Genomic DNA, 71563 nt, shown 5'->3' with positions numbered 1-71563 from the left:
TTAGCATCTGTCACCCCGAACATGGAGTTGTTGGCATCTCTCATCCACTAACATGGAGTTGTTAGCATGTCCCATCCACTAACATGGAGCTGTTAGCTTCTCCCATCTGCTTTTGAGAGTCACAGAATGAAGGCACTGAGAGTCAGAGTTTGATTGACAGCTGCTGTCAGCTGTGTAACTGCACTGTATGTCCATATATGGTCATTTCAGTTAGAGCGGGAAAGAGGAGAAAATGAAAGCTTCTGTTTGGGAAACAACTGCTCCTTGTTCCTTTCCTGTTTGGCAAAACTGAACAAAAAATATCACGTTTGACAGGAAAATTAGTTGTCTTTCAGTTGGTGAGGCTTTCAGAGCAGTCAGACTTTTAGTTTGGACCGTAGAGGCCTCAGTTTGTGAGAAGCGCAAGATTTTTCCCCATCCGGCTCCATTATAACTGAGAGCAAAAAAAATGCAGAGCGCACACCTTTTCATACCTGTGAAAACATACATATAACATGAAATTTTGAACACTTATGTTACATCTTGTTCGGAAGGACCTTGTGAGGCTTCACGTGTGCTCAGTTTGTTGATTGGAGTCACGGTTTAGCCGCAGTCGCCACTTGTTTGAGGTGCTGAAAAAACGCGACTTTTTTCCTTTTCCCCCATTATAACGGATGAGAACCAGAGCAAGGCAGGATTTCAGACTTCCAACTTTGAACGCTAATAAAATCCACACCGTGAGACTTTTGACAAAGTTGTTCACAACTTTTGTAGAGAAGTTTGTCCTCTATCACGTCGCGTTACTCTTATGTCTGTACGACAAACGGTCTCAGAGGAGATAATTTTTTCGTGAGGAGTGATTTTGTGCAAAATTTTACTTTGAAAGGGAAATAGCGGACTTCCTGTTGGATTTAGGTCAGGGGTGTCAGCGCGTGAAATGTAGATCTCGATACGAACGCGTGAGTGTTGGTTTGATCTCTCTGTGACATTCCTGCGGGCCGTAGCGACTGTTTTAGACATTTTTTGGAATATAGGTGGTGCTAGAGATGGTGTTCGTTTTTGGATTTTATAAAATTTTTCACCGGTCATGATGTGCGTGCCAAATTTGATGAGTTTTCGTGCATGTTTAGGGGGTCAAATTGGCGTTATTTGGGCGTTAGTATAATAGAGAACGACGACGACAATAAACGAACGAAGAACAATAGAGACCTTGCCCTCCGGGCTCGGTCCCTAACTAAACTCCACACAATCACGTCTTTTATCCTGTTGCAATTTTTGCTCCCATGTGAATTAGTCAAGTCAGTGTTCACAAGTTCACACAACTTTTTTCATTTTAACATTTATTTATTGTTATTTTGACCGAAGGCAGTGAAGAGAGAGAGAGTGTGTGTGTGTATGTGTGTGTGGTTCTATCAAGCCACTCGTGTCATCAGCTCCTCCAGAGCACGCTCTCTGTGGTTCTCGTGGACCAGCAGCACTTCTTGATGGTGTTCTGCTGGAAGCCCATCTCGTTGAACTGACTCAGCAGCTGAAGAAACTTCTCCGCCTCAACAGGAACAAACACAGAGCTCACTGATGCTTTTAATTCAATCACATTCACTTGAGTTATATGACATAAGTAAGTCAAAGTCATTGACCCACCTTTGCTTCACAGTTTTGGAACATTTCGAGAGCCTCTTCTACCTGAGCCATGCTGTAACCCGCTGACAGAGGTGGTCACACCCACCAAGTAGCTCAAGACCTGTGGAGAGAGAAGACACACACAGCCCACACACACCACACACACTTTTGTAGCTTACAGTAGTGAGACATGGCATGGCCCTGAAGCCTGTGGAGAACACACCACCGTGATTGTCCAGACTGGGAGGAGTTCTAGGCTAAGGCTAAGGCAAATCAACCCCCCCCCCCGAAACACAGGGGAACCCCACACCCTGGCGGGCAGACTGCCAACCAGCCAGGCCAAAAGGACCCATGCACAACAGCCCCAGCAGGAAACTGGATCAGATGCACAGTGTGAAAAGCCCCCCCCCCCCGGGAAACACTGGAGTTACAGAAACTAAGATTATGTCAGATAAATATAATAAAGTTGAGGTCAGTTAAAAGCCTGATTAAAAGGAGTGTTTTTCACCTTCCTCTAAATCTGGACAGTCTCTGCGGTCCCGAGGTTCTCCGGCAGGCTGTTCCACAGGCGGGGGCCGTCGTGGCTAAAGGCCGCCTCGCCGGGGGTCTGGGTTCTGGCTTTAGCTTTTTGGCACAGTAGGCCGCTGCCAGAGCACCTCAGGGCCCCGAGGATCCAGATGGTAAAAACTGATCAGCTAAATAAAAAGGTGTGAGAACGTTAAAGCTGGTGTCCGGAGTTTCCGTTCATTTCCAACGTATGTATCATTTTTCAACAGAGCTTCAATGTGTCATTCTGGTTGATACTACAATATAATATTAGCATAAAGCAATATAAAAATGTATTTATGAGCTCCGCCTTCGTCTCATAGACCCCCATGTTTCCGAAAAAGCGCCGTCAGCGTCAGCCAATAGAATGCGAGCTTCCACATTCTCGTGCTGTCAGTCAAAGTGTGGAGCAGCCAGAGACGCACGGCGCGCCCAGCAGAGGAGAGTTAGCTCTGCAGCAGATATATCCACTGTCTGCTGAACATCCACCGGAAACAGCTGAACATGGAGGATGCTGTAGGACTCAGAGGCTCTCATTTTCACCCCCGACAGATAATTCGCGTGCACAATTAAAGGGGCGTGGCTTGGTCGCTCATGAAAGCAGAGGGGGCGGAAAAACCTCTCTCTTCAAACTCCGGACACGAGCTTTAAGACATTTAAAAACTAATAAGATAACCTTAAAATTAGAGCTGGGCAACGATTAAATTTTTAATCGCGATTAATCGCACCCTAATCCTGGAGTTAATCGTGATTAAAAGGGCTGATTTGAAGTCTGCTGATTCCATTCAAAATGTGTGTGTTACATAAATAATTTTACAATTATGATTTATAATGGCTTAAAATACCAAATCTTTACCAAGATTGCCCCCCCGCCCCACACACACACACACACACACACACACACCACACACACACACACACACACACACCACACACACACACACACACACACAGCACACACACACACACACACACCACACCACACACACACACACACACACACCACACACACACACCCCCTTATTAAGCCTGATTGTGTGTTGAAGGGAAATGTACTTTATTTTGCGTGTTTTCAGCGCCTGAAAAACGCCCAGCTGGCTGAAACGCTGCACCCACAGAACAAGCGATTTAAGTTTCACTTTCTTCATATTTGTGCTCCTTATTTCAGTTTGTGCCTCATACCAGCATTTTCCCTCGGGATTTTCTGATAACTCGGCCGAGTTCAATATGGCAAATATGAGGACTGGACCTTGTTTCACTGCTAAAAGCGTGTGGTTTTTTGACGCTCAGCTGGAGCGCGGTGTGACTCTCTCGCCTGGCATGCCAGACTGACTTCATGTGTTCCACACACATAAAGACATGTTTCCCCATGTATCCCTGAGCGTGGAGAGACAGTCTGGCGTGCCAGGCTAGTGACTCTCGGCTTGGAGCACAGGACAGATTAGATTAACCTCGACATTTTTTCTCGCGTGATAAGACTCTCGCGATAACGCAGCACGTTATCGCTGTTAACGGCCCAGCTATACTTAAAATCCATCCTGAGGCAGACAGGGAGCCAATGTGTCCCCCCACCCCAGTCCTATGAGGAGCTGTAATGTGGCGCCCCGAGTATTATCATGGCTTTAACTGGTGTATGGAGTGTTCTTTACATATTGTTCTTGTTTAAAATCTAGTTCAGTTTCTCTCTCTGGCCTTCAGGACCAATAACTAAAACCTCAGTTGAGCTGCAGGAAATTCACTGAAATCCATAACTTGATGTCTGAAACAGTTAACAAGAGTTTCTATTGGCCCCGATTCACCAGGAGACACAGCAATGAACAGTCTGGTTCTAAAGTCTCCCCTGAGCCTGGTTCTGCAGGAAGTCTCCTCTGAGTCTGGTTCTGCTGAAAGTCTTCAAGAAAGAATTCAACCTTTTTAGTACAGGAAATGACAAAGATCCATAGTTAGTCCATATTAAGTCAAACAAGCTTTCGGGGTAGCATCAAGTGAGTACGTGTTCAGATTTTCAGCAGGTTAAGTTTAGCTACACACTTAGGCACAAAAATGTACATTTTAGCAAGACATGCATACTATACACTTTTGATCTGAATCACAGACTCTTACAAAGATTTACACAAAACTGACTGTTTAAAGTTTAAAGCGATACTTCAACATTTAGGCAAATTGGCCCATTTAGCACAATTCCTTAGTCATTAGAACAGCATACTTACTGTTTCTGTGAGCGCGAGCTGTTTATTCAGAGGTGAGTCGGGGAAGGTTTTCAGGACGGACACAATGGAAGTGGATGGTATTTTTGTTCCCCCTCGTCAAACTCATCAAATACACAATCCAACAACCCCAAAACACTTTGGTGGACACGTTATAATCCACACATTCACTACGCTGTGAAATATTAATGCAAAATTACCAGATTGATTGTTTATGCGAAGATTGCTAAGAACGGACTACTTACTGAACATGGCATCTGGGCGTAGTGATTTCAAAAGAAAAAGTAGTTCCCAGTATTGCTTCAGTGTCGTAACGCTACAATATTATTTGTTGGTGTTCCACAGCGTATTGAATGTGCGGATTATAACGTGTCCACCAAAGTGTTTTGGGGTTGTTGGATTGTGTATTTGATGAGTTTGACGAGGGGAACCAAAAAATACCATCCACTTCCATTGTGTCCGTCCCAAAAACCTTCCCCGACTCACCTCTGGATAACACAGCTCGCCTCACAAAAACAGTAAGTATGCTGTTCTAATGACTAGGAATTGCGCTAAATGGGCCAATTTGCCAAAATGTTGAAGTATCCCTTTAAGTTTGACTGAAACCAGGAGTCCCTGATAGCAGTGTAGTAATATTCAATCTGTACTGGTGCTCAGTGACAGACAAACAGCTGGAGACAGACAGAAAGACAGGCAGAGACATCCAGAGAGACAGCCAGAGAGACAGCCAGAGACAGACAGAGAGACAGACAAGAGAGACAGACAGGGACAGCCAGCCAGCTCTGTTTCCTCTGTGACATGGGGAAAGACATAACGCCAAGCAGGCAGTGGATGAAGGCTTCTATTTTTACTCTGCTTAAGGAGGCTTAGTTTGCTGTTTCAGTCTTAAGTTAGTTGTTGTCGTTTTTGTCTGCACATCCTTTTCAAAAGATATTTGACCTAATAACACAGAGCCAAATGGCTTGTTCCTTATTGCTAATATCAGTGAGAAACTTAAAATTTCATTTATTTTGCATACTTAAACATTTGGTGAATTTGTCCTTTGCAAATGATCCCATCTGCCATAAATAAGGTTGATGTCTCCAATAGCAACACTGACCTTATCTGGCGTCCTGTGTCCTGTTCTCTGCAGGGCAAGTATGGCCATATGGAGAGGGTATCCCCGAGCAGTGATGGCTTCCAGCAGCTCTCTCTCCTCTGGGCTCAGAGCCGACAAGAGTTCTTCTGCTGAATCCAAGCCAGAGGAGCTGAGGTCCCACGGGGCCAGGGCCGCTGGAGAGCCTCCACTGCCTGGTCGGATCAGCTTCTAAGAGAAAACAGACTTTTCTTTGACACCAGAAATGTAAGTTCTGGAGAAGAACCTAAATTTCACGGCCTCAGCCTGACAGTGATTGTGGCTCAGTCTCGTCGTCTTTTCACTGTGAGCTGTTTGGCAGAGGTCTGCGCTCGTCCGAGTGCTTTTCTAAATAATTTCAATGATGAATTTTTTTTTAGGTTGAATTTCTAAGAAAAGCTTAGTGTAATGGTGATTTTTTGTGTATGTGTGTCTTGTAGTCTACTGATTAGTGACGGAGGAACATTGACCCTCCTTCCCCTATGCACAGTGTGTGCCAGTACATATACTGCATTCTGGGTTTTCTGGTGTTTACACAGACTAAAGTTGTGGATATCACCAAAAGAGCCATACCCAACCGTTACCATTTTTCATAACCCCTCCGTTGAGGTACCCGCAGATTGGCATCGGATCCATGAGGAGGAGCTACAACACTCATGTCTGCGAATTGGTCAGTGACGACAGTCCCTAGACAAAGCCCGCTATTTTAAATAGCTCAGCGGCTGTATTTTCACATGCTGCCTGTAAAGAACTGCAGACACTCCTCTCTGTGATGGGGAGGAGATCCAGCAGGAAATGGACAGGGCTGGCCAGAATGAAAAAGTTTTCCAAGCTGTGTCTCAAAGAATTAAAGCTCACAGCTTTGCACGGATGCCTGAGGCAGCGCTGCACCAATGTAGGAAACCGAGGAGGCAAGAACCAACCGTAGCAGCCAGGGTTCAGACCTGCGTTCACATAATTATTTATATCACACACCTGCGGCATCACGCGGCCGTTCACAATCCCGTTTTAACTGTACTCTCTGCAGTGGAGAAACGAAACACATTGAGGGTATGCTCTGCCGTTCCATGTCGTACTGTGCAGTGGAAAGCGAGGTACATATGACATGTTTATTCCAACATTAGGACCTTTATAAGCAGCCTGTATGTTCACACATTGGCTACGTGCTAATGCTACAATCACTGACAGGAGGATATCCGTTTCACAGCATGACGAGCAGCAGTTACTTGATGAAATAAGTCAGTGTTTTGTCATTTTTACATGTTACGTACATGATCCACTCAGTGGAGGTGGCTTTTGGCCCGTCTGGTATATGAAGCATTTGCTTCTCAGGATTTACAGAGCCTGCAGTCCATATATAGAGGAGCTTTTTTTTTTTTTACCAAATGATGTAGATGATACCTATCTGACAGATTTCATCTTTGGTTGGAACTCTGCACAAAACTGTGTTGATCCAGTTGGATGAAGTGTTCTTTCAGCTCACCGTGCTGCTGCTGCTGCTGAGGGCTCTGTGGCCTGGGGGAGGCTGTGGCGCTGGTGGGACGGCCGCTCTAACGCTGCCGTCGTGCTGCGTGGGCATGTGGCGCACCGAGAAGGAGCGATGGCGCAGGTTCTTCCTGCGTTGGTGCGGCAGGCTGCTCAGACAAGTCGGAGGGTTGAGTAGGCTGGGGACAAACGATCGCTTGTGCTTTCCTCAGCCCCGCTGGCTGGATTCAGCGGGCCCCTCGTCCCCGGAGCCGCCCTCTCCTTTCTCTCCACTGGCTGAGACGGTCGGTCTTGCCGCACAGGACTGTGGGGCTTGAGACTGTGGGAACGTTGTCGAGGGTTCAACTCCCAAAAGTCCGAGCTGTGGCGGCTGTCCAGGTGACTCTGCTGGGGGCTGCTTAGCATCATCCAGTACGGCGGACATGACGGCAGAAGCTCTGAGGAAGAAGGGTCGGCCTGATGACGGGGCTGGCTGGTGAAGCCGCTCTGCAGCCCCTCAGCACCCCAGTTCTCCAGACTGAATTCATACTGCCACAGAAACACACACAGGTCAGCCACACACCCGTTTACACTGTAATTCTGCACAGGAAACATTGCTTTATTATCGATAGTGGTTTCTAAAGTAAAAAAAAAAAGTGAACGTCCATAAAATGATTTTCATAAATTATCAAATTCTGCATGTCAGTACGCCATGCTCATTCCTCATTGTTGAGCTGTTTCCATACTTTCTATATCTGCGTAGCGCCTTGGCCTGTACGAGGACCACTGATGTGCCACGTGGTTCCATCCATGCTACATTTTGAGTTCACGGCCGGTTTGTATTCCAGGCATGGGCAGTGGTCCACCAATCCCTGTCAGCAAACAAGCCTCATGCACACATTTCCAATAAAAATGCAAAATGAACAAGAAGTCGAGCTCCTCTGCTGTATTCGCTGAAGTGGGAAACAAAGGAAAATGCTGGCAATGCTGTGTGCGACCACTAACGAGAACAGGACCAGAGGACGATATTTACAGTCTCCTCGCACAGCAGCTCATCCACGTTAGTGTTTGTATTTGCCGTTGCTGCGCTGGAGCAACTGCAGAGGGAATCCAGAGAGGTGGGCGACCATTTTGACATCACATGGACCAGACATGGACCACGCAGACATAGAAAGTCGAAATGAGCCATTATCCTGAAGCATAGAGGAAGAAAGACAGACAGACCTGTGTGTCCTGCAGTGTGGTCAGGTAGTCCGGAACAGTCACGGCCATGTCTTCTTGGACAGCCTGCACAACTGCTGGAGTCCTCAGAGGGACACCGTCCATTCTGTGGTGTCCACAGACACAACAACTTTGTGGATTTTCCTGATTCTAACACTCCACCTACACCTACACTCCAGAACCTGTTAGATCCCAGTTTGTTCAGCAGCTGAAAATGAACAAATGAACTCATTTCAGTGAAAGTCTTCTACTGTTTTGGAGGAGAAAGTCCAGGCTGCCCAGGGAGGATGGATGTTGCTGTAGTTGGCCCAAGGAGGAGTCATTAAGAGGGAACTGTGCTGAATCACCCGTTTAAACCTCTGCCATCAGACAGACGCTCCAGCACTGAAACTAAAACAGATTCAGGAACAACTTCTTTAAGGCCATCTGTTGAATGAACTCTGGACGTCATTAAGGATCTGGAGTGATGATGGTTTCCACTGGGGGATGACTTTAATGTTCATTGAATGTTATATTCTATCCCATTTATTTTGCACCTAAAGGACTGTACTTCAATTCCGTTGCATTGATATACAATGAAAATAAAGACATTCTGAATTATATACTAAACAACCAAAACCCCTTCAACTTTGTATTTTAGTGCAGTGAAATGAGAAGTGTTGTGTTGCTCAGAGATCAGGTGATGGAGCCGAACACGGAATCGGTTTAGTTTCCCAGATATTACACTGGCTTCTATTTCAGCAGAGTTTGTGCATCATGGAAACACAAAGGCAAATCAAGAAACTACGGTCTTGTGTGAGGCACTGTGCTTTCATTAAACATGATGCTGGCTCACATAAAGGAGCAGATGGCCCTCACACACATCCAGTCCAGGTGATGGACTTCAGTGGAGACGTTAATCAGCCTCCTCACAGATGGCCAGGACAGACGCTCTCTAATCTCACTGTGCTGCAGTCTTTGTGCTGTTTTTCTCGAAATGATGAAGTGACTTCAGGTGAACATGCCTCGTCACTTTAAAACACGAGTGTTATGTTTTCTTAGAACAGGCAGTGTTCATTTTCCTTCATGTCAGGCCTCTTCAGCCGTCTGGAGAGACTAAGTTCATCTGGTTTTAATGCTACTCTGATCATTCATTTCACACTGTGACAGATTTGACATCTAAAAATAATAGAATCAAATATGAATCACATGTTAACATGTTTCCAAACAAGATCATGGTTCAAATGCTAAAAGGCTAACACAGCGAAAATAACAGCTAATAAATATCTATGTTCTGATTTTGAAATTTAAACATTGCAACATACACTCTTGTTTTTGATAATAGCAAAATGTGTTTGAAGGTTTCAGTCTGTGTGATCTTTTGGAAGGTTGAACCGACTGCAACAACACTCAACCTGGTCCTAAAGGTTGTGGAACTCAGCTCGCTGATTAATGATTAACAAAGGAAACAATATCAATCAGCTTTTAAAATCTATCAGAGGACTTTCAGCCTTAACTACTAGACTGCAATTTACTGTCTAAACTGAATAACACGAAAATATATAACATGAAAATGTGGCTTAAATCAAACTAAAAGTGCAGCTGAGCTGCTTCTTTGCATGAGCATGAGGAAGAAGCAGGAACTCACCTTGGTGCTGTTGGAGCAGCAGTCACACTGTGACAAAGTCAACTCTGCAGATTAACCACCTGCAGAACTAATCCAGAAAATCTCTGCCACCTGACTGCAAACAGGGCGAGAGAGAGGAGGGGAGGGGGGAAAGAGAGAGAGGGGGGGGGGGGGGGAGAGAGAGAGAAGGGGGAGGGAGGGGGAGAGAGAGAGAGGGGGGGGGGGGGGAGGGGGACAGAGAGAGAGAGGGGGGGGGAGCAAAGGGGAGAGAGAGAGAGAGAGAAGGGGGAGAGAGAGAAAGAGAGAGGGAGAGAGAGAAGGGGGAGGGAGGGGGGAGAGGAGAGAGAGAGGAGAGAGATTTTGATTTTTAATACACACTTTATTCACATTTCAAACATCCTTTCCATTTCCAGAACCGTCCTCATGTCCACCAGGAGTTGCTCAGTTCTCAGACCAGGACCGGTCCCAGACTCCCTCCATGGCTTGAAGCCTGCATCAGTCCCAGCAGACAGAATCCTCTACACATGAGAGAGAGTCATGGGAACTCCTTGTTTTCTTTCTGTTCTTTCAGCTCTTCCTCACTCTCTGCAGCAGCTTCTCCAGCCTGTATTCCTCCCGGTCCGTCAGCTCCCCGCTCCGTCATACTTCATGTTGACTGTACCAAAACACACCGAGTCCTCCAGATCTGAGCATGTCCCCCTCCACCTTCACAACCTTTTTTAGTTCTTGTTTTTTTTCCAGAATCTCTTCATTGCTGTTGTCCCATAAACTCCTCCTGGACCTCCTCGGCCAAAACGTCCCAGTGATGATCTCCACCCTCCTCCAGAGAGTCCCTGCTCCCTCCTCCCTCCTCCACCCTCCTCCAGAGAGTCCCCTGCTCCATCCTCCACCCTCCTCCAGAGAGTCCCTGCTCCCTCCTCCACCCTCCTCCAGAGAGTCCCTGCTCCATCCTCCACCCTCCTCCAGAGAGTCCCTGCTCCCTCCTCCACCCTCCTCCAGAGAGTCCCTGCTCCCTCCTCCACCTGCTCCCTCCTCCACCCTCCTCCAGAGAGTCCCTGCTCCCTCCTCCACCCTCCTCCAGAGAGTCCCTGCTCCCTCCTCCACCCTCCTCCAGAGAGTCCCTGCTCCCTCCTCCACCCTCCTCCAGAGAGTCTCTGCTTCCCCTCCTCCACCCTCCTCCAGAGAGTCTCTGCTCCCTCCTCCACCCTCTTCAGCTGAGCTCTGATCAGACTCAGTCTCCTGAGAACTCAACAGCTTCCTTTTATTTGACTTGACCCTCTTTCCTTTAGCTCCGCCCACTTCTTTCTGTTTCCTCTTATCTGGCAGCACCATCCTGCTGCTCCCCTCCTCCTCCATCTCCACATCCACCCTCACTCCTTTGGTCACAGTTTGCTCCGCCTCCTCCTGTCCTCCAGTCAGAACCTCCACCTTCCTGAGAGTCCAGACCAGCAGCTCCACCCACAGGACCCTCCTGAGAGAGAGAGAGGCTGCTCCACCTCTGCTCCACCTCCACCAGTCTGCTCTCCATCTTTGCCTTCCCCTCCTCCACCTTCTTCTTCTGCTCCAGTCCTCTCTCCACGCTTTTGCTCCTGTTCACTTCCTCCTCCGCTCCTGTCGTCTTCGCCACCTCCTCCACCACCGCTTTGCTCTCCGTCACCTCCTCCACTGCTCTTCTCTCCCTCTTCACCACCTCCTCCTCCGTCACCTCCTCCTCCATCTCCTCCTCCTCCAGCCTCCTCCTCCTCCGTCACCTCCTCCAGCCTCCTCCTCCACTCCACTCCTCCATCACCTCCTCCAGCCTCCTCCTCCTCCGTCACCTCCTCCAGCCTCCTCCTCCACTCCACTCCTCCATCACCTCCTCCAGCCTCCTCCTCCACTCCACTCCTCCATCACCTCCTCCAGCCTCCTCCTCCACTCCACTCCTCCATCACCTCCTCCAGCCTCCTCCTCCTCCGTCACCTCCTCCTCCAGCCTCCTCCTCCGCTCCACTCCTCCTCCTCCATCCTCCTTCTCCTCCATCACCTCCTCCAGCCTCCTCCTCCGCTCCACTCCTCCTCCTCCTCCAGCCTCCTTCTCCGCTCCACTCCTTCTCCTCCATCACCTCCTCCAGCCTCCTCCTCCACTCCACTCCTCCATCACCTCCTCCAGCCTCCTCCTCTGCTCCACTCCTCCTCCTCCATCACCTCCTCCATCCTCCTTCTCCGCTCCACTCCTTCTCCTCCATCACCTCCTCCAGCCTCCTCCTCCACTCCACTCCTCCATCACCTCCTCCAGCCTCCTCCTCTGCTCCACTCCTCCTCCCTCCATCACCTCCTCCAGCCTCCTCCTCCTCCATCACCTCCTCCAGCCTCCACTCCTCCTCCTCCATCACCTCCTCCAGCCTCCTCCTCTGCTCCACTCCTCCTCCTCCATCACCTCCTCCAGCCTCCTACTCCTCTATCACCTCGTCCAGCCTCCTCCTCCTCCATCTCCTCCTCCTCCAGCCTCCTCCTCCTCCGTCACCTCCTCCAGCCTCCTCCTCCACTCCACTCCTCCATCACCTCCTCCAGCCTCCTCCTCCACTCCACTCCTCCATCACCTCCTCCAGCCTCCTCCTCCTCCGTCACCTCCTCCAGCCTCCTCCTCTGCTCCACTCCCCCATCACCTCCTCCAGCCTCCTCCTCCACTCCACTCCTCCATCACCTCCTCCAGCCTCCTCCTCTGCTCCACTCCTCCTCCTCCATCACCTCCTCCAGCCTCCTCCTCCTCCGTCACCTCCTCCTCCAGCCTCCTCCTCCGCTCCACTCCTCCTCCTCCATCCTCCTTCTCCTCCATCACCTCCTCCATCCTCCTTCTCCGCTCCACTCCTTCTCCTCCATCACCTCCTCCAGCCTCCTCCTCCACTCCACTCCTCCATCACCTCCTCCAGCCTCCCTCCTCTGCTCCACTCCTCCTCCTCCATCACCTCCTCCAGCCTCCTCCTCCTCCATCACCTCCTCCAGCCTCCACTCCTCCTCCTCCATCACCTCCTCCAGCCTCCTCCTCCGCTCCACTCCTCCTCCTCCATCACCTCCTCCAGCCTCCTCCCTCTGCTCCACTCCTCCTCCTCCATCACCTCCTCCAGCCTCCTCCTCTGCTCCACTCCTCCTCCTCCATCACCTCCTCCAGCCTCCTCCTCTGCTCCACTCCTCCTCCTCCATCACCTCCTCCAGCCTCCTCCTCCGCTCCACTCCTCCTCCTCCATCACCTCCTCCAGCCTCCTCCTCCGCTCCACTCCTCCTCCTCCATCACCTCCTCCATCCTCCTTCTCCGCTCCACTCCTTCTCCTCCATCACCTCCTCCAGCCTCCTCCTCCACTCCACTCCTCCATCACCTCCTCCAGCCTCCTCCTCTGCTCCACTCCTCCTCCTCCATCACCTCCTCCAGCCTCCTCCTCCGCTCCACTCCTCCTCCTCCATCACCTCCTCCATCCTCCTTCTCCGCTCCACTCCTTCTCCTCCATCACCTCCTCCAGCCTCCTCCTCCACTCCACTCCTCCATCACCTCCTCCAGCCTCCTCCTCTGCTCCACTCCTCCTCCTCCATCACCTCCTCCAGCCTCCTCCTCCGCTCCACTCCTCCTCCTCCATCCTCCTTCTCCTCCATCACCTCCTCCAGCCTCCTCCTCCGCTCCACTCCTCCTCCTCCTCCATCCTCCTTCTCCGCTCCACTCCTTCTCCTCCATCACCTCCTCCAGCCTCCTCCTCCACTCCACTCCTCCATCACCTCCTCCAGCCTCCTCTGCTGCTCCACTCCTCCTCCTCCATCACCTCCTCCATCCTCCTTCTCCGCTCCACTCCTTCTCCTCCATCACCTCCTCCAGCCTCCTCCTCCACTCCACTCCTCCATCACCTCCTCCAGCCTCCTCCTCTGCTCCACTCCTCCTCCTCCATCACCTCCTCCAGCCTCCTCCTCCTCCATCACCTCCTCCAGCCTCCACTCCTCCTCCTCCATCACCTCCTCCAGCCTCCTCCTCTGCTCCACTCCTCCTCCTCCATCACCTCCTCCAGCCTCCTACTCCTCTATCACCTCGTCCAGCCTCCTCCTCCTCCATCTCCTCCTCCTCCAGCCTCCTCCTCCTCCGTCACCTCCTCCAGCCTCCTCCTCCACTCCACTCCTCCATCACCTCCTCCAGCCTCCTCCTCCACTCCACTCCTCCATCACCTCCTCCAGCCTCCTCCTCCTCCGTCACCTCCTCCAGCCTCCTCCTCCACTCCACTCCCCCATCACCTCCTCCAGCCTCCTCCTCCACTCCACTCCTCCATCACCTCCTCCAGCCTCCTCCTCTGCTCCACTCCTCCTCCTCCATCACCTCCTCCAGCCTCCTCCTCCTCCGTCACCCTCCTCCTCCAGCCTCCTCCTCCGCTCCACTCCTCCTCCTCCATCCTCCTTCTCCTCCATCACCTCCTCCAGCCTCCTCCTCCGCTCCACTCCTCCTCCTCCTCCATCCTCCTTCTCCGCTCCACTCCTTCTCCTCCATCACCTCCTCCAGCCTCCTCCTCCACTCCACTCCTCCATCACCTCCTCCAGCCTCCTCCTCTGCTCCACTCCTCCTCCTCCATCACCTCCTCCAGCCTCCTCCTCCTCCATCACCTCCTCCAGCCTCCACTCCTCCTCCTCCTCCATCACCTCCTCCAGCCTCCTCCTCCGCTCCACTCCTCCTCCTCCATCACCTCCTCCAGCCTCCTCCTCTGCTCCACTCCTCCTCCTCCATCACCTCCTCCAGCCTCCTCCTCTGCTCCCACTCCTCCTCCTCCATCACCTCCTCCAGCCTCCTCCTCCGCTCCACTCCTCCTCCTCCATCACCTCCTCCAGCCTCCTCCTCCGCTCCACTCCTCCTCCTCCATCACCTCCTCCAGCCTCCTCCTCTGCTCCACTCCTCCTCCTCCATCACCTCCTCCAGCCTCCTCCTCCTCCATCACCTCCTCCAGCCTCCACTCCTCCTCCTCCATCACCTCCTCCAGCCTCCTCCTCCGCTCCACTCCTTCTCCGTCACCTCCTCCAGCAGCGTCCCCCTCAGGACAGGTCCTCCTCAGGTGTCCCTCCTGGCGTTTTTCCAACGTTTTGAATCACCCTGCCAGTCAGTATTAGACAGTGTGGCTCCTCTTAAACTGAGACGACCAAAACCTAAAACAGCCTTGGCTAAATGAGTCCACTGGTGCCATCAGACGTGAGTGCAGGAGAGCTGAGCGCAGGTGGAAAAAGGATAGGCTGGAATGGTCTCTTGAAATTTTACAGAAATGTCTGCAAAGGTATCAGAAATGTGTAAAAGCAGCTAAAGCTAAATATTTTGCTGATATTGTGACAGCCAATAGGCAAAATCCACAAGTTCTTTTTAATATGGTGAACAGAGCTCTGAACGTTCCTTAGTCGGATGGCCTGGAAGCCTCACCTGAGGTCTGTGAGAATTTCCTGAACTTTTTTTGTGAATCAGATGGTGTCTGCTCGGCCCTTCTCAGCCCTCCAGCTGTCAGCTCACCTGCTTCTGCCTCTTGTTCAGCTCTGCTCCATAAGTTTGAGCCAGTAACACTCTCTTGCTTAGAAAAAGTGGTTCGTGAAATGAAGCCTGCTGGTTCCCCAAATGATCCTACTCCTCCACGTCTGTTCAAAGAAGTGTTTCCTTCTATTGCAACTTTTGTTTTACATTATGTTAATGGAAGCTTGGCAAGTGGAGTGGTCAACAAAAGTTTGAAACATGCTGTTGTTCAGCCATTGTCAAAAAGTCTGGCCTTGATCCTAAAGATCCTGCAAACTCGCGTTCGATGTCCAAACTTCCATTTCTGTCTAAAATCTTGGAAAAATGTGTTTTTAATCAGTTGAAAGCTTTTTTAGATGAGCAACAGATCCCAGAGATTTTTCAGTCGGGTTTTAAAAATTTCCACAGTACTGAGACAGCTCTGCTGAGAGTTTTTAATGACATTTTTATGTTTGCTGACTCCGGACACATGGTTCCTTTAGTTTTATTGGACTTGACTGCAGCGTTCGATACAGTGGATCATGAAATCCTCCTGTCCCGCCTTGAAAATCTGGTTGGGATTCAGGGACCTGCTTTAGAGTGGTTTCGCTCCTACTTGAAAGACAGAAGTTTTTGCATCAAAATTGGTGATTTTGTGTCCTCCTCAGCTCCTCTGCCGTGCGGCGTGCCACAAGGGTCCATCCATGGGCCAGAGTCCTGCACTGGGTCGGGTACCCGCAAAAACAGCTGATTTGCGGGTGGTTTTTAAAAGCTTGAAAGCTCCCAGAAGCCAAGCCTCAGTCCACACAGCTCCCTGAGCTGCAGGAGGGCTGGAAGCTCCTGGAACAGGTGAGAAAAAGTCTCAAAAACTCACTTTGTCTGGTCAGACTCTCACAGCCACTCTGCAGCCTCTCCAACACCTCCCACTCCCAGCATGCACCGAGAGAGAGGCTACACGTCTATAGAGTGAGAGACTACACCTATTTATCCAACTGAGAATAATAATCACACACACGAGGAAACCAGTCCATACAAACACATTGTTACTCTTATTTCTTCTTAACAAAAAACATTTATTGTAAAAAAAAAAAAAAAAAAGATGTCGACACAGGGAGGACCGGAGCTGAGAGGCGTTAGTTGCAGTGTGACACACACTCTTCAGGCGGACGGCCAGACTGAGCAGGCTGCAGGGCGGAGGCCCAGGCCTCGTCTGACGGAGGCTCTGGAAAGATCCAGCCTCCAGGAACCGTGGAGCCGTTGGGATGATCTGAAGCAACCAGGAAAACATCCCACTCCTTCCTGAAAGTCAGCCCAGAGCACATGTCATGTCACACCAGAAGAGGACTTTCTTCAAGCTGAGACAATGCAGCACTAACATTTTTTCTTATTATGCCCCATGCATTTATCATGTATGCAGGTAACTAGAGGGAGCACTTAGGCATATAGTTAATGTGATGATCTGAAGCTTCGGGCAACATTAAGAATACTACATATAAAGGTGAGAAATGAATGAGGAGGATATGTACGCACACGTAGGATCAATAACCGTGTGCACACGATTGTTGATTTTTCTGAACGTTATGATTTGTTATCTTTGTGACGGGTGTTAACACCCCAACTGGAGATAGTTAAACATGTATTTCTGCACTGCATGCTTGGCCATTGGACTAAAATCCAGAGCTTTGCACTAGCCCAGAAAAGAGTTGGTGCTGTAGAAAATAACGGTGAAGGCCAAGCTTTGTGCTGGACGAGCGGTGCAGACTGCCTCTACACCTGCTGCTCCAGCTGCAGGATGTCTGCAGAGGTCAGTCAGGGGGCGGAGAAGGTCATGGGAGTCTCCCAGACCTCTTCCAGAGCCTCTGCATAAACAGGGACTCCTTTCGCCCCCTCTATAAACTCTTTGAACTGCTGCCTTCAGGGAAACATCAGGCACGTTTACACGGGCCCAAAAATCCTCCTCAGAATGGGATTGTAAGGCAGAGGGGATTGTAAACGTGTCATATCAACACCGCTTCACTTGAAGCAGATTATATTTCAGATCTGAGTTTACAAGGCAGTCTACACCGATCGATGAGCCGCTTGTGCCTCATATAAACAGCGTCTGACAGCGGCGAAGATCGCACAGGCGGATTATTGGTTCTGCCATGCGTTCCCTCGTATGTAGTGATGTGACAGGAAAAAGGAAGCAGGAAAGAAGAAGTAGGAAAGTCTAAAACAAGCACAAGAACTGGATGGTGGTTAAGAAAAACGTTTTAATGAAAACCCTGAGAGGCAGACTGATCAACAGTGAGCTGTTCAAAAGAGCTCGGTGGTAGACTACCAGCCCGGCCGGTGTTCTGGATTAACTGGTTCCCATGGTAACGAGTGACAGATTTCTGTAAACACATGCTGGAAACGGCTCTAAACTGATAAATTTACTGTAACTGTAGAAAAGCGACTACAGGAACCACTACAAGTTTCAGTTGGGTTTTCAACATCTGCTGGTCACAAGCAGGCAGAGCGGAGCCTCGCAGCTGACCGGTGTACTGCACACAACACCGACTCCGCTTCACCCAGAGCCTTCTATATGAGGATTAAATGTGGATCACAAATGCATTTAATAGGATTGTTTTCAATCGGAATGAAAACGAAAGAAAAAAAAAACACCCATGTAAAACTGGGCCATTAAAGCCAGAACCAGAACCAGAACGGTTCACATCTGATTCACGCACTCTGCACTTGAATCCATTTCAGTCGTTGGCATACTGTAATTACTGTGCACTACTGCAACAGACACAAGAACCACCCCACCAATTCTGCCACATACGCCTTGGGATATGTATGCGTGTGTGAGCGGGAGGGTTTTATCAAGTATTGCTTTCCCGGAGAAACTTTTTTCTCATTTTACTGGCACAGCAAAAAAATGACAATTAAAAGTTGAATGGTTGACCTGTTCTGGTTTCAGAGTGAAAGACAAATTGACCAATCCTGGTTTGGTTTTGAGAAGATGAGACAAAATCAAAGATCAGTGGCCTGGTGAAGTCCAAACATGGCAGTGGAGTAGTGAGAGGCTAGAAGGGGATTTCTCCATCTGATCAGAGGACTCATCAGGCTCATGGATAAAGTCAGAACATCATCCAGACTGCAACACAGAGCACTTCTTTAGACAAGACAGTTTCTGAGACGTATCATCAATGTTACCACATTTCCTGTAAAGCCAGAGCTGCTTTTCAAGGACATTATGGAAGTGAAGGGTCAGAAAACGAGGGGAAGTACTTGGAGTAGCTAGAGTTTGGATGGATCTCAAAAAGACCAAGGAATGTTTTTACTATTTACTAGAGAGGTTCTTCAAAAAGAGTCCAGCATAAATTACCTTAATTCAAGTAGTGAATACATGTTTTGTGGCCCGTGTAAATGATGCCTATTTGCTCCAAAGTGTCAGTATAACCAACAATAACATCTGGAACTAGAATGTGGCCCTCAGACAGGCAGACCTCCGCCACAGCTCCAATCAGTCACCAACAACCAGAAGAACACCAGATATAATCACACAGTGATCAGGGTGTGATCGGAGCGGAGCGCTGTGGCGTGCGGTGCCTCTGTCTGTCGCCCTCTCTGTGTGTGTGTGTGTGTGTGTGTGTGTGTGTGTGTGTGTATCTGAAAAGGAAAACCGAAAAGCAACATAATTTGTTATTTTATGTCATTTTAATTTGAAAATTGACCGGATTCTCTCGTATTTTCCATTCTCGACTTCCTGTGTGGTGCGATCTGCTCTGTCCAGCTTTACAGCTGGCGGTGCACGGCGCGCGGCTCGCCGAGAAAATAGAGCGGAGCGGAGCGCCGCGGTCCACGGCGCGAGCCGCTACGCCTCCTGTATGAACCGTCAGAGAGGTGAACAGGGGCGCCGATCTGACAGTCGGTGCGCAGCGTGTCCTGTGTCAACCAGGTGTTTGTCCCCCCTGTCGGCGGGCCTGCCCAACCATGTGAAAGACTCCCTATCTGTCAATGATAAAGAATCCTTTAAAAACTTCCTGGATCCAGACAGTGATCTGGATCTTCACCAAAACTTAATGGATTCTAAGTTAGCCCAGGACCCTCCTTTCCACAGAGTTTACTTGCAATCCGTCCATTACTTTTTTCCAGGATCTTGCTAACAAACCAACCAACAAACCAACAAACCGACATGATTACATAACCTCCTGGCGGAGGTAATAAAATTTTACTTTAATGATGTTCAGCAATTGTTTTGAATTAATGTGTGTGTGCGCACACGCACGTGTGTACAAACCTGATTTGTATAAGAGCATGCAGAGAGTGCTGGGCCTGCGTGTGGTACTCGGTGAAAGGCTGCAGTATGAGGTCCGCAGGATGCTCCTCTGTGTATGACACAAATCACACACACACACACACACACACACACACACACACACACACACACACACACACACACACACACACACACACACACACACACACACACACCTTTAAAATTGCCATTGAACAGCTTGTCGTCCACAGCTGTGTGCGATGATCAGGGCGTTACCTCCGAACAGGATGCACTGAGCAGAGCGTCTCCTCTGGAGCTGCTGCTCCGTCTCCTTTCTGACTCGTCTGTCTCGCTCTCTTTGCCGCTCTCCCTCCTGCTCTCCTTCCAGCATCACCATCAGAGCCTTCTCCTCTGCAGAGTACAGCACCGCCCGCCTCTTCATGGTGCTCTTCAGCTCCTCCAGTCGGATGCTGAACTGTCCGTCACACTGCTGCTCCGTGCTGATCCCTGCACACGAGGCATGCTTTGTCAACATGAACTGAACTATTTCAACACATTTTTACATACACATTTTAGAGTTGTATGAAGTGGGTATAACCTCTCCGAAACGCCGCCTCCTTCCTCAAGCTGCGGAGCTTCTGTAGCGATCTTAGCACATCCTGCATTCTCTTCAGATCCGCCTGCTTCTTCCTCACTTCACACAGGACGGCGTCAGCAGCCAGCTTCAGCTCTTTCTCCTGGTACACAACATCACACACACACATTATGTAGGAGAAACAAATTCATCTTTAACAGCCTCCACAGATGCAGTGTGGCCTGAATTGTACAGAACTCAAGGTGCATCATTTATTAAGGACTGGAAGTCAGCTGATTGTGAACACTCAGATTACTTCACAGCATGGTGAACAAAATACAATCGTGTTTTTCTTTTTTGGTGAAATATTTAACTCCGGAAGGAGTACGTTTACAAACTGATCCGAGAAGTAGACATTGAACATGTATGCTCCAGCCAGCCAACAGTTGGAACACACCACCTCTTTCAGTATGATCAGTGTTTAGTCTGTATTTGCATGTCTATATTTACATTACAGTGCATTCTCACTCAAGGCATCAAAATGATGAAGTCATATGCATAATTTTGTAGTAAACAGAAGTGAGAAATTACAGTCCAGCACTGCGGAACAAGGTCAGGACACCAAGTGAAGAATAAATATGATCTTTTTTTCATTTTCACAAATATAATAAAGGTTCTAGAAATTCAGTGTTGGCTGTTTGCCAAGGTGTTTATCTCAATTAAAATGTTAAACGTGGTTCTACATCAATACATAGAGCAGAGAGCGGATAAAAGGCCGGTCCACATGTGAAGTGACTTTCCCTGAACTTCCCCTTCAGCCTCGTGTCCGCTGCGCTGGAACAAGCTTCACATTCCACATAGAGCACCTGCGGTTGCTGGAGGGCTCCCGGCGGTGGCAGGCTTCACTCTCACCTTCTTCTTCTCCTCCACCTCGTGGATTCTCTTCATCCTCCACGCACTGATGGCGGCCTCCCTCTCCGAGCGGCGCTCCTCCGCCTGCCTCCGCCGCAGGAGGCGCTGCGTGCGGGCTCTGAGGCGCAGCGTCCTCCTCCGACCCGCGGCGCCCGCCGAGGCCCGCAGGCCCGGAGCGCGGTCCCGCAGCTGCCTCAGGAGAAGGACCGCCAGGCCGGACGCCTCGTCCCGCTGTCCGCCGCTGGGCGGACGGCGCTTCAGCGTGTCGCAGCACCCGTCCAGCTGGCGGACGAGGCGGGCTGTTTGGTGCAGGGCCTCCCGGAAGGCGGGGATGGATCTGTGGGGTCTCCGTCGTGAGCTGTGGGGCGGCCGGCTCCGGGAAAACCGCCGAAGCCACCGGGTGTCCTGCAGCCTCTGCGCAGCCCTCTCGTCCTCTGTGTCTCCCGGGGGCCGGTCTCCCAGCTGGAGCCACGCATCGCTCACTGATCCGGGGCCGTAGCTCGCAGGACCGGAGGAGAACGGGCCGGAGAAAGCCTGGAGTGCGCCCGCGCTGCAGTACGGGTTTCCTGAGAAGGGTCCCGGAGCAGAGGCGTACGGAACGGAGTGGCTGAAAGCGTAGGGGGCGCCCCGCGGGCCGGGTCCGCCCGCAGACTGTGCGGGGTGTCCGAAGGCTTGATCGTCATAAACAGCGGGAGGCCAAAGATAAGCGGTGTGGTCAGGAGGAGGACCGGGTGTGTAACCGGCATCCATGCCCGACTAGCAGCGCCTCTTCTTCTTCTTCTTCTTCTTCGTCCTCTTCTTCTTCTTCTTCGTCCTCTTCTTCTTCTTCGGCGAGTGGCGCCCTCTTCTGCTCTGAAGTGTGATCCAAAGTGAGTGCACTTCCTTTTCCTCCGGCTGGATTGAAGCTTTCACGTCTTTCAACCCTTTAAAATACCGTCAGGGCTTTCAGCGTAACTACAGCTAAACTCAACTAAACGCTGCTGCTGCAGTGGCTTTAATCAAACAGACATAAATCTGTCACTAGATGGACTGCTATTTTCTGTCCAGTGTTGTTCTCCACTCCACACCGCAGGGGGCGCTCGTGTGTGAGGCGGAAGTGGAACAGTAGTCATATGACAACAAACGGGTGGCTGACGGACAGGAAACCAATCGGCATGGAAAACAACAACTTTCACGGTGACTAGCGCGCCGCAGAAGCTACAGTCTGAGTCCGAAACACGTCCCGAGACACGGTGAGCGTCTGCGGTGAGTGAGCCCGGAGCTAACGAGCCGTTAGCTTTAGCCAGTGAGCTAGCAGCGAGGAGTGCGCCCATCATGTGACTTTCTCTCTCACCCTCCGCTCCCCTTCCTTCTTTCTCTCACCTCCTCTCCGCCTGACCGTTCCGGCCTCCCCCTTTCCTTCCTGTCTCTCCCACTCTCTCTCTCTCCTTCTCCCCATTTCTCTCCCTCTCTTTTCCCTGTGTCAACGTTCCTCCTGTCAACCCCCACAAATAAAAACACACACAGTGACTTGCGTGTACTCTCTCTCTCTCTCTCTCTCTCTCTCTCTCTCTCTCTCTCTCTCTCTCTCTCTCTCTCTCTCTCTCTCTCTCTCTCTCTCTCTCTCTCTCTCTCTCCCAGATGGATGAGATCAGAGTGTCTCCTGATTACAACTGGTTCAGAAGCACTGTTCCACTGAAAAGAGTGAGTATCTATGTGGGTCTTTTTCTTTGTCTTCCTGTATTCAATGTTCTCACTGCCTCAACTTGACAAACACACATTGGCCCAGTTTACACTGGTGTTTTTTTCTTGCCCCCAATCCGATTGAAAACAGTCAGATTAAAAGCTTGTGTATACGCCATATAAAGCGGTGCGCGTTGCGCCGATCACTGGTCCTTTTGCTGGGACTTTATTGATACTTTTTAGCTCTTGCTGTGATCTTGACATGTACAGTATGTATGTCTCATCCACTCTCACTAATACCAGCAATGATAGAACTCACTTAAGCCCCGTTTCCGCTGTGCAGTTTTGTGCTGGAAAGGGTCGACGTGTGTTTCCACTGACCCTGGTAGTGAAAGAACCATTATCAACTGTGGCCACTCTTCACAACCTTTCCATAAGCGGTACCCAGCACCGTGTCCCAAAAATGATACGGAGGGGCCTCACACTGCAGCGGCCATCACTCTGGACTCACCCACCATGTTTAAACAGCTCATCTAGTTTGCATGTGCTGTTTTACACACACGGTTGTTTTATCTGGTGTGTATCACAGAGAACGGTCTCATGGCTTCACTTGAGGACTGAGAAGGGTCTCTGAGGAACCACGCCGGACAGGATCCCTGTGTTTACTGTCGTGTAATGACGCTACTTAACATGCATCCTTACTTTCCAACCGTGCTCCCTGGAGTTGAGATGCAACACAGATGTCATCCTGAGCCGTCTTGTACCAGCACAGCTGCGCAGCGGAGACCAGGCTTTTGTTTGGAGGGGACAACAGCAAGCAACAGGCACACACTTAACTCCATCTGAGTTTTTCTAGTGACATTGCTGTGCTCCTGTTTCCACAGATTATTGTAGATGATGATGACAGTAAAGTGTGGTCCTTGTATGATGCTGGTCCAAAGAGCATCAGGTGTCCCATCATCTTCCTTCCTCCAGTCAGCGGAACAGCTGAGGTCTTCTTCCAGCAAGTATTGGCTTTGACTGGCTGGGGATACAGAGTCATCTCGGTGAGATACCTGCAAACATTGGTTTTTGTTCGTTCGGCTCTACAAGGGGACAAAAAAAATACTTAATCAGCCACTGACTGATCATGTTCTCTCTCTTCAGAAGATGACAGGTCGGTAATTTTCATAACAGCTACACTTCAGCTGTGAGCGACAGAATGAGAAAAACAATCCAGAAAATCACATTGTTGGAGTTTTGAAGAATTTCTTTGCAAATGATGGTGGGAAATAAATATTGACTCAATCACAAAAATTATTTACTCAATATTTTGTAATATAACCTTTGTTAGCAGGGACAGAGGTCAAAGGTTGCAAGACTGCATGTCTTCAGCAGGTTTCTCACACTGCAGCTGGTATTTTGGCCCGACCCTCCAGCAGATCTCCTCTAGAGCAGGGATTTGTGGCTGTCACCAGGGGGTCCAGGTCTGGAGACTGGCTGGGCCTCTCTAGAACTAAAGGCCCGTCCATGCTTCACATGTCCGCGTGGGTGCGCGTTGGTCCGCGTGACGTAAAAATCGTCGTGAATTCCTGTCCGCTAGGGTCCGCGCGGACCGGTCCGCGGACGTCCGCGCAGCAGCCAGAAATTGAGACCGCGTTGCGCATTGCGCGCAGGTCGCGGAAGCGTGCGCCTGCGCCAGAGCGCCATAGCAAACAAAACATGACGGTAAAAGTGAAAGTAGACGGAGCTCCAGCCTGATGGCTCCACTTAAAGACACCGAAAGAGTGAAAAACTCGTGGAAAGAGAGAGAGACTGTCTGGAGGGAGGAGAAGGTCTGCAGACAGAAGTGAAAAAGTAACTAATCGCTCCGCGCCGCCCCGCGATTCAGAAACAGAAAAAAAAGGCCATATAAACTTGAATACTTAAAGATAATGTACTGACAATGTATGTGCTTAATTTTCTCTAAATAATCCGTAATAAAGGAGCAGATAAACAGTCTGTAGTGCCGGAAAAGCTTCTCCAGGCTGCGTGGATCACCGCGCCTGCATGAGACGCGCACAGCTGAGCTCAAAATGTAGCATGGGAGAAAGCGCGTCCGCATCGGTGGTGCGCGGACCTTCCAAAGCGGACGCGGAAACGCGGACATGTGAAGCATGGACGGGCCTTTAGTCTTCTTATGCTGCATTCACACCGGACGCGTCATGGGCGTCGCTTTTTGAGAGTTGGGAAAACTGAACTTTCGACGCGCTGCCGCTGAGCGTCAGCCAATCAGAGACGATCCCTCCGGTGCTACGTCACTACGAGTGATCCGAGCACCGATGCGGGCCGGCCAGTGTTGCTAACTTGACGACTTTCTCGCTAAATATGGCGACTTTCCAAAGCCTCTTGGCGACGTTTTTTTGTCAAAAGCAACTAGCGACAAATCTAGCAACCTTCTCCGGTGCTCTGGAGACGTGACAGGACGTCTCGCTGCTGTCGTCAATGAGCAGCGGGTGCTGCGTGAGCCCCTCCCCCGTCCCAAAGCGCTCACAAGCGGTCAGTCTCAGCAGCGCCCCCTGTTGCAGTCAGAGCAGAGAGGAGCAGAGCAGCCAATAGCCACTTTTCCGACGACGACGCGTTCTAGCTTTATTTAACAAATAAAGCCGAGCCGCTCTCCTGATGCGATCCGCCATAGCTGGAAACAGAAATCAGCCTCCAGCGTGCCAATTAACTGACGTGCGTCAAGAGCGTCGCGAGCGTCACGAGCTTTGTGACCACCCGGTGTCAAGCGTCGTGTTTAAAGCGTCACAAGTGTCAGCTTCGAGGCGTCCCGAGCGTCGACGACGCCCGCGACGCGTCCGGTGTGAATGCACCATTAGGGAGCCAGTCCTTGGTTGCCCGGCGGTCTTCAGTGCTGTCGCTGATGGGAGGAGAATTTGGTTTTAAATCTCTCCATACATTGACCCTTCATTCTTTCCTGAACACAGATCAGTCATCCTGTCCCCTTTGTAGAAAAATAGCTCCAGAGCATTATGGTTCCACCCCCATGCTTCACAGTAGCTATGGTGTTCTTGGGATGCAGCTCAGCATTCTTCTTCCTCCAAACACCACCAGTTGAGTTCGGAACAGAAAGTTCAGTTTGTGTGTCATCTGACCACGTGATGTTCTCCCAGTCCTGTCCCTGTCCTGTCCCTGTCCTGTCAGAATCAGAATCAGAATTGTCTTTATTGTCATCACAACAAGTTACCGAAGTTACAAGTGCAACGAAATTTCATGGGTTTTTAAGACGCCCAGGCAGCCAATTACGGCGCTCCGTCTTGAAAAGGAAACAGAGTTAAAGAAACTCAGACAGAGATAGGGGGGGGGGGGGGGGGGGGGGGGGGTAAAAAAAAAGATACATCAATTCAGATCATGGTTCCGAAGGGAGTCGTGATTAGAAGTGAGAGACCAAAAAAAGCCAACCTGCGCACATACATAGCAGATAAAAAAAAAAAACACCAGACAAGTTGCTATCAAACTAACGGATCGGTGGTTGCTGCCCTCAATCGGCGCTACACGCCATCACCATTAGTCGTCAGCAGAGGAAAGGGGAGGAGACGTTGAGAGATGGGGGGGGGTGGTGGTGGTCATGTGTGCGAGTGTGTGCCCTAACAGTTCATCAGTCTGTGTTTATGTGTGTGGTTGGCCTGTCCTCTCTGCGCTCCAGCTGGTGACCTCCGTTGCCATGGGGATGTCCTCCAAAGAAGCAGTCCAGAAAGGGGAGGGTGTGTTGTCGGGTCAGAGTCAGACAGTGGTGGGAGATAGAGAGCGACCTCGTGTCTTTATCCTCTTCCAGGAGATTGTTTGAATTCCAAGGGGCGCCAGATCCAGTCCGAAGGTTTCTTGGTAGCTTGTTTTGGTCGGAAGGAGCCGTTGTGACCTTCCCGTTATCGCTGGTTCTCAACCGTTTCAGACAGAAGCTGAGTTGTACCTTCCCGTGGTAGAATCCATCTTGTGCCTCATGTCCTGTCCCAGTCCTGTCCCAGTCCTGTCCCTGTCCTGTCCCAGTCCTGTCCCTGTCCTGTCCCTGTCCTGTCCCTGTCCTGTCCCAGTCCTGTCCCTGTCCTGTCCTGTCCCTGTCCCAGTCCTGTCCCAGTCCTGTCCCAGTCCTGTCCCTGTCCTGTCCTGTCCCTGTCCTGTCCCTGTCCTGTCCCAGTCCTGTCCCAGTCCTGTCCCTGTCCTGTCCCTGTCCTGTCCCTGTCCTGTCTCAGTCCTGTTCCTGTCCTGTCCTGTCCCTGTCCCAGTCCTGTCCCTGTCCTGGCAAACGTCAGAAGGCTTGGACATGTCCTGGCTGAAGCAGGAGGACACGTCTGGCAGAGTTTGATTTCCTGTGGGCGTAGTGTGTTAGAGTTCATTTGAGTAAAATAGAATTCACTTCACAACTAAAGTAAAGAACTTCACAAGCAAAAGGGAGCCACTTCAGGCACAATTTATTTACATTGTTCACATCTGAACCTTCCGTGCGCCACTTGTGAGCAGTTTTCCATGTCGACATGATTTCACCTGACAAGAGCATCACACACCTTTCTAAAAACCATTACAACCAGGAGAAAGGCACTGAAAGGCCTTATTCTCTTGTAGTGTGTTTATCTCGTTGTGTTTTTTGTGCTGATTTCACTCTACACTTGGTGTGTCTTGCAGGATGTTGACCCTTGAGCAGGTGAAGCCACTAAACCTTTACTTGTGGTTTACAGCTGCAGTATCCGGTGTACTGGGACCTCTTGGAGTTCTGTGATGGCTTCAGGAAGCTTTTGGATCACTTGCAGCTAGATAAGGTAAGTCTATATTTTCTGAACACAGTGACTGAAGGCATCAGTGTGAACCTACACAGCTTCAGGAAGAGGGCGCGGTACGCTGTGTGCTGCTGGATGCCAGAATTACTTAAAAACAGGAGTTGAGTGTTATAGACACCTTGTTTTGCTTGTTATGCTGCCCATGTACACGTTTTTGTTGCTGGTTACAACAAATGCAAGTTATTTTGTCTGAAATTGTGCTGTGTCTTCTAACCTTCCTGACCTCCAGGTTCACCTGTTTGGAGCCTCTTTGGGAGGTTTCTTGGCTCAGAAGTTTGCAGAGTTTACACACAAGTCTCCTCGAGTGCACTCTTTGATTCTCTGTAACTCGTTCAGTGACACCTCCATCTTTAACCAAACGTGGACTGCAAACAGGTGCTCTTAGCAATCACTTCTCATGCTCTCAAGTGCTCTTCTGCAGCCATGACTTCTTTTCAATTCATGTGTGTGCTCAGTTTCTGGATGATGCCAGCTTTCCTGCTGAAGAAGATTGTGTTGGGGAATTTTTCTAAAGGACCTGTGGACCCTAAAATGGCAGATGCAATCGACTTCATGGTAGACCGAGTACGTAGTTTGTTTTATTGAGTGATTGATGTCAGAGTGGGCTCTTCCTGACCTGCTCACACTTTCATTACTGCAGCAGACTCTGGAGGATGCTTTCTCTAATTATTGACTGTTTCTGCAACAGTACAGTGAGACGTCGTGTTTGTTCTCCTTCACCATCTGCTTCAGCCAACCAGCCCCCTCCCCTGACGTCCTCATGGCCTTTGAGATCACGGACTGTGAAAAAAGACTAGTGGTATATCAATAAACAGGGTTTCCCCCCAGAAAACTTGCTAAGCCTGGTGGTTGGGCTGCTAGAAGATCACCGTGTTTATGAAAAAAAAAAAAAAAAAAAAAAAAAACAGCATGAAATTAGCGAGCATAATATTGTTAATATTTTAATATTGTACAAAACATGCTTACCATACTCGGTCTTGTAGAGCCATCCGCTAAATTTAGGTCAGCTAACCATTTTGGATTAAATCCGCTAGTCCGATGTTTATCATCGCGGCTCTGACGACGTGCTAACATCCATGTTAACGGTGTGTTTCCACCGGACGCGTTTAACGCGACTGCATCCACGCGACAAATGACACCGCGCCGCGCCGCGCCGCGCCGCGCTAGACGCACGAGTTTTATCACTGGTGTGTGAATTCATTCGCACGACGCGTCACGCTGGAACAAATATGCAACACAGAACATCCTGCAGAAACATCACAGCTCCTCATCACGTCTCCTGCAGCAGCAGTGGACAGGACTCTTCTGTCTGTCCCACAGTCCTGTGTGCACCCGGCTGTCCGTGTGTGTGTGTGTGTGTGTGCACGCGCTCACACACTGATCGATGGTGCGGGTTTTGTTCTTTTTTGTTTTTATGATTGTTTTTCCTGTTCAGCACTTTGCGTTGTTTTTATGAATATGAGAAGTGCTTTTCCAAATAAAGACTGAGATTGAGATGCTCCGCCCACCGCCATGCTGCTCTGTATTTGACATGAGGAAGTCAGCTCCAGCTGCAGCGAGGCGCCGGCATCGCTTCAGGCTGCCTGCTGCCCTCCGGAGGCGGTCTGAGCTCGGTGAGTTCCACCGTCGTCTGCAGGAGCTGCGCCCGGACGGCCGGTTCCAGCGCTGCTTCAGGCTGACGCTCGGTTTCCACCAGAAGCGGTGAACAAGTGAGATCGCGCACGCCGCTCGCCTTGGCATCATGCCAATTGTTCTGTGTGGTCGGAGCCCTGCTGCCCTCCGTCAGCACGTCTGTGAAGACCTCCACGCTGATAGGCTGTCCTGGCGCGACTTCGCTTGAAAAGTTCAATTATTTCAACTCGAGCAACAAGCGTGGATTGGTGAAGCGGCGGGCTTCGGGTGGCGAGCGGTGGGCGGGGCCGACTGGCAGTGCAAGTCGACGGGCACGCGGATTTTTCGCTGGAAACGCTCGCCGCCGGCCACCAGCCGCATCATGGCCCGCCGCTCAAGATTGAGCGACAATCGTGTCATTACATTGACTTTGTATGTAATCTCATCGCACGAATTCGTGTCACGTCTGGTGGAAATACGCCGTAACTCCCACCGGCTCTGCCTCATGGAGCCTTGGCTCGGTGGGCTCACCATGGCGCCCCCCCTGGCCTGAGGGTGAATGAGCAGCCTCATCGTCTCCTCCTGAGCTACTCTGAATTCAGAAAAGAAAGTGTCCAACGTTTTTGGACCCTTTCTCCATGACATGTGGCGTAAAAGTTGTTAGCGTGCAGACAAGTAAAGACAGGCAGTGGTTGTAGGGTCAGGTGATGAAAACACACCTCACCTCTGACCCCCCTATGTGTTCACGTATCGACCATAAGGTGTTGCCATTGCACCTTCAACCGTATCACCAGATGCAATTTAAAGCTCCGCCTTTGGTATCACTGTTTTGGTGCTTAAAAAAAACATTTGCAATAAATAAACAAGCGACGCTTAGCCTGGCGGGGGGAGGGGGGGCAAGAAAAGCCTGGCGGGGGGAGGGGGCAAGAAAAGCCTGTCGGGGGGAGGGGGGGCAAGAAAAGCCTGGCGGGGGGAGGGGGGGGCAAGAAAAGCCTAGTGGCCCGCCAGGTTGACAAAGCACTGAGGGAAACCCTGAATAAACATATACTTATTGTCAGACATCCAGTCTGATGCATCCTTTCCCAGCAACTTGGCAAAGAGATGTGAAGCTCTAGGTACATATGAAGTGTGTTGTAGAAACATCGATGTAGAGATGTTAGTTTGAGGAGAAAATGTGAGTTTATATTGGGTCAGTCCTGGTTTTTGAAAAGCCCCATGCCTAACTGCTTTTCCCCTTGTTTCTATTGGTCATGATGGGGCTGCTATGTCTTCAGTGTTTTTGTGTCTCTGTTGCAGCTGGAGAGTCTGAACCAAAGTGAGTTAGCGTCACGACTAACACTCAACTGTCAAAACTCTTATGTGGAGCCCCACAAAATTAAAGATGTTGCTGTGACCATCATAGATGTAAGTGTTCATCCAACTCTGTGGCCGCATATCCAGCAGCTGTTGGACTGCACCCAACTGACATGTTTAGCTTTTGATGACAGGTGTTTGATCGGAGTGCTCTGTCACTGGAAGCCAAGGAGGAGATGTATAAACTATATCCAAATGCCAGAAGAGCTCACCTAAAAACAGGAGGAAACTTCCCTTACCTGTGCAGGAGTGCCGAAGTCAACCTCTACATCCAGGTATGCTCACTGTCATGACAGCTGGTGGAGTATCTGCCACGATGTATTGCTTTCACCATGGATGTCAAAAAAACACCACCCCCCACAGCATTTTACTAGGTCAAAACCCTCTCAGAACCCTGCCTGGGCATGGTCGACCGGCATTTTGTCTGTCCGTCTGACGGGCCGGACAGACGCCTCGGCAGGCAGTGTGTGTCTGTCCGGGCTGGGCTGTGATCCCCTCGCACGGCCACCATGCCCTCCGGGCTCGGTCCCTAAAAACAACCGTTCTGGCTGCGTCCCGTCTCCGGTCCGGAATCACCGACAGCACACCGCCTGCAGTGCCTCTGCAGTCCGCTGGAGGAGCCAGATCTGTCAGTATCCCCTAAAGATTAACAACCAGTTTAAATTATTTTCACTTTTTGAGACTGATCTTTGGTAACTGTCCTCTTCAAGGTGATGCTCTGGAATTAATTAGGGACCTTGCCCGAGGGCAAGGTCTCTATTGTTTTATTCGTTCGTTTGTCCTTCTATATTATACTAACGCCCAAACAAACGCAAATTTGACCCCCTAAACATGCACAAAAACTCACCAAATTTGGCACGCACTTCATGACCGGGGAAAAATTTTCTAAAATGGAAAAATTAACCCCATCTGCTCTCTAGCGCCACCTAGAAACTAAAATTGTCGCCACGGCCCGCAGGAATGTCGTAGTGAGATGAAACCAACACTTACGCGTTCGTCTCATCAAGATCTACATTTCACGTGCTGACACCCCTGACCTAAATCCAACAGGAAGTCCGCAATTTCCCTTTCAAAGTAAAATTTTGCTCAAAATCACTTCTCACGAAAAAATTATCTCCTCCAAGACTGTTTGTCGTACAGACAAAAGAGTCGCGCAACGAGATAGAGGACAAATTTCTCTACTAAAGTTGTGAACAACTTTGTCAAAAGTCTAACGGTGTGGATTTTATTAGCGCTCAAAGTTGGAAGTCTGAAATCCTGCCTTGCTCTGGCCCTCATCCGTTATAATGGGGAAAAAAAGAAAAAGTTGCCTTTTTTCAGCACCTCGAACAAGTGGAGATTGCGGCTAAACCGTAACTCCTATCAACAAACCGAGCACACAAAAAGCCTCACCAGGTTCTTCCGAACAAGATGATGTTACATAAGTGGGGATAATTTCATGTTATATGTACATTTTCACAGGTATGAAAAGGTGTGTGCTCTGCATTTTTTTTGCTCTCAGTTATAATGGAGCCGGATGGGGAAAAATCTTGCGCATCTCACAAACTGAGGCCTCTACGGTCCAAACTAAAAGTCTGACTGCTCTGAAAGCCTCACCAACTGAAAGACAACTAATTTTCCTATCAAACATGATATTTTTTGTTCAGTTTTGCCAAACAGGAATGGAACAAGGAGCAGTTGTTTCCCAAACAGAAACTTTTATTTTCTCCTCTCTCCCACTCTAACTGAAATGACCATATATGGGCATACAGCGCAGTTACACAGCTGACAGCAGCTGTCAATCAAACTCTGACTCTCAGTGCCTTCATTCAGTGACTGTCAAAAGCAGATGGGAGAAGCTAACAGCTCCATATTAGTGAATGGGAAATGCTAACAGCTCAATGTTAGTGGATGGGAAATGCTAACAACTCCATGTTAGTAGATGACAGATGCTACCAGCTCCATTTTAGTGGATGGGACATGCTAACAACTCCATTATTACGGATGCTAACAGCTACATTTTAGTTGATGGGACATGCTAACATCTCCATGTTAGTGGATGACAGATGCTAACAGCTACATGTTAGTGGATGGGACATGCTAACAACTCCATGTTATTGGATGACAGATGCTAACAGCTACATGTTAGTGGATGGGACATGCTAACAACTCCATGTTATTGGATGACAGATGCTAACAGCTATATGTTAGTGGATGGGAGAAGCTAACAGCTGCATGTTAGTGGATGGGACATGCTAACAACTTCATGTTAATGGAAGACAGATGCTAACTGCTCCATGTTAGTGGACTGGGCATGCTAACAACTCCATGTTAGTGGATGACAGATGCTAACAGCTACATGTTAGTGGATGGGGGATGCTAACAACTCTATGTTAGTCGATGACAGATGCTAACAGCAACATGTTAGTGGATGGGAGATGCTAACAACTCGCATGTTAGTGGGTGGACGTCTCAGTCGTGGGCTGGCGGGGAGGCTCAGTCCCGACCAATGCCGCTTGCAGCTTTAATTAATGAATCACCTTTATTTAATTTAATTTCAAAACTTCTCTCAGCTCAGTTTCTGTAGTTTACCCATTTTTCAGTAAATTGGTCGCTGATCAATAACACCTGGTTAGTCAAGGATTTAATGGTTAATTTGCGCTGTGATTTACTCATTCCCAAATAACTGATTGTATGACATTATTAATCAATAAATAACAGTTTATTCTGATTGATTTTGAATTACTTACTTTTGTGTTTCACTTCAAATAGTTATTACACCATTATCGATTGCTATTAGTAACATTATAACTCACAGTTAAAGAGCTGTAATAAGTTATCAGTAAATGACAATTTACTCCAATTAATAATTTGAAAAAATGGCTTAAATCAATTACCTTCGGTAATCCATACTTTAACAATTTAATACTAATTAGCAAACGTAAAAACCAACACCAAGTTGGTACCACAGAGGCCTGGTTCTGGTGTGAAAAAATCAGAATTGCAACGTTTACATGGTCACAAAACTGATGGAATATGGGTCAATGTGAGCAGAAAATCAGAATTGAGTCGCATTTGACTGCTGTGTGAATGGAACCCATGTCATTTTCAGGGATTCACAACTGTGTGTAAACGAACAGCAAAGCTTCGATTTTGTGTTGGAAACCACATGCTAATCTCTGTTTTTGTCCAGATTTTCCCCTCCTGTCTCACACTTTGTCACCTGACTGGATGACATGAACAGCACATTAAACGGTGGCGAATGTAGCGGTGTGAAGTGGTTGTTGGTTTTCTGTACAGATTCACCTGCGTCAGTTCCATGGAACACGATACGCTGCCATCACTCCGGACATGGTGCTTGCAGAGGAGCTGGAGGTGCAGCAGAGTGACGTGAGCATGGACCAGGACTCTGAACACAAACCGTGAGCAGCTGCTTCCCCCCAACCACTGCTCTGCTCCTCAACTCATTTCAAAGGCCCTGCTACAGATTTTCTATGGAGCTCATCAGTCAGCTCTTACACAAAATCCTTTTATTTAACAGATGAAGCAATATTTTGATAAATGACACAAGAAAGAGTTATGCTTCTGTTTGCTTTATTAACATTTGACATGTTGCCTTATGTGGAATGAATTTTGCACTGAAACTGTTTGCTTTGCGGAGCTGTGTTCATGTGGATGTGCAGATTGGAGATCGTTATGTGATAAAACAGATAAATTTAGATTTTTTTCCAGTTCTTTGTTTTTTTGTGTTCATTGTTTGCAATTTCCTGTGTATGTCACAATGAGAAAAAAACACCGCACTGAGTCAGTATGTCACATAGTGAACCATGTTCAGGCTGAGCTGCTTAAAACTGCATGTTTGTTTCAGCACAAAGGCTTCCTGTACAGCCGGGGTGGGAATCCTGGTCCTCGAGGGCCATAGTCCTGCACGTCTTCCATGTCCCCCCGCTCCAATACAATACGATACAGATGAAGAGCTGCAAGGAGTCGGCTATTAATTATCAGATGTGTTGAAGTAAGAACACATACTGTGTAAGAACACGGCCCTTGAGGACCAGGATGCCCCACCCCTGTTGTATAGGATTCCACATCAGTTTGAGCTGCAGTTTATGGGCATGAGCCTCACCTGTGGCAAAACTGTCACTGTGTGGGTGCTTTTGGCAAAGGCAAGATGTGTGTTGAATAGCTCTGTGCGCTCAATAAACCTTCAACTCCCTGAACAAAATGTTTACACCAATGTTTAAGTCAAAACTAACAGTATTTTAAAACAAATGATCACTGTCAGATACGCCAAGATAACAACATTTGTGAAAATTCAAGCTCATATTTGTAAGATTGTTAAACAGGATTAGAAGCATTATATGTATATTTGTTCATGAATACATTTTAAATTAATTTAATTACTTTTTAAAGTTGTTTTTTTTTAATCGGATCTGGACCTGCATTAAATTTTTTTTTTTTTTTTTTAAATTTTAAAGACAAAACAACAACAAGGAGGCAATCAGAATTAGTTTGTTTTTTCATGTGCAAAAATGGAGTGGGAGAACTGGAAGTTTATCTCGTTCCACCCCTTCACTGTGCCTGAGTTATCAATTAAAAAACCTGGTTTCAAAAAACTGTAATGATAATAGCACATACAAAATTCCAGAGGAAATTTCACTTTGTGCCTGCCGGCTGCTGCCCACAGTAATCTGTGTGAGTGTGTGTGTGTTTGTATAGCCTCGTCTATGCTTCACATGTCCGCGTGGACAAATCACCAACGATGAGCTCCTTGATTCTGTTTATCCCAGTTGCAATGAGAAGAGAAGCCAGCACTGCCCTCAGTCAGTGGGCCAGTTTACATGGTGTTTTTTCAATCCGATTGTAAACAATCGGATTAAACGCATGTGTATACATGGACAAATCCTCGTTTACAAGGACCCTGGTGAAGCAGATTATACAGCATCCTGTGACACAAGGACAGAGTCTCACGAGGACCTTCCAGTCTTCCTCTCTGCAGCAGCAGTCCTCAGACCCAGCAGAGAGTTTTATCTGCTGATCTCTCCTCAGATAATGTCCCAACATCTCCATGATACCTGCTGAAGGAGCGCTGCTCCCTGGCCGGAGCGCCGCCGCCGAGCGCCACGTCTCGGTGTGAGCTCTGCTCCATGCCGATGTTTCAAATTAACTGGTGCCTGTGTTAACTTGTGACCAACAGACTGAAACATGTAGACGTTCTGGAGAACGTCGGCTATCGACTGTTACAGTGAGTGTATACGTTTCAAGTCTTTAGTGAGTCTTACTTTAACAACTGCTGTAATCAGCGTGTGTTTACACAGACCTCCACCGTCATTCGTTAACAGGGGAACCAGTTAATCCATAACACCAGCCGGCGATCGCTCGTATTCTGCTATGGAGCTCTTTATACAACTCACTGTTTCACAGTTTGCTTCCATCTCTCCTCTCCAGGGTTTGTTCTCTCGGGATTTATATTAAAAAAGTGTTTTTCAACCACCGTCGTTCTTCTGCTGGTTTTTGACTGTGCTGATTCCCGTTTACTGCGCACGTCATCACGTCACTACGTACGAGGGAACGCGTGGCGGAACAAATAATCCCGTTTAATCCGCTCCGCTGTCAGGCTCGTTTATATTGAGACATGGAGCGGATTGTTGATTGGTGTACACCACCTTGTACAATCGGCTCCGAAATACAATCCACTCCGAGTGAAGCGGATCCACTCGGTGTTTACATGATGCATTTACAATTCGCTCCGCCATATAAGCCGATTGATTATATGGGCGCATGTAAACGTGCCTAGTGTGAGTTCGGCAATTCCAAGGTACAATGTAGTATTTTCACCCTTTCCTACATGACCATGTCTTATGGTGCGTTCACACCAGACGCGTCGCGGGCGTCGTCGACGCTTGGGACGCCTCGAAGCTGACGCTTATGACACTGCGAGCACAACGCTTGACACCAGGTGGTCACAAAGCTCGCGACGCTCTTGACGCGCGTCAGTTTATCGGCGCCGGGAGGCTGATTTCTGTTTCCAGCTATAGCGGATCGCATCAGGAGAGCGGCTTGGCTTTATTTGTTAAATAAAGCTAGACTGCGTCGTCGTCGGAAAAGTCGCTATTGACTGGTCTGCTGATCTCTGCTCTGCCTGCAGCAGGGGGCGCTGCTGAGACTGACCGCTTGTGAGTGCTTTGGGACGGGGGAGGGGCTCACGCAGCACCCGCTGCTCATGGGCGACAGCAACGAGACGTCCTGTCACGTCTCCAGAGCACCAGAAAAGGTCGCCAGATTTGTCGCTAGTCGCTTTTGACAAAAAAAAGTCGCCAAGATGCTTTGGAAAGTCGCCATATTTAGCGAGAAAGTCGTCAAGTTAGCAACACTGGCTGGCCCGCATCGGTGCTCGGATCACTCGTAGTGACGTAGCACCGGAGGGATCGTCTCCGATTGGTTGACGCCCAGCGGCAGAGCGTCGAAAGTTCAGTTTTCCCAACTCTCAAAAAGCGACGCTCCTGACTAGGGCTGTAGCGATACACTCATTTGACGATACGATACGATACACGATATTCAGCTCACGGTATGATATATATCACGATTTTTGGCCAACGATATGATCCAATACGATTTGATGCAACTCGATACGATTTGTTAAACTAACATCATTTTCTGCAAGATTTTCAGGGGAAAGTGTGATTTTGGTGACATCTTGTTACTGTTCTATTGACTTGGATTGATTTAACCGAACTGAAAAAAGAATGCATCAAATACACAATATATGGCTCTGACTCGGCAGAGAGTCTGCAGCTTGCAAATGCTGCACAAAGGGAATCAAAGACATGGCGAGAAAATTTACTTTTTATTGAAACAGTGCAAACTGTGGCTTGCAAGCCTTTGTGAGGTAAATAAAGTGCAACAGCATTCCAGTGAACATTGAAAATTGCAGCAAGTGGCCTGTTCTGAACAGTTTCTTTTACAGTTTTTTTTAACTTCACATTTAACATCTGAGGGTATCCCTCTAGCCACCCAGTTAGTAAACATAGTACCTTGGTTACTCTTAAACAGCCTATAATTCAAGTAACAACGTGCCATTTGAACACATTTAACTCACTGGTGACGTTTAAGTTGCGCCCGTAGGTTCGTTGTATTTCCTGAGTATTTGACGTTTGTGTGACACAGCTTGTTCTGCAGCTCATGTGACCACAGGTACAGGGTAGGGGGGATCCACTCCAGTCTGCCTACCAGGAGAAGGTGGGAGTGGAGGATGCGGTGCTCTATCTCCTACACCATGCACTCTCCTACCTGGACGTGGGTGGATGTGCTGTGAGGCTGCTCTTTTTTGATTTCTCGAGCGCCTTTAATACAATCCAGCCCTGCCTGCTCCAGGAGAAGCTCAACAACATGGATGTGGACCCTCACCTGGTGAACTGGATTATGGACTACTTAAACAACAGGCCACAGTTGGTCAGGATGGGAGGTCAACAGTCTACATTTCAGTCCTGTAGTATTGGAGTGCCACAGGGAACAGTGCGATCGCCCCTCCTCTTCACCCTATACACCTCGGACTTCCAGAACAACTCCGACACACGCCACGTGCAGAAGTTCTCCGATGACACTGCTGTTGTGGCATGTGTGAGGGGGGGTGAGGAGGGGGAGTACAGAGCCCTGGTTAAGGACTTTGAGGGCTGGTGTAGGCGGAATATGCTCCAGCTGAACACCTCTAAGACCAAGGAGGAGGTGCTGGACTTCCGCCGGGTGCCCTCCTCCCCCCGTCCTGTCACCATCAACGGAGCAGAGGTGGAGGTGGTGCCCTCTTACAAGCACCTGGGACTCCACCTGAACCACAAACTGAACTGGGCACAGAACATGGACACAGTTAATAAAAAGGGGCAGAGCAGGATGTACTTCCTGCAGAGGCTCTCCTCCTTCAGAGTCTGCTCACAGCTGCTACAGGTTTTCTATCAGTCCGTTGTGTCCAGTGTGTTGTTCTATGTCGTCGTGTGCTGGGGGAGCAGTGCCAGGAAGAAGGACATTCAGAGGCTGGACCGCCTCATCAGGAGAGCTGGTTCTGTCGTTGGACTGAGCCTGGACTCTGGAGAAGGTGGTGGAACAGAGGACTTGGGCAAAAATAAAGAACATCTTGTCCAACCAGGCCCCCCCCTGCACTCAGTGTTCTCCCGACAGAGGAGCTCAGTGAGCACTCGGTTCCTCTCATTGACCTGCTCTACAAACAGACTAAAGAACTCTTTTGTACCACGTGCCATCAGACTGTACAACTCTGCCATCTCAGGCCGGAGAGGGGGGCCATGTCCATGCTGATTAAGGCTCTTCAGTGTTTTCAGCTCCTTAGCACCTTATTTTCTAATCTATTGTTTTTAATAATTTTTACTTATTTAATCCTGGAATGCATTTTAAGTGTGAATGTGAGCACAGACTGCCTTTTAAATTTCCCTTTGGGATCAATAAAGTATTATCTATCTATCTATCTATCTTGCAAACCGCAAAATTTTTGTCCAAATCAACACTTTCTTTCTGATTTTTAAAACCAAAGTGCTCCCACACATCTGATTTAAGACACGGCGGCGCTGAAGTTAAATTCTCTGCCATTTTCTCGATCCTTCTTGCTCTTTCTTCTTCTGTGGGTAACTTGATAGAAGTGCTACAGCGACACCAGTGGCTGGATGACCTAATTGCTCTTCCTGCAAAGCAGACGGAGCAGGGGGAGGGGGCAGCGAGCAGAGTGCTGGACGGAACAAGCGGGATTTGAATGAGACTTAATCTATCGATACTTGCGGCTGAAAGATCGATACTTTCTGGCAAAAAAAAATATCGATTTATATCACAGAATCGATAAAATTGCCCAGCCTTACTCCTGACGCCGGGGATGCACGTCGTGTGCGTGAGACGCTCGAAACGCTTGAAAAGTCGACGCTCCTGACGCGCCGCCCGCCGCTCCACGACGCTCGTCCACCACAGACTTTGCATAGAAAAGCGCCGCTCACGACGCCCGCGACGCGTCCGGTGTGAACGCAGCATTAGAGGCTGCCCGCAGTCAGGAAGGGACACATACTTAATAGTGTGTAACTTTAAATGTTTATGAATGTCCTTTTTTTTTTCAAGCCACTACTAGTGGACATGACAAAATGCAGATTAAGCCGATCGGCTCCTCTAACATCTCGTGGGATTTTTCAGTTTATATAATTCTTGCTTTGTTTGTCGACCGGCGCAGGAAATTACGCATTTTACATCACGACAAGACGGGAGGGGGCGTACGTCATGTGGAAGCGCCGCTTTATTGTTGTCAGAACGCAGAATTCCACTAGAGGGCGACCGAAGTTACGCACTATAGCTTTAACTAATCAGGTGACAAAGGAACAAAAACTGCATCAACCCAACCCACTTCAACCCCCTGTGGCTGACGGTGCATCCCAGAAGAATAGCACAGAAACCACAGACACCCCTTGGAGACACATGTTTGACAAGGGAAACAGGAAATAAACCCCCTTTGTAAGTCTGCTTGGTGTGAGGAGGCCAGGGGGCGTCTGCCCAGGACTTTAAAGTTGTATCACTATACAAGGACAGCTACACCAAAATTTCCATCACAGGTCCTTGTGATGGAAAAGTTGTCATGAATTCCTGTCCACTAGGATCCGCGCGCAGCCCAAACTTTGTGACGGCCTTGCGCGTATGCAGAGGTGGCGCCAGAGCGCCACAGCAAACAAAACACTACGGACACTCACTTTGAAAAGTGACTGTGTGAAGCCATCAGGCTGTAGCTCCGCCTACAGAGACACTCAGAGAGTGAAAAACTGGTGGACGGAGAGAGCAGACTCTGGAGGGATGGAAAGATTTTCCGACAGAATTGAAAGTATCTAACAGAAAAAAATGGTTAAATAAACTCTAATACTGAATGATAATAGACTGACGATGTATCAGCTTCATTTTAATCTGTAATAAAAGAGCAGATAAATAGTCTGGAGGGCCGGAAAAGCTTCTGGAGGATGCGTGGATCAGGATGTAACGCACCACTGAGCCCAAAATATAGCATGAGAGAAAGAGCGGACGCTCCAAAGAGGACACGGACACGGGGACAGGGGACGCATGGACCAGGCTTACCGCTCCACATTCATTGTGAGGTGTGACCTGTGATTGCGTATGTCTGACCAGCCCCTGGGAATGTAACTTACCTTTGAATAGCAGTCGTCAATATAGTTAGAATACACAGAGCCATCATATTTTGTGGATCTGTCTTATCTTCTTAAGAATATATCTGCCTTATCTTTATATACATGATAACTCCCCGCTTGTTTAGCTGTATAATCTGCTGCAGCATGTCCTTTTACTATCAAGGCGTTAACTTCCGGATGACCTTTTACATTTCAATATAGTCATCTTCTGTGGAAGTTTCACAGCATCACACAACTCAGTAATCACTTCAGGTGAGCCATTGGAGTTCAAATGAGGTTTGAACTCCAGTCTAATTGAAACCCTTTTTTCAACATTTTTTTGTTGTACTTAATAGTTGTACTTACATTTGACAACAAATACAATTCTCTACATTGAAATTAGACTTCAGTTTGATTTTCAAAACATTACAGAATCTTTTGTTTCTGAAGAATTCAAATTTTTGAAGACTATCAAGTATCGATGTAATAACAACAACAAAAACTCTGAGAGGGTAAAGGTCACAGACCCTGCTTCCCCCGGTGTCATCAGGGGATAAAGTTGCTTCCTTTCAACCTACAAATCTGAAATTTTAGGAGGATCTGAAGGATCAAATCTAGTTTCTGATATAAAATGTTCCCTTTGAACCCAAGAAATTGATATTTTAGGAAGGGAGTTTGAAAGGACACTTTGAACCCGGCCAGGCTTTGAGGCGTTCATGTTGGTTAGTAGTTTGTCTGGAACAGCGCTCGGGCCTCTGAGCTATAAGACAGCTGAAATTCACAGCACAGGTTTTCTTAGACCAGGTGCATAAAATTTGATGTATGTAATCCAAAATGAAATATCTGAACCTGGATTTGATCCTCCAGGACTGCTCACAAAGGCTTTGAGAGGGTAAAGGTCACAGGCCCTGCTTGCCCCCAGTGTCATCAGGAGATAAACTTCCTCCCTTTCAACCAAGGAAGCTGAAATTTTAGTATTTTGTTCTGTCTGCCATTGCATGCAAAGCCAGATTTTCAGGCCTGGCAGTTTTTGGGAGTTTCCAGGTTGTGAACTCCACGTGTGCCTGTGCTGTCTATATTCAGAAAGGGACATAAACGAGGTGTGAAGCATTGGGCCTGTGGGACAACACGTGCCTGCAGCAAAGACGTCAATCCAGTCCACTTAGAAACTGGAAATGCTGTGAGAAAAGCTGGCAAGCTTATTTATAGGACAGAGGCATTTTAAATCCCAGCCATCTGTTCTGGGCTTTGTTAGATGTCAGCTGACATTCACATTCCAGAGGAAAGAACAAGCATGCAGATCTTTTCCATACATTTATTTTAAAGTAAAACAAGCCTATCCATGTGGATTAAGCTTCAGAGGCACAGTGGCTTTATTGACGATCACGTGCATAACATATTCTGATGACAATCATATCAAACATTGTGAATGCAGATTCACCGAAATCTGACTTGTCAAAGACTGAGCACAGTTCATTTTCCAGGAGCCGATCACTCTGGAGTCTCCTGGTCCTGCTCCCGTTCTTCTGGTTTCTGTTTGTCCTCCATCTCCTCCTCCTTTCCACCCTGTTTCTCCTCCTCTGTGTGATCTGAATACAGACAGGAGGTGTTGCCATCCTTCCATGTGACCACAATGTCGCCTGCTTTGGGCCCGCTGACCTCCCGGCCGGTCGGGAAAGGGTGGTCACCCTGCAGCTCGCTGTGCGCTGAGGTGGAAGAAAAGCCCCGCAGCTCCTCCCCTTCACCTTTCTGAATTAGAGATGCTGCCGCCTTATACTTCGCTATCTTTTTTCTGCTCCTGTTGGAGTAAACACAGGAAGCCATGTTGCTCAGGAGTATTATAAAAGTACCATTATTTGAAAATTTGCTGTCATACTTGTTAGCCATAGATCCCATTCCGAGCAAGAGAAACCCGATCAGAAGGCAGATGAAGGCCACTCCCAGCAGGACAAACTTCCAGGTGGTGGCTGCAACAGACCAACTGTCCCAGTCACATTTTGAAGAGTTATTTTTTATGAAATTACTTTCATAATGGTGGAGAAGATACGAGTAAAATTGGAAACTTTGGGTTAAAAAAAAATGGGCAAAACAGCTACTACTGTCATTAGCAGCTCACAGTAAGGCAAAAAAACATGCTGTATTTCCATTAGAAGACCAGTTTTTCTAGACAGACTTACGGTCCTCTGTGCGATAGAACCACTGGAGGAACTCTCTCTGCTCTTGGCTCATGGCTGCCGGCTCACTCGTTTGCTCTTCTTCAAACTCAAATTCATTTGTATCTTCAGACGCTCTCCTCAGTCCTGCAGGCACACAGCGAACATATGATACGACTGCCATCACATGTTCAGCACATCTTCTTTTACACAGGTTTGAAAAGAGATTTTTAGATTGTAAGAAACACTTCTTCAGAATCAATAGTTTACAACCTAAATGGTGGATTACAGTCCAACATTTCTCATACTCAGCAGCACAGTGCAGCAGATTGTGTTTCAAAATTAGTAAAAAAAAAACAACAACATGTATTTAGTTTAGCTAAAAAGAGTTTAGGCAATATTTTGACATTATTTTTGTCCGTTATTTTATTTCTTATTTCTTATCTTGAACAGTAAGAAAAGCTTGAACCTTTCTTGAAATAGGGTTGCAGATGTGCATTGTTTTAATAAAGTCAGTCAGAACATGCATGTGTACTGTTAAATATAGTAAAGGAACACATTTGAGTGTGTTCTTTAGGTTAAAAGGTGTTCAACCAAAGTGAAATTATCTCAAGAAAAGGTCAGAAAAAAATGAGTCTTACTCAGCTTTCCCTGGCAGATGTCCCCCTCATCCAGAGACCTCCATCTGGACGGTTTGTGTGCCGTGAGGGTCGCATGCTGATCGATGACTGCTAGCATCATGGAGGAGTTCCTGCTGATCAGGCGGTCCCTGTCACAGTCCCACATCAGCCCAGAGGCGTCTGTGTCTTGGAGGTCACAGGACAGGGACCGGGCTGGCTGTCCAGTCCCGGCCCACAAACATCTGGATGAGGCCACGCTCATCAGCTTGGCCTGGTTGATCCAGATCCACTGTTGTGATTCTGAGTAAAGGTTACACTGAGTGACCAGGATCCCATGAGCAGAGTCCTCCAGACACAGGCCGTGGTCCGTGTTGTGGATGAAGAACGCACCTCCTCCTGCAGACACTTCCACAATTACAGTTGGAAAGACGGACAAATTTGGACAAAAACCTTTGAATGAACATATTTACCTGATAGAAGAAGCAACAACTCAATACAGGAACGAAACATCTGAAAAGAACAGAGCAAAACAATAATAACAATAATAATAATAATAATAATAATAATAATAATAATAATAATAATAATAACAGCAACAGAAGCTTTAGCAGATGCAGAGCATCGTTTTTTATTTGAAGATGAAACAGCGCTGGTGGATTGGAACACAATGATGTCCAAAAGTTCCTCCTGCCTGGATGTGATCTTCTCCAGATAGCTAATTTGATGTTTGATGCTTTGATGTTAAAATATGTGTGAAAGTCAATCAGAAAGTCCTAATTCAGTCAGTGATATGACTTGGGTAGCATATGTACTTTCACTTGAACAGAAATGCATAGTTTTATTGTCATTCTGTTTCATTAAAGCCTACTCTGTTTTATTCTTTCATGAAAACTATGCATTCTCATTCAAATGAAAGTAAATATGCTACCCAAGTCATTATAATATCTACCCTATATATCTATATATGTTGGAAAATAATGAAAAATAATGTTGTGGATCATATTTTCAGAGTAAAAACCCAAATCACACCCTCAGTTTAGAGTTTTGAAAGTGTGCGCAGAAAGCCTTTATGGGATTTTTAGTGTTCCTGCCCACATTTAATCATTTCCTCTGGAACTTTTTCATCACAATGTGATTATTAATGTCTATCAATACATTTTTTGTTTTACCTGTTTTTTTCCACATGTGATGCTCAGTGGCCTTAATGCAGTTTGAGAAGAAGCTGCTACATGTGTTTGGTTCTATTTAATGTGTTATTTCAGCTGGAGACAAACATATCTGTCTTCTTTGATTCTCATTTTCAAATCTTGTTGTATGAACACATAGCACTGAACACTTGTGCTCGCATCCTTGTCACGTTAATCAAAATGTAACATCCAACCATAAGACACATTTTATCACATCACAATGTCGCTAACATGTTTTTTGTTCTTCAAATTAATTGAAAGTACACTTACCTTTGTGAGGAGTTGTGGTTGAGGTGAAAGAAGAGAACATTTGTCAGCACAGTGGCCTGAAGTTAGAGAAAAGCAGTGTGCTAAAGTTCATTGGGAGGAGTCCACACATCATGTTTGTCAATGTTTTCCTCTCGACACAAGCTATGTTCAGAGTCATAATCGAACTGAAGTGCCATTAAACCAAGCATCATACGCTGGTCTTTGGAACTGAATTGCACTTTTTAGTGTTGTGTAAAACAGAAATGTATTCCTTGCAATGTGCCGCAGAGCCTTTAAACAATGCTCAGACTGATAGAGAATCAGGTCATTCACCTCTTTACCGGGTTACTGTTTAATCGGCAGTCACCTCGGCGAGAGTGTCCTATCGGTCAAACACCAGCTTTAGGAGCTGAAACGTTTTGGTTTAAAGAGATTCTAAATACACGGAAACTGTCAGGAAAAAATAGATGAAGGTATCTTTCACATCCGTAATCCAGTTTAGAGCTCCACCACCCTGTTTCTCCTCTGCAAACCTGTTGGATTGACTTGATTCAGTAGTGGACATTGGTTGTGTTGTGTCTTCTACTATTTTTAGTGATACAAACAATTGAGTTCGCAGATACCTTTAGTCACTTGAGTTTTCTTTTATGCAACAAACAGTACAAAGAGGCGCATGACAATGACGTCATCCACGATTTAAGTAAACAATGAAAATATATGTTCTGTTCTGTACAGGTTGCACACAGATGTTTTGTTTTGGCAACACGTGTGTTAATTATTCATATTGAAGGTGCATTAAGGAGTTTGCATGTTTTATATGAAACAGCGCCCCCTGCCGGCCTTGGGCGTCACTGCAGCTTAGTGAAACACTCATGCTTGTGGCTTGCGTCCATGTACGTGCATGGAAGAGGGGAACTCCTTCCTGGCTCTGTTAGCAGCGCTGCAGTAACCTCTAAGGTTCTCCTGCCTGGTGGGTCTGTGTGGAGCTGCAGTGCTGGAAGCCGGTCTGTTCTTACTTTCTGGAAGCTCCATCCTCATCCTGCTCAGCTGTTGCTCGCTAAGCATCTGGTGGAGTAATGGCGGACAAAACGAAACCTAAGCAAGTCAGGCCAGTGGGAGGCGCGTTACGTCACATCATCTCAAATTCTCCCCCAAAAAATTCTGGTGCCGGACCGGCACTGTGACTTTCAAGTGACAATTTAGTGCTGTTAGCGGTACTTACAATGAATATGTCAGGGACATTGAACATATCATTGAATATTTGTAACATATTTATGGTGGAAAATAGGTATTTTTAAAGTTGAAAAACTCCTTAATGCACCTTTATGAGGAAATGAGAAAATCAGGCAGGTGTGGAATGTGGCCCATCTTAGATTTTAATGATACTGGGTTTAATGACTCCTTGAATTGATTGATGAAATAGGGTAAAGTAATTTTTGGTCCAAAAATTATTTTAGGGGGTAAAATGTCATCAAATGGCTCCCTGAAGATTTCAGAACATTCTTGTAACTCTTCAACTTTAATAACTATTAACCTAAATAAATTAAAATGCCATTCTGCAGATCCGTAGACAGGATTGCTACTGCAACAACTCATCAGCAGGGTAAAACTAACCTGTCTCATGACGGTCACTTCCCGCATTTTATTTATTTATTTATTTACTTATTTATTTTCTACAACTGGAAATGGAATGACATGTTTCGTGCCATCTCGACAGCAAAATTGCTCCTAACTGAGATGCAGCTTCTGGAGTGTATTCAAATATAAATCTCTGTATGATTTGTGCAAGATTGGATGCCAAATGTGGTTCCTGGACATCATTTCACTACAATTACGTGCTTACATGATTATATAATTATCCCCATATAACCTTTCTTAACCTTTTATTACTAGCAATGTGAAAAGTGAAAAAAAAATCACATTTAATATTGATTGAGTGTACTGTATTCAACATTTTTCCAATAATTTGTTCCAACAAAACAGAAAAAACTATGGACAATCATGAGCAAAAACAGAAACAATAGTTAATTCAAGTGCACCACACCAGTCAAACCAGTGGTTATCAATGGTGGTGATCAACGAAGGCCTCACCTCCCAGAGGCCAAAATGAAGAGAACAGCCTCGCACTTTGACCACTCTGTTGTAGCACAGCAACGACTGTCTGTCGTTCAGGAGGAGACTGGTGTTCCCACCGGCATTCCATCATCCAGGCTGTTCCAACCAGGTGGAATTCCATACTTCATATGCTTGCCAGGATGTTGGAGCAAAACAGAGTTGTCACAACCTACTCTTGTGACCATAGCCCTTTGGTATGTCAGTGTCTCCAGCCAACCTGGTGGAGACACTGACACCACTGGAAGAAATAACGTGAAATGAGTAAAGAAGATTCCTCTGCCTCCTGCATCACACTGTGTAGCAGTGCTCAGGCGTCTGCTGGAGTCAGAAGGACCAAGCAGCAGAGGACTGAAACACTGAGGAAGACCATGCTGGAGAGACAAAAGAGGTGGTGCTGGCATGTCTCCTCGATCCACGCTACAAGGAGCGACCCTTCTCGCCAGAGACAATGGCCAAAGCTAAAGCCTGGCTCAGTGAAGAGGTGGAGACTACACCTGCAGACACAGTGCTAGAAGAAACTGCTAGTGATGATAATGGCAAGGGAGATCCCAAAAAACCAAGGGCGAAGGAGACCCAGACTCCCAGCGTATGGACAGCATGCTGTTTTCGACAAGTCAAGACAAGGCTCCTGAGGGGATCCTTGAAGAGCTGGAGCGGTACTTGAGGGAGCCTGTGAGCGGAGGGTCCTGGTCTTGATGGTCTTGATGGTCTTGATATTGAGAGGATTCAACAGTAATAAATCTGCTGAACCAACAAGGTGGTCTGATTGTTGCATCGTTAGGATTGTTTGTGGTGAATGGAAAATAACTACATACAGTAAGCCTTTTGATTAGATTTGATGTATTACTTTATAATAAATAACATGTAATTCCAAAAAATATACAAAAAATATAACTTGAATAGGTAACATGATTATTATACAATTCAAACAATATACTTTGTGTTTTAAATATGTACTTTGATTATTATTCATTTAGATTAATTAGACTTTATTAATACTGAATACATACACTCGGTGATGATGCATTTAAAATAATAGACTTTATTACACTAATGAATATTCATCATGTAAAGTTTATTGGATCAGTTTGGTTTACAATTACCTAAAAACAAATGAATGGGAATTTGTCATATAATAAGATTAGTTAGGGCTAAATGAGTGTAGATAGAAAAAAAAAAGGGAACCCACTGGAGTGGTGGAAGAGCAACAGTTGCCGCTTACTCAGTAGTAAGCGGCAACTGTTGCTCTTCCACCACTCCAGTGGTACTCAGTAGTACCTCCACCTCCCTCTGTGCCAAGTGAGAGGGTGTTCAGCATTATTGGAAACATTTACGAGGAAAGGCACAGGTCCCTCAAAGGACAGAATTGCAGAGAAGCTGTGTTTCTATGGAGGTAAATTTGTTTCTTTATTTTTCAATCGAAAAAAAAGTTGCTCCAATCTCAAAACATGTTTTCAATCAGAAAAAACTTCACTTCAATAAAAAAAAAAAAAACGTTTTCAATCAAAGAAAAAACTTGTTCAAACCCAAAAGAATTGGATACCCCAAAAAATTGCATATAAACACGTTTTTTCTTTGATAGATTTTTTTTTTTTTTTTTTGGTTGAAAATACATTTTTTGATTGAACTCCTATTTTTGGATTTGAGCCATATTATGGGTAGGACATTTGTTTCTTTATTATTCAATCAAAGATATAACTTCAATCGAAAAAAATGTTTTCAATCAAAGCAAAAAAAAAAAAAAAAAAATGTTCGGAGTGTTTCGACTTTGTTTTGACATTCAAACACCTTTTTTCCGATCAAAGTGAAAAAAGTTTTGAAGCATCTTTTTTGAAACCTCTTTTTTGAAGCCTCTTTTTAGGAGTCTCTTTTTTGAAGCATGTTTTTCATTTGAATCATCTTGACACAAACGTCCCGCAGTGGGCGGAGCTTCTCCATTGGTCGGGCATGTTTGAGTGACAGGTGTCCACACCAATGAGAATCTCTCCAGAAGAAGCTCGAAGCTGGAAGCTAGCTGCTGGTGTGTGCGGGGAAGTCCGTTTCTATTTCGGAGTCTACTGGAGCTCCGACGCCGCATTGCTGCCTCTGACTTCGGCGCTGGATCCACAAACTACTTGGCTCACGGCGTCAGCGCCTGCCCGTGTGAGCAGTTCCAACATTATAAATCTCTGGAAGCTCACGGACATTTCAGGAATGTCTGGGTGCCGGATCTGTCCGTGTTCTGCTCCATGTGAGCTGCTGGTCTGCAGCGTGCACCGGTGACCGGGACTGTGGATCTGCAGTCATTGTTCCTCTAATGTTGTTTTACTGATGTCGGACACATTTACCACAACACATTATGTGACAATGACGTGCTCCATTGATGTTAGCTGCCACGCATATCGTTCTTACTGTTGTTTTTTCATATATCACTGTGTTGCTGCTGAGTGTGTGAAATACAATAAATTCCAGAAAAAAGAAAATGTCTCACTTGTCATTTCAGTGCTTTTCCCCATACTGACCATTTCTCTTCACTAAATTATCAAGAAGTAATTACTAATGAGGAGCAGAGTTAATTATCAGAACCAGCAGTAGTTACTTATGTACTCACAAAAAGCAATAACTCAAAAAGACTCCAAAAGTGTCAATGACAAGCTTTATTATTGTATGTCAGAAACAAAAACATGCGCTTCCACAAATTTTGAGAAAGAAAGAAAATTTCAGGGCTTTTACTGGTCTAACGACACCATATCTATATATATATGTATATATATATATATATATATATATATATATATATATATATATATATATATATATATATATATACACACACACACACATATATATATATATATATGTATACACACACACACACACACACATACATACACTATACTATATATACTATATTACTACTATAGTATAGTATATATACTATATATACTATACTATACACACACACACACACACACACACACACACACACATATATATATTTATCAGTGGCGGACCGTGCATTTCACAGTAAGGCCTTCAGAACAGATCCGCCTGAACCAATCCACCTCTCAATAACTATTTTATGTCTATAAAAAAATCTTATTATGCAGATATGCATATAAAGAGTTGTTGCACAGCAGATAGATACTTGTGCAGCCAGAATAAATGCCTTTGCACAAGTCTCCTACTACATCTGTGCACATACAATAAGCATCAACAACTTAATAAAACAGCAATATTATTTAGGAAAAGAGGAAGATTTTACTCACCAAAATCCCGATTATTTGTTAACAAAATCCGTCCTCCTTTCCTTCCCTCAAAAAGAAGAAGAAGGAGAAGCAGAAGAAGACCTGAAGAGAAATAAAACTTAAGCCAGAAATCCCACAGGGCAGCTGGACTTTCAGCCCTGGCTTTATGGAACTGAAACGCACGGATAATCTATATGACAGAGCAGTTGAACTCTTTTTGAGGAAGGAAAGGAGGATGGATTTTGTTTTCAAATAATCGGGATTTTGGTGAGTAAAATGTTCCTCTTTTCCTAAATAATATTGCTGTTTTATTAAGCTGTTGATGCTCATTGTATGTGCACAGATGTAGTAGGAGAATTGTGCACTTCAGCAAAGGCATTTATTCTGGCTGCACAAGTATCTATCTGCTGTGCAACAACTCTTTATGTGCATATCTGCATAATAAGATTTTTTTTTGTAGACAAAATAGTTATTGAGAGGTGGATTGGTTCAGGCGGATCTGTTCTGAAGGCCTTACTGTGAAATGCACGGTCCGCCACTGATATTTATATATACATATACATATACATATATATATATATATATATATATGTATATATATATATATATATATATATATATATATATATATATGTGCATACATATATTACATCCGGTCTTTGCTCACTGTCCAGGTCACTACACTACTGATGGGCGGTGGTTTGTCAGGGCACAGCACAAAGTGACAATCTTATCCAGCAGTGTGACTTCTTCTCCTTCACATGGAAGAATCCTGTGTCTGGGTTTGGCCCCTGACAAGATTCTATATTCCTGACAGGTATTTCCAGTGACCCTTTCAACAAGAATCCTCAAATGTGCCATTCTCCTGGTTTCCTCCACATCTCTGGCTGCTGACTGACAGCAGCCTTTTGTAAATGCTGGGAGTTTGACCTCCGCACGCATCACAACAACAACAACTCACAGAGGTCACAGTCAGTCTGAGTGGCATCCTGACTGTGTGTGTCATCTTCTGTGACCAGCTGACTGTTGTCTTCCTCAGCATCAGGTGTCTCATCCTCACTCTGGTTGTTTTGTCCAGGCTCCTCGGTCCCCTCCTCGGTCTGCATCTCTCCAGTCTCTGCATCCCGGTGGACTCCCGTCTCTGGTGCTTGTGGTGACTCTTTCTGTAGCTGCTCCCACCAACGTCGCCTTGCAGAGCGCCTCATTGGTCGGTGTGACTGATGTGTGTCCAGATGTCGGGAAGGTGTCCAGTCTGGATCAGTCTCCATCAGTTCATAGGCTGGTTGACCTGCAGACACAGGTTAGGTTTAATTGAGAGAGCTAGTAAACACGAGATTCTTGCATGACATTGCACATAGTTACAAGGACTAAATATAGACAGGTGCAGATGGATTTGTTGTTGTGCTGATTGTTTCTCCGGCTGTAACATCATCTGACATATTTTGCTGCTGCTGAAGCTGTTGACTCTGTTCTCCTCCAGGATGTGTTGTAAATTCAGTTTGATCAGTTATAGCAAACAAATCAATGACTGTATGTTTGTTTTCAAAAGGAGATCAGATCTGATGTGTTGTGTGTTGCGGTGTACCAGGGAGTGTGTGTTTATCTGTCTGTGAGGACAGAACTGACAAGACGTGTCCTCTTTTGGACAGCAGGTCTGACTGGATCTTTAAGGTCACTCCCTCCGTAACGTTTAAATTTAAGATGAAGAAATAAAATAAACAGATTTAGCATGAAGTGATGATCCCATCTCTACTGCCCTCCTCCTCTGACCGGAGTTTATAAGTGAAGTTGGCTCGCAGCTGCTCAGGCTCACTGGCAGCTGCAAACTAGCTTCACCGCTAACGTAACTTCAGTTACAAAGAAACCGCATTTTCAGTAGCATCGCTTAAAAACGAATAAACTCACTTACTTGCCTTTATGAAAATGGCGAGAGCAAACAAGCATGTTGTCGGATATGGAGTCTAAAGTGATGCTCTTCTTTCATGTCGCTGCTGCGACCCCCGCCATCCGACGCCTCTTCCTCAGTCTGCTCTCCGTAACTTCTTTTCCACTTGGGAAACTGGAAAAAAACGTAGATTGTCGTCTGTCCTGCTCCCATTCCATCGACGTGACCGATTGTGGTCGCCTTTCACGCAACAGGATCTTCTCGTTTTGAAGAAATGATGCCGCACTCAGAAACGTGGATCACAGAAAGTAGCTTGCAAGCGAGACCTGAACAATCCCTCAATGCAACAGCGTGATGACAGCTGCAAATAGAAACGGACTTCCCCGCACACACAAGCTTCCAGCTTCCAGCCTCTTCTGGAGAGATTCTCATTGGTGTGGACACCTGTCACTCAAACATGCCCGAACAATGGAGAAGCTCCGCCCACTGCGGGACGTTTGTGTCAAGATGATTCAATCAAAAAACATGCTTCAAAAAAGAGACTCCTAAAAAGAGGCTTCAAAAAAGAGGCTTCAAAACTTTTTTCACTTTGATCGGAAAAAAAGGTGTTTGAATGTCAAAACAAAGTCGAAACACTCCGAACATTTTTTTTTTGCTTTGATTGAAAACATTTTTTTCGATTGAAGTTATATCTTTGATTGAATAATAAAGAAACAAATGTCCTACCCATAATATGGCTCAAATCCAAAAATAGGAGTTCAATCAAAAAATGTATTTTCAACCAAAAAAAAAAAAAAAAAAAAAAAATCTATCAAAGAAAAAACGTGTTTATATGCAATTTTTTGGGGTATCCAATTCTTTTGGGTTTGAACAAGTTTTTTCTTTGATTGAAAACTTTTTTTTTGATTGAAGTGAAGTTTTTTCTGATTGAAAACATGTTTTGAGATTGGAGCAACTTTTTTTTCGATTGAAAAATAAAGAAACATATGTTTCCTCCATATGTTTCCTGCACTACAACCTACCTCTGTTGAAGAGCTCTATTTTAGTATTGTTCATATGTTGCTTCCTCCATACAAGTTACCTCATGTTTACATTTTAAAAGTGTCCTGCCTGCCCTATAATCTACCTGTTTGACTATAAGACTGAAGGGCAAATGTTTCAAGATTCATTGAATAACTTTTATAGATTTACACTTTAAAAAAAAAAACAAAAAAAAAAACAGTGGTTATTTACCTTTTCCGCAGAGGTTTAACGCAACTTTGCACATGATTTTGTTTTTTGGTGTTGTTCTTGAAAATTGCACAAAAGTACTACAGGGGGCTTGTGAAAAGAATTGTATTTTACTACTGAAAATATGTGTATTTCCTAACACATATTACCTCATGTTTAACTTTTTTTAAATGTTCTGCCTGCACTAAAACTTCTCATTGCACTAATGAGAAGGACTCTGGGACTGAAAGGCAGATGTGACAAGTTACAGGTTCATTTATATATTAAAGTTATTGAAGTTATTTTATTTTGCAGACATTTACTGCAGTTCTACAGTATGTTGCGCCTGAAAGTTGTTTGTTCTTGAAAGTTGTAGAGTAAAAAAATGAAGGCTTGCGAAAACAAGGTTACCTCAGTGTTTTTGTTGCTTTCCTCTGACAATTACCCGTTTATTACTTTTTAAAGGTTTTTCTACCTGTGCTATAATCTACCTCAAATTTGCAGCAACAAGAAGTACATAATGAGATGTATTTCATAACAGGTTATATTATTTCCCAGAGGTTTAATGCTTTGTTTTGGTTTTCGTACTTGAAAATTAATAATAATAATAATAATAATAATAATAATAATAATAATAATAACAATAATAATAGTAATAATAAAACCTTTAATTTATAATGCACTTTACATATGGATATCTCAAAGTGCAACAATATTCCTCTCTGTTGTAAAGTTAAGCAAATACTGAAGGCCAAAGTATTGTAAAACAGTAAAATATTCTGCCTGTAATGCATATCTTTGTTGTTGTAAGTATAAAGGGACCAAAACAGAAGTTATTTTGTTCATTAAATAATTTATAAATTAATCGGTTGATAAATTGGACATCGGAATTTTTATCTGTCAAATATCGAAATCAGCATTGGCCTCAAAAAAGTGATATTGGTCGGCCCGAAACAGTAATGCTTAGGCTTTATCAAAATGGATGAAAAATTAGCATTTTCTTTCTCTGACGACTGTCCAGAAGACAATAAAAAAAAGCCTTAAACGTTTGAAACCATAAAACTCTTGTTTCTGCTCTCAGACATATAGTTCACCTGTGATTATTGCCTGTTAGTAGCCATGTGACTGACAGGTCTTTACAGGTCTGTATGATGTGTTCAATGAACCTCGGACAACTTTTGTGACTGAACTTATGAGAATTAGCATTTAGAATATCAAACACAGTTCCTCAAGGTGAATTTTCTTTGAGATTACAGAAGCTTGTGGTGTATGTAAATACGAAGTTGATTAAACTTTTGCAGACAACACCACCTAGCTTTTACAGAGGCTTAAAAACTCCCTAAAACTTACACAAGGCGCTTGCCTTAGGTAAAACAAACAAACAAACAAACAAACAAAAAAAAACAGGGTACAGTATTTATTTAAAAAGATAAAAAAAAAAAAAAAGGAATGAAAACAATTTGGTCCAACTCTGAAATGATGCCACTGAAAAGCAAAGTGAAGGTCTATTGAAAGGGGAGGAGGGGTCCACTGCTGGCCTGACGACTGCCAGCTTGAGTGATCTTCCTCCAGCAGCTCCGCTGTGCAGGACCAGCTTCACACTCGGCCCACAATGCCCTGCTGCGCATCCTGCTCTGGATCTGGAGGGCAGATGCTCAAACCGTCTCTCTCTACGAGTTGGGGTTTACGTTTGGCAAATTTAATACTTTAGATGACTGGAGTGTCGAAGGTAATTGATCACTTTAAATAATCGTATTGAATTATTAATTTGAGTAAATTGTCATTTACTAATTAATAATTACAGATCATTAACTGTGAGTTACTAATAAGAATCAATTACTGTGTAAACTGTTTAAAGTGAGACACAAAATTAATCGGAATAAATGATTTATTCATCAATGCCAGATAATCAGCAATTTGGGAATGAGTAAATTACAGAACAATATAACCATGAAATCATTAGTGAGGTGTTGTCGATCAATCAACAATGGCACAAAGGACTAATTCATTGAAACAAGGGTAAATTACAGAAAACTAATCAATAGAAATTTAGAATTATATATTAAATATACTTGTAATTTATTAATTAGTAATTCCGGGGCACCACATCTAACATGATCCTGACTGACCCTGACTGAAACACCACTGCATGCCTAACAAGAAAGGAGGGCCGGGTGTAATTCACAACACAAACAACATAATCAAGAATACACAGATGGGGTAATGGTATGTGTTTAACGTGTAAAAAGCAGTGGAATGAAGTAAAGACTTGTTTACACTGTACAACTGGGGAGACCATAGTGTCAGCAAACACTTCACCTTTATTAAGACATATTAGGATGGATAGTTCAAGTGTATAACTAGTGGTATTACTAGTTTTCATACGTACAAATGGGCTGTCAATCGATTAAAATATTTCATTGTTATTATTCGCATGAGTGTCCATTGTTAACTCTTGATTAATCACAAATTGATTGCATATTTTGTTTATCTGCCCTAAATCTACATTATAGGGAAATTTTTCAGGTTAATTCTTTCATCATCTCTCATATCAACATGGGAGTGGACAAATATGTTTACTTTTGTTTCCACAATCCAGATTAATGTCCAGAATAATCTCCACAGAACCTCAAACATTCTGCAGGCTCAACAAACAGGCTAGAGGGCATTTTTACTTGAATGGAACATCATTTAGTAATAATCTACACATGTAGTGTCCAACCAACTACATTTCCAGTTTTCCAAACGTTTTTCAACCCAAAGTGATGGAGCTCATGGATCAATAGCAGACTCCACAACCAGCAGGTCCTGTTGGTCTGTCATAGAAGAGAATCACCTGGAGCCTTCAGAAGAGAAAAAGAATGGCTCAGCCTCCTTTTTCCTCTCTGCTCCTCATCTAACCTTTTGTCACCAAACACAGATCTTCACGCTGCTGTGGACTGGAGCTGATGCAACCTTCAAGGCGGCCATCTTGTGGAGGGGCCACTCCCGACATATGCCTGTTTATTCAAAAGTGGTTCTCCTTCTTCTTTTGTTTCGGCAGATCACAAACAGCTTTAAAGGACCTGTATCACGCTTTTATAGCTAGTCCAAACCCCATTATTGGCATTAACGTGGTAATACTTTATTTTTGCTGCTAAGTAAAAGTAATTTTGTGTTAAATAAGAGATTTTCGGGGGCTAATTCTGAAACCCGGAAGAGAAAACGCTCTGCTTCACTGAAGATCCCGCCTCTCCCCCTGTGGACTTTGACTGACAGCGGACTTCAACCAGTCGGAGCTTCAAAACAAATACGTCATGCGTTAGCTTCTCTAAGAGTTAGCTTTAGCTCTTTAGCTTTAGCTTCTCTACACACAAAGACACGCGAAAACGTCTTTTCCTGTTAGAAACTCACCAAGCGCAGACCCTTCAGACTCTTGCTCTTGCTTGATTGTTGCTTTCAGACAATGGTTAAAGTTTGTCTCCATGGGGGGGGAGGGGGGGTCTCCTCAGTTCAAAATGCGAATCGCTGCTGGTCAGAGGACAGTCGGCGTGTTGTCTGTGCGGGTGGGGTGGGAGAAGAGTGGTGGGGGAGGAGTTCAACTTTTGTGACAGAGAGATAGATAGGATATTATATGTCAAACGAAAGATTTATGGCCCCCAATAAACCCCTCCCCTTGCCATTTGTCCACCATTTGTCCAGCGTATGTCCAGTGCGCATTTGTCCCCCCCCCCAACTTCCTTCCGTCTGAGGTCTTTTGAAGTTTTTACGACGGGTTAGGTGTTGACACATCTGAAGGGATGAGAAGGAGTCAGACAGTCGGTTAGAGGGGGGTGAATTTATATTGTACCCGGAGATGGCGGAGAAACGTGTTATGAAGAGGTTATATTACAAGCCGAGTCATCATGGTAGTTTCGGCGGGGTAGAAAGAAAGAAAGTCAGGGTGGAAGATGTGAAAGACTTTTTATCATCTCAAGACTCCTATACTCTGCATAAACCGGCTAGGATACATTTTCCAAGGAACAGAGTTTTTGTTACAAGACCTCTCAAACAGTTTCAGGCAGACCTTTGCGATATGCGAGCGTTAGCCGATGAAAATGATGGGTATAGTTATTTACTCACGGTCATCGATGTGTTTTCCAAATTAGCGTACGTGCGAGCTTTGAGAAAGAAGACTGCAGCTGAGGTGGTGTCTGCCTTTGAATCCGTCTTTCGCGAGAGCCAGACGCCTGGAAAACTACAGACTGATGCAGGAAGAGAATTTTTCAACAAAAGTTTCAAGATTCTGATGAGGAAACACAACATCATACATTTTGCCACAGCCAGTGATCTAAAAGCCTGCGTGGTTGAAAGATTTAACCGAACGTTAAAGACCAGAATGTGGAGATATTTCACTGCTAAGAACACTAGACGGTGCGTGGAAGTCCTACCAGACTTAGTAAAAAGCTATAATAACACTCACCACAGCAGTATAAAAATGCGCCCGGTTGATGTGCTGAAGGGCCTTCAAGTGTTTCACAATTTGTACGGTACGCCTACACCACGAGATAAGAGAAAACAAAAATTTAAGGCAGGATTTAAGGTCGGCGATGTTGTCAGAATATCCAAGTTGCGAGGGGCCTTCAATAAAAAAATACGAACAGAGTTTCACGGATGAAGTATTTACGGTGTCAGAATGCATTCTGCGTACTCCGCATGTTTAAGATTATGACGGCGAAGTGATCGAAGGTTCATTCTGTGAGCCGGAGCTGTAGAAAGGGAAAAAAAAAAATAGACTCATTAACATTTAACTCATTAACATTTCTCAATCATACAATTTTCAAACAGTCTGTTAGATATTACATTTTACTACAAACAGATATGTCCGGGTGTCTGTAGCACTTTAGGTGGTTGTATGACCTTTCTAAAGCTCTCCAGAGGTGAACCTAAAAATTATGATCTAAACAAGAAACTCAGGTTTCATCTTAACATGTAAAGCAAATAATCAAAAGTGTTACTGTTTGTGACCTGAAGATAACCAAATCTGCTCCTAACTTGAAATTTTAAGTTACTGCTCTCAAAACTCTGAAACATGTCGTGTCCTTTGTGATAAGCATCGTGAAATTCTCTGATATTTCCCAGTTAACGTGATCACTGGAAAACCTTCACATCCACCCAAGTTCTAATATATAGATCTGAAAATACAACTCAAAAGGAAGGAAGGTTTTTAAAAAAGTGTATAAAATACAAGAAAAGGTATAAATGAATAGTAAAATCATTCAAAGACAGAGTCTCATTCTAAATATTCAAAATAAAGCCACACAAACTTAATCAGGAAGCGTAGACACGCGCTTGAATAAAAACAGAATAACTGGTTGATAATTTTCACAAACTCAAATTCAATTTTCTGTATAAGAGACAATAATGATGTTGTCGATGTACGCCAAACAAAACCGAGTCAGCAGGTCATGTCAGCTCTGAAAGCTGCTGTCTCACAGCTGCAGCGTCGACGGTTGGACTGTCTGAAAAAAACAAACAACGTTAATCTTGTGAAGCGATATTGTTGGTCACAGAAGGTGAAACTAAACAAATCCTATGTATTCCTGTGTACAGCAGAATACAAATACACAACTGTGTACCATTTCACTCTGGCTGCTATTGATACTAAGATAGCATTAACATCTGGTACAACCGGAGTTAAATGAATGACGCTGAAATTTATTTATTTTTCCTGTGTAAATCTGTACTTCTTTGTTCCTGGTTTCAAAAATGGGGTTTATCGGTGTGTTGTTTGGAGACAGACATGACACTCTTCGGTTCAGCAATGATTGAACCACTGGTCTGATCCCCAGTTCTTTTTCCTTTGATAAGAGATACTGTTTAACTCAAACAGGATATTTCACATAGTTAATTGTTGCTTGATAAGGTTCCACAGCCAGCAATCCTACATGATTTTCTTCCCCTTTCTAACAAATCCACAGAAACACTACCAAAGAACAAAATATGACAACCCCTTGTAAGAACAGCATTATATAAGAACAAAGAAAGAACAAAGTGCTTAGTTTAAGAAACAAATACAATCATCAGCTTTACATACCTTTTCCTGTAGCAATTTCTTTTCTGAACAGTCTCAACCAGCTGCACAAGAAACAGAATTTCAACTCAATATACATTTTCTCACTCTTTTTCTACTCTGACAGACAGTAATGCGCACAGCTTTACACACTCCGTGCTGCAGTTTGCACCACTGTTTTACATGATTTGCAAATACAGATTTTCTTCCCCTTTCTAACAAATCCACAGAAACATTACCAAAGAACAAAATATGACAACCCCTTGTAAGAGCAGCATTATATAAGAACAAAGAAAGAACAAAGTGCTTAGTTTAAGAAACAAATACAATCATCAGCTTTACATACCTTTTCCTGTAGCAATTTCTTTTCTGAACAGTCTCAACCAGCTGCACAAGAAACAGAATTTCAACTCAATATACATTTTCTCACTCTTTTTCTACTCTGACAGACAGTAATCACTCCGTACTGCAGTTTGCTCCACTGTTTTAGGTGGTGAAAAAGATTAGTTGTGCGTCAACTCTTGCCTGTATCTTGTTTAAAGCACTCCCTACATATAACGTGACTCTGTTGCCCGTCTGATACTTTAAAACTGAACCATCTCCGAATTACTGAGCCACTGTTTTTTTTTTTTTACTGAATGGGGTTTTTATTGGGGTGTTGTTTGGAGACACACAATGACTCCCTGTTTCAGCAGTGTTTGAACCACTGGTCTGATCACCATTTCTTTTTCCATTTGATCAGGGATACTGTTTTAACAAACAGGATATTCTGCATAGTTAATTGTTGCTTGATAAGGTTCCACACCCAGCAGTCCTACATGATCTGCGTGCTGCGTCCACAATCTAGATGGAACAGACGCTCAAACTGACGGAGGTTGCAACAACACATCCAGCTGAATGAACTTCTGCTTTCGTTGTATTTTGCAGGATTTTAATGAACAAAAATGCAAAGTGTCCTCATCATACGACCAAACAATAACATTTTAGTTGCTATCTTCATCATCTGGTTGTCTATGGAGAAACTGGTAACAAATGTCAAGCATTAGTCGCTGACCCAATGATCATCTGTAACTGCACAGATGAATGGTTCAATGTTTCCGTGCACATCTTTTAATAATAACATCAGTCCCTCTGGAGAGAGGCAAACAGTATTTGTGGACTTTCTACTCTGTCCGAGAATGGTTTATCTACTGGTCTGCTTGACAGGATGCTAATGTTCTGATTCCCTCTATTGTGAACAGTCAAGTCACCACATCAACATTTAGAAAAACAGAGGCTGCTTTCTGCCAAACAGTGAAATACTGTCCTACCGTCTGATGTATGTTTGGAATGTTTTACTGTTCCTCACTCTGGAGCACAAATTCTATATAATCTTAATTTTGATAGCATATCTTTTTCCTAAAAATGAAAACATTTCTAAAGCACAAACACATGTTGAAATTTCCAGCCATCTCTCTCGACCGATAACAGTTTTGACAGCGGTTCTCTTGGTGGGACTCCAGAAATGCTGACAGTCTGAACAGTGTCATTACTTCATGGACAGTATATCTCCTGTTGACGAATACAAGAGAGAAATGCACGTACATTTCCGAGAAACTTTTTTGGTTTCCCTTTAATGTTTAAACAAATCTTTGGTATTTTCTACCGCTGTATTTGAAACTTGTGCCTGAATAACCATCATTATTATTATTATTTGATCACCGTCAGCGTCCCAGTTCTGTCGGCCGCTTCATTGTGTAGAAGTTTTTCTCCACAGAAATGGTGTAATGTTTGTCTTTGGTACTTGTTGAGTTTTGGCCTTGATTCAACACTTGTGGCACTCCAGTGGGTCTAGCTACTTTAGCTTCATCTCTTTTTTTTTCTTTTCCTTTGCTCACAGTCTCTGATCATTAAGGTTTCTTCCCCCTTGCCAGTGTTTGATCATTAGTATTATTATAATAACGTCGGCCCCTAAATCGTCGTTGATTTGGTCTCATCCTGTCTCGTCCTCATCCTCTGAAGCCTGGTAGTGTTGATACAAACGGTCTATACTCTCCCAGAGTTGTGTACAGCATGAATCTTAGCTTTTTTTTTTTTTTTTTTTTTTTTTTGGATTTGCAAACAATCCAGTTGCATCTAATTCTCTATTCCTTTTCCGTAATCCCACAGGACTCATTGAAAACACGTCTGGGGCTGCTAATTCTTTAAAGTATCAGCATCCTGTGTTCCCACTCCATTAATGATCATTGACACAAAGAAAGGTTCAGCTTTATGCGACACTTTTAATTTTACCATTTCTTTCCAACATTTAAGAAATCTTCCTGCATATTCAGACACCTGTTCATCAGTCCGTTTCTTACAGTGAAGTACCCGTGTTATCACATCTGCTAAAGTGAGAAGCTTTTCCATAACTTTGTCATGTATCGTTCACCATAAAGTCCACTCATTTGAGAACAGGAATTCCGGGGGGTTACTGACTCCATCGTAAGAATAAAGATGGGTTCACTAAGGAGCAGGAAATGGTTGTAGTACAGGCCTGCAAGAATGCCCCGGAATACAACTGGCCCCCAAAAAACAGCAAAACGGGTCGATACTCAGATGCTTTAAAGAACATTCTGTGAGAAGACACGGAACGAGGGAATCTAATCTAACTTATCTCTTTCATCCGTTTGTCAACTTCTCTGATTGACCTGACCATACTAAATACACATTGGGAAAAAACTCTGTGGAAAACCACAAAAGCGTCAACTGACGCAAACAAATGGCTTTAGCACCTCTGCATGGTGAGGCTGTAAGGCCTTATTTGTACTCACTTCCAGAATCAGCACCTGTAGCGAGCTTCAAACACTCACAGCCAGACCGAGCGTCTCTACAGGCCTGATGTGCTTCTCACCTCCAGAGAATCATCGTCAGCATCCAAGTTCCTTCAACTTCCTTAAATCAGACACAAAATACGCGTCTCTCTGCTTTTCTTCACCTAGACAGGACGCCACACTGTCAAATGACTTCCTCAGATCAGAACACACACACACCCTTACGGTTGGGTCGTAAATGGTTCGTCAGATGAGGGCAGGTCGATGAAGGGGGGTAGAATGCTTTTTTCAACCACCGTTTTGTCAGTCATGTTTTTCAGAAACACTGAAACAAAACCGGATTCTTTTTTTTGTTGTTTTATTTAAAAAAAAACACCCGCACAAAGCAATTTTTTCTACCAAGTAGGAGGGAAGAAGGATTGCTATTGCAACAACACATCATCAGTAGGGTAAAACTAACCTGTCTCATGACGGACATGAAACTGAAAAGGTACACACAACTTAAAGTTTCTTTAAAATTAAGAATAGTATGCCCAGCTACAAAGAAATGATGACATGCAAAACTAAAAATAAGATTAGATGGAAAAAAAATACTGAACACGTCAGGACAGCTCCAGGCCTGCCTCAGTTCTCATTCCAGCATTCTTTCACAATTCCAAGCTCACCAATTTTCACAACATCCAGCCCGATCAGATTGTCGTACACATCTGCAAAAGTTTCCACAAACTTTTCTTTGGATCTCATCTCTCTCAGCAAAGTCTCTGCCACAGTTTTGACTCGCATATCGTCGATTTTAATGTTGCGCATGAATAACAAACATTGAATAGCAGGAATGAAACGGTCGGTACACAGTTTTTCCATCAGACGGCAAAAGTGGGTTTGATAAAAATATTCGTCCACCTGCTGTAAACAAGGATGCTGTTTCTCATTCGGATGTCTGATCTGACATCCGTAGCAAAGCTCTTCCCGGTACTTGTGAGTCACAATGTCCAGCAGATGGATGACCGCTGTTTTGACGGTTTTGATGATGGCCGAGGGCATCCACCCGTCCAGCTCATCTTCGGATTCCTCAACCTCTGGAGTGTCAGGAGGCGAAGATGCTGGTTCCGGCTCCACAAAATCGTCAGAGTCGGGGATTTGGGATTCATCCACTTGAAGGTCTCCGCCGTCAGCGCTCACCTCCCTGCTTCGATCCTCATCATCTCCCAGGGACCCTGGATCCGGGTCACAGGTCTCAGGAATGGTGTACAGCGATCGAGAGGGACCCGGCTGAGAGTCAAGGTCCGGGGAGATCAAATTCGACGATTCATCCGCAAACATGTTGATCGGGTACTCCACCAACGGAGTTCTGCTCCACAGCGGATCGATGAGGACGCGAGAGCTGGTTCTACGGATACTCCTGATGTTCTCCATATCTTCTTGATGTGGAATGATCGATCGCAGTCTTTATAATGTGTACGGGTGGCAGGAAGGTCCGTGGGGCGGGGTTAAGCAGAAAAACTGGTAGGATCGTGGACGTGGTGAACTAAAAGCTGGAGGATTGAATGGAGGCCGAAGGAAACAGGTTTTTTTTAACCGCTAGAAGGTCTTTCCAGTAGCAGCAGCTGCGAAAAAGTGAGCCGATTTTATCGTCCGGTCCTCCAAACCTTTCCTTCCATGCGACCAGCGGGACATTTAGCAGTGTATGGAATACGCCGCAGCTGGTATTAAAGGTCTCCAAAGAAAACTCCTCCGAGCCTTTTTTCCCTTCGTAGCAACAAATGCAGGCGCGAAAGCACATAGTGCCTGAAACACCCGCTCTGGACTGCCACGCAATGCTGTAAAGCACTTTTTTTTTCCAAGAAGGAGACCCCGTTTCTGCATCACCCTCCACGGACTCATGCTTCAGAGGTCGACCTGGTGTCAGCGCTGGATCGACGGGCTTCGCGCCACCTTCATCAGGGTTTGCCCGAAAATGTCGAACAATCATGTGATACAGTACACCCCAGTCGTTGGAGTTCAGCATCGCTATAGAAGGTACAGCTCCCTGCTTTTCACCCTCACCTCGCTGATAGAGGCAAAGCTCCCCCGTCGTATATTTGAACACGTAGCCCCATGCACCACGCCGTCCGTACGGTTTCAGCGGCCATTCTTCCTTCAACGATTCCGATGGACGGAGCTGGGTCCGAAGCAGGTGCATCACATGCTTCTTGGGCGCATTCGGGATGACCGGCGTCTCTTCGTACACCATGATTGGTGTGTCCCGGATGATCGGTATGTGAATTCTTTCCTGAGCCATTTTTTTTCTTCCGAACTCTGTATTTTTTAATTGGAGTGATCCAACACGGGCTTGATGTATTTAACGACGCGTTTAAATAGAGACCCTTCTATAGGGAGCCCCTTCTATAGGGAGGGCGAGAGGAGGGCCCACAGGACTTCAGCGTTTTTATTTTTTCCTCCTTTCCCCCACCTCCACTGAGTCAGCATGGGGGAGGGTGTGTGTGTGTGTGTGTGTGTGTGTGTGTGTGTTCTGATCTGAGGAAGTCATTTGACAGTGTGGCGTCCTGTCCAGGTGAAGAAAAGCAGAGAGACGCGTATTTTGTGTCTGATTTAAGGAAGTTGAAGGAACTTGGACGCTGACGATGATTCTCTGGAGGTGAGAAGCACATCAGGCCTGTAGAGACGCTCGGTCTGGCTGTGAGTGTTTGAAGCTCGCTACAGGTGCTGATTCTGGAAGTGAGTACAAATAAGGCCTTACAGCCTCACCATGCAGAGGTGCTAAAGCCATTTGTTTGCGTCAGTTGACGCTTTTGTGGTTTTCCACAGAGTTTTTTCCCAATGTGTATTTAGTATGGTCAGGTCAATCAGAGAAGTTGACAAACGGATGAAAGAGATAAGTTAGATTAGATTCCCTCGTTCCGTGTCTTCTCACAGAATGTTCTTTAAAGCATCTGAGTATCGACCCGTTTTGCTGTTTTTTGGGGCCAGTTGTATTCCGGGGCATTCTTGCAGGCCTGTACTACAGCCATTTTCCTGCTCCTTAGTGAAGCCATCTTTATTCTTACGATGGAGTCAGTAACCCCCCTGTGCAAATAGATCATGCTGAGAAACTGCTCTGGAATTCCTGTTCTCAAATGAGTGGACTTTATGGTGAACGATACATGACAAAGTTATGGAAAAGCTTCTCACTTTAGCAGATGTGATAACACGGGTACTTCACTGTAAGAAACGGACTGATGAACAGGTGTCTGAATATGCAGAAAGATTTCTTAAATGTTGGAAAGAAATGGTAAAATTAAAAGTGTCGCATAAAGCTGAACCTTTCTTTGTGTCAATGATCATTAATGGAGTGGGAACACAGGATGCTGATACTTTAAAGAATTAGCAGCCCCAGACGTGTTTTCAATGAGTCCTGTGGGATTACGGAAAAGGAATAGAGAATTAGATGCAACTGGATTGTTTGCAAATCCAAAAAAAAAAAAAAAAAAAAAAAGCTAAGATTCATGCTGTACACAACTCTGGGAGAGTATAGACCGTTTGTATCAACACTACCAGGCTTCAGAGGATGAGGACGAGACAGGACCAAATCAACGACGATTTAGGGGCCGACGTTATTATAATAATACTAATGATCAAACACTGGCAAGGGGGAAGAAACCTTAATGATCAGAGACTGTGAGCAAAGGAAAAGAAAAAAAAAGAGATGAAGCTAAAGTAGCTAGACCCACCGGAGTGCCACAAGTGTTGAATCAAGGCCAAAACTCAACAAGTACCAAAGACAAACATTACACCATTTCTGTGGAGAAAAACTTCTACACAATGAAGCGGCCGACAGAACTGGGACGCTGACGGTGATCAAATAATAATAATAATGATGGTTATTCAGGCACAAGTTTCAAATACAGCGGTAGAAAATACCAAAGATTTGTTTAAACATTAAAGGGAAACCAAAAAAGTTTCTCGGAAATGTACGTGCATTTCTCTCTTGTATTCGTCAACAGGAGATATACTGTCCATGAAGTAATGACACTGTTCAGACTGTCAGCATTTCTGGTGTCCCACCAAGAGAACCGCTGTCAAAACTGTTATCGGTCGAGAGAGATGGCTGGAAATTTCAACATGTGTTTGTGCTTTAGAAATGTTTTCATTTTTAGGAAAAAGATATGCTATCAAAATTAAGATTATATAGAATTTGTGCTCCAGAGTGAGGAACAGTAAAACATTCCAAACATACATCAGACGGTAGGACAGTATTTCACTGTTTGGCAGAAAGCAGCCTCTGTTTTTCTAAATGTTGATGTGGTGACTTGACTGTTCACAATAGAGGGAATCAGAACATTAGCATCCTGTCAAGCAGACCAGTAGATAAACCATTCTCGGACAGAGTAGAAAGTCCACAAATACTGTTTGCCTCTCTCCAGAGGGACTGATGTTATTATTAAAAGATGTGCACGGAAACATTGAACCATTCATCTGTGCAGTTACAGATGATCATTGGGTCAGCGACTAATGCTTGACATTTGTTACCAGTTTCTCCATAGACAACCAGATGATGAAGATAGCAACTAAAATGTTATTGTTTGGTCGTATGATGAGGACACTTTGCATTTTTGTTCATTAAAATCCTGCAAAATACAACGAAAGCAGAAGTTCATTCAGCTGGATGTGTTGTTGCAACCTCCGTCAGTTTGAGCGTCTGTTCCATCTAGATTGTGGACGCAGCACGCAGATCATGTAGGACTGCTGGGTGTGGAACCTTATCAAGCAACAATTAACTATGCAGAATATCCTGTTTGTTAAAACAGTATCCCTGATCAAATGGAAAAAGAAATGGTGATCAGACCAGTGGTTCAAACACTGCTGAAACAGGGAGTCATTGTGTGTCTCCAAACAACACCCCAATAAAAACCCCATTCAGTAAAAAAAAAAAACAGTGGCTCAGTAATTCGGAGATGGTTCAGTTTTAAAGTATCAGACGGGCAACAGAGTCACGTTATATGTAGGGAGTGCTTTAAACAAGATACAGGCAAGAGTTGACGCACAACTAATCTTTTTCACCACCTAAAACAGTGGAGCAAACTGCAGTACGGAGTGATTACTGTCTGTCAGAGTAGAAAAAGAGTGAGAAAATGTATATTGAGTTGAAATTCTGTTTCTTGTGCAGCTGGTTGAGACTGTTCAGAAAAGAAATTGCTACAGGAAAAGGTATGTAAAGCTGATGATTGTATTTGTTTCTTAAACTAAGCACTTTGTTCTTTCTTTGTTCTTATATAATGCTGCTCTTACAAGGGGTTGTCATATTTTGTTCTTTGGTAATGTTTCTGTGGATTTGTTAGAAAGGGGAAGAAAATCTGTATTTGCAAATCATGTAAAACAGTGGTGCAAACTGCAGCACGGAGTGTGTAAAGCTGTGCGCATTACTGTCTGTCAGAGTAGAAAAAGAGTGAGAAAATGTATATTGAGTTGAAATTCTGTTTCTTGTGCAGCTGGTTGAGACTGTTCAGAAAAGAAATTGCTACAGGAAAAGGTATGTAAAGCTGATGATTGTATTTGTTTCTTAAACTAAGCACTTTGTTCTTTCTTTGTTCTTATATAATGCTGTTCTTACAAGGGGTTGTCATATTTTGTTCTTTGGTAGTGTTTCTGTGGATTTGTTAGAAAGGGGAAGAAAATCATGTAGGATTGCTGGCTGTGGAACCTTATCAAGCAACAATTAACTATGTGAAATATCCTGTTTGAGTTAAACAGTATCTCTTATCAAAGGAAAAAGAACTGGGGATCAGACCAGTGGTTCAATCATTGCTGAACCGAAGAGTGTCATGTCTGTCTCCAAACAACACACCGATAAACCCCATTTTTGAAACCAGGAACAAAGAAGTACAGATTTACACAGGAAAAATAAATAAATTTCAGCGTCATTCATTTAACTCCGGTTGTACCAGATGTTAATGCTATCTTAGTATCAATAGCAGCCAGAGTGAAATGGTACACAGTTGTGTATTTGTATTCTGCTGTACACAGGAATACATAGGATTTGTTTAGTTTCACCTTCTGTGACCAACAATATCGCTTCACAAGATTAACGTTGTTTGTTTTTTTCAGACAGTCCAACCGTCGACGCTGCAGCTGTGAGACAGCAGCTTTCAGAGCTGACATGACCTGCTGACTCGGTTTTGTTTGGCGTACATCGACAACATCATTATTGTCTCTTATACAGAAAATTGAATTTGAGTTTGTGAAAATTATCAACCAGTTATTCTGTTTTTATTCAAGCGCGTGTCTACGCTTCCTGATTAAGTTTGTGTGGCTTTATTTTGAATATTTAGAATGAGACTCTGTCTTTGAATGATTTTACTATTCATTTATACCTTTTCTTGTATTTTATACACTTTTTTAAAAACCTTCCCTCCTTTTGAGTTGTATTTTCAGATCTATATATTAGAACTTGGGTGGATGTGAAGGTTTTCCAGTGATCACGTTAACTGGGAAATATCAGAGAATTTCACGATGCTTATCACAAAGGACACGACATGTTTCAGAGTTTTGAGAGCAGTAACTTAAAATTTCAAGTTAGGAGCAGATTTGGTTATCTTCAGGTCACAAACAGTAACACTTTTGATTATTTGCTTTACATGTTAAGATGAAACCTGAGTTTCTTGTTTAGATCATAATTTTTAGGTTCACCTCTGGAGAGCTTTAGAAAGGTCATACAACCACCTAAAGTGCTACAGACACCCGGACATATCTGTTTGTAGTAAAATGTAATATCTAACAGACTGTTTGAAAATTGTATGATTGAGAAATGTTAATGAGTTAAATGTTAATGAGTCTATTTTTTTTTTCCCTTTCTACAGCTCCGGCTCACAGAATGAACCTTCGATCACTTCGCCGTCATAATCTTAAACATGCGGAGTACGCAGAATGCATTCTGACACCGTAAATACTTCATCCGTGAAACTCTGTTCGTATTTTTTTATTGAAGGCCCCTCGCAACTTGGATATTCTGACAACATCGCCGACCTTAAATCCTGCCTTAAATTTTTGTTTTCTCTTATCTCGTGGTGTAGGCGTACCGTACAAATTGTGAAACACTTGAAGGCCCTTCAGCACATCAACCGGGCGCATTTTTATACTGCTGTGGTGAGTGTTATTATAGCTTTTTACTAAGTCTGGTAGGACTTCCACGCACCGTCTAGTGTTCTTAGCAGTGAAATATCTCCACATTCTGGTCTTTAACGTTCGGTTAAATCTTTCAACCACGCAGGCTTTTAGATCACTGGCTGTGGCAAAATGTATGATGTTGTGTTTCCTCATCAGAATCTTGAAACTTTTGTTGAAAAATTCTCTTCCTGCATCAGTCTGTAGTTTTCCAGGCGTCTGGCTCTCGCGAAAGACGGATTCAAAGGCAGACACCACCTCAGCTGCAGTCTTCTTTCTCAAAGCTCGCACGTACGCTAATTTGGAAAACACATCGATGACCGTGAGTAAATAACTATACCCATCATTTTCATCGGCTAACGCTCGCATATCGCAAAGGTCTGCCTGAAACTGTTTGAGAGGTCTTGTAACAAAAACTCTGTTCCTTGGAAAATGTATCCTAGCCGGTTTATGCAGAGTATAGGAGTCTTGAGATGATAAAAAGTCTTTCACATCTTCCACCCTGACTTTCTTTCTTTCTACCCCGCCGAAACTACCATGATGACTCGGCTTGTAATATAACCTCTTCATAACACGTTTCTCCGCCATCTCCGGGTACAATATAAATTCACCCCCCTCTAACCGACTGTCTGACTCCTTCTCATCCCTTCAGATGTGTCAACACCTAACCCGTCGTAAAAACTTCAAAAGACCTCAGACGGAAGGAAGTTGGGGGGGGGGGGGGACAAATGCGCACTGGACATACGCTGGACAAATGGTGGACAAATGGCAAGGGGAGGGGTTTATTGGGGGCCATAAATCTTTCGTTTGACATATAATATCCTATCTATCTCTCTTGTGACCTTAGCTTTGAAAAGTTTCAAAAGAGCTGTTTTCTACCCGAAGGGAGGGGCTGCTGTAAAGAGCAGCAGACTGAAAGAGATTACTCAGACATGCTGGATGAAGGCAAATAACATTGTGGGGGTGGTTTTAAAGGGAAATCAACTTTGTGGCATGCTGAAAACCTTAAAAAAAGTAGATTTTGCATGATATAGGTCCTTTAAGGTGCAGTGCATACCGCCACCTACTGTATAGGAGTGTGCATTATCTCCATCAAAGTATCTCCAAAAAGTCCTCCGACTCAAAAGACCCCATGGTCATGCCTCAAGTAATTAATTAATGTGAGATATGTGCAGTACGACACCCTGTGTGGATTAAATAATCTCTGTTAGCATGCCACAGATTAAAAAACGTCAGTAGTAAATGTAGATTCAGGGCTTTAAATTTGGATTATATCGGGTCATGTAAAGCGCAAATCATTTGATTTAACTATTTACAAATATGAGTACACTATTCCTCTTTGTGAGATTTGAGATTCTAAAATAAGAGCTTTGGGAAACAGATTAATTCTTAAAAATAACTATAATATAATTTCTCTTTCAAATATTTTTTCCCCACTAGTCAGACAAAGTTTTTTTCTGTCTTTTTGGTTCTGCCATCCGTGAGCACCTAAGGGTGGCATTGCTAACGCTAGTGGGGGGTTTCATGTTTGTTTTAGGTTGTGCTCACACCAAAGGTATTTGGCTCGACCTAACTGACGTAGCGGCCCGTGGTGGAGCCGGGAGCAACAGTGTGAACATGTTTTTCACGATGGGTCGACCTACTTTTGGGTGGAGCCGGGGAGCTTTGAAGAGGAGGTCCGAGGTCGACCCAGGATCAATCTGGATGCAGTGAGAACACGGTCGCTCCCTGGGTCGAACCAACTTTCCTCGTTTGCTGCACTTTTGTCCGTGTGAGGCTTCCGTAGCACACGACATGAACTGTTATTCTGAGCGCACATCAAGCATGGCTGAGAGGAGAGCCTTTCTTCCTTCTGAAAGTCAGCGATTTGTCGTCCGCACATTCACTACGCTGTGAAATATTAATGCAAAATTACCAGATTGAGTGGTTTTTGCGAAGATTGCTAAGACGGAACTACTTACTAAACATGGCGTCTGGGCGTAGTGATCTCAAAAGAAAAAGTAGTTCCCAGTATTTGCTTCAATGTCGTAACGCTACAGTATTATTTGTTGGTGTTCCACAGTGTAGTCAATGTGCAGATTATAATGTGTCCACCCAAGTGTTTTGGGGTTGTTGGATTGTGTATTTGATGAGTTTGACAAGGAAAGCAACTGTACCATCCACTTCCATTATGTCCGCCATGAAGCTCTCCTCAGACCCACCGCTGAATAAACAACAGCTCGCCCTCACAAAAAAAGTAAGTATGCTGTTCTAAATGACTACCGAATTGCCCTAAATGGGCCAATTTGCCAAAATGTTGAGGTATCGCTTTAACTGTTTTGTAGTACTCAGATTTATTTGTTATAACTAACCGTAGCTCACACACTCAGATGTGTGGGGAACCGCGAATGCTTTGTCTAGAATTTACTTTTCCTGATAATCTTGGCGTAGCAGTTGCGGGACTCG

General features: G+C 45.2%; 2 protein-coding genes and 1 pseudogene across 6 annotated transcripts; 1 reads left to right on the top strand and 2 right to left on the bottom strand.

Moving 5' to 3' along the window:
* Positions 1 to 1368: 1368 nt before the first annotated feature.
* LOC115389666 (ubiquitin-associated protein 1-like) lies at positions 1369 to 8264 on the bottom strand (annotated as a pseudogene).
* A 7481-nt stretch (positions 8265 to 15745) lies between these two features.
* On the bottom strand, positions 15746 to 21796 carry pdcd7 (programmed cell death 7). 4 transcript variants are annotated; one of them, XM_030093758.1, is made up of 5 exons: positions 20962 to 21796; positions 20074 to 20212; positions 19752 to 19982; positions 19497 to 19584; positions 15746 to 16524 (listed from the first exon to the last, which is right to left on the bottom strand). In XM_030093758.1, exons 1-5 carry the CDS (start codon positions 21709 to 21711, stop codon positions 16113 to 16115), a joined length of 1620 nt encoding a protein of 539 aa, XP_029949618.1. In that variant the 5' UTR covers positions 21712 to 21796; the 3' UTR covers positions 15746 to 16112. The 4 variants fall into 4 exon arrangements, with proteins under 4 accessions (XP_029949618.1, XP_029949627.1, XP_029949636.1 ...); XM_030093767.1 differs by having other exon boundaries at positions 16255 to 16528; positions 20962 to 21788; XM_030093776.1 differs by lacking the exon at positions 15746 to 16524 and adding an exon at positions 17892 to 18350 and having other exon boundaries at positions 20962 to 21790.
* A 243-nt stretch (positions 21797 to 22039) lies between these two features.
* Positions 22040 to 34090, top strand: spg21 (SPG21 abhydrolase domain containing, maspardin). 2 transcript variants are annotated; one of them, XM_030093805.1, is made up of 9 exons: positions 22040 to 22193; positions 22582 to 22644; positions 23508 to 23669; positions 27318 to 27398; positions 27646 to 27791; positions 27872 to 27980; positions 30324 to 30431; positions 30515 to 30655; positions 33660 to 34090. In XM_030093805.1, the coding sequence occupies exons 2-9, from the start codon at positions 22582 to 22584 to the stop codon at positions 33783 to 33785; spliced, it is 936 nt and encodes a 311-aa protein (XP_029949665.1). In that variant the 5' UTR covers positions 22040 to 22193; the 3' UTR covers positions 33786 to 34090. The 2 variants fall into 2 exon arrangements, with proteins under 2 accessions (XP_029949665.1, XP_029949658.1); XM_030093798.1 differs by having other exon boundaries at positions 22054 to 22206.
* The last annotated feature ends 37473 nt before the right edge of the window (positions 34091 to 71563 follow it).

This window comes from Salarias fasciatus, chromosome 1, assembly GCF_902148845.1.
Source record: "Salarias fasciatus chromosome 1, fSalaFa1.1, whole genome shotgun sequence".
Classification (NCBI taxonomy): Eukaryota; Metazoa; Chordata; class Actinopteri; order Blenniiformes; family Blenniidae; genus Salarias; species Salarias fasciatus.
Note: the sequence above shows the minus strand (reverse complement) of the source record. Positions and strands in the feature narration are given on the sequence as shown.

Coding starts and splice junctions, on each gene's coding strand:
- spg21 (XM_030093805.1), top strand. CDS start 22,582: ATGGATGAGATCAGAGTGTCTCCTGATTACAACTGGTTCAGAAGCACT. Junction 22,645..23,507: donor GCACTGTTCCACTGAAAAGA/GTGAGTATCTAT, acceptor CTGTTTCCACAG/ATTATTGTAGATGATGATGA. Junction 27,399..27,645: donor ATCACTTGCAGCTAGATAAG/GTAAGTCTATAT, acceptor CCTGACCTCCAG/GTTCACCTGTTTGGAGCCTC.
- pdcd7 (XM_030093758.1), bottom strand. CDS start 21,711: ATGGATGCCGGTTACACACCCGGTCCTCCTCCTGACCACACCGCTTAT. Junction 20,213..20,961: donor AGGTGGAGGAGAAGAAGAAG/GTGAGAGTGAAG, acceptor GTTGTGTACCAG/GAGAAAGAGCTGAAGCTGGC. Junction 19,983..20,073: donor GGAGGCGGCGTTTCGGAGAG/GTTATACCCACT, acceptor CCTCGTGTGCAG/GGATCAGCACGGAGCAGCAG.